This window comes from Corvus hawaiiensis, chromosome 5 (assembly GCF_020740725.1).
Source record: "Corvus hawaiiensis isolate bCorHaw1 chromosome 5, bCorHaw1.pri.cur, whole genome shotgun sequence".
Classification (NCBI taxonomy): domain Eukaryota; kingdom Metazoa; phylum Chordata; class Aves; order Passeriformes; family Corvidae; genus Corvus; species Corvus hawaiiensis.
The window spans coordinates 10,879,251-10,951,131 of record NC_063217.1 but is presented as its reverse complement, the minus strand read 5'-3'; the positions used below and the strand labels follow the sequence as shown (position 1 = coordinate 10,951,131).

The 71,881-nt window shown below is 41.9% G+C and overlaps 2 protein-coding genes across 2 annotated transcripts; both read left to right on the top strand.

Moving 5' to 3' along the window:
- Positions 1-4,542: 4,542 nt before the first annotated feature.
- GPR78 (G protein-coupled receptor 78) lies at positions 4,543-11,267 on the top strand. The gene is made up of 3 exons (XM_048304989.1): positions 4,543-5,310; positions 5,909-6,022; positions 9,953-11,267. Exons 1-3 carry the CDS (start codon positions 4,643-4,645, stop codon positions 10,188-10,190), a joined length of 1,020 nt encoding a protein of 339 aa, XP_048160946.1. The 5' UTR covers positions 4,543-4,642; the 3' UTR covers positions 10,191-11,267.
- Positions 11,268-27,593: 16,326 nt separating this feature from the next.
- CPZ (carboxypeptidase Z) lies at positions 27,594-61,952 on the top strand. Its single transcript, XM_048305148.1, has 11 exons — positions 27,594-27,851; positions 39,634-39,657; positions 40,561-40,935; positions 41,707-41,919; positions 43,994-44,190; positions 45,137-45,298; positions 51,337-51,495; positions 55,568-55,703; positions 56,804-56,943; positions 59,575-59,674; positions 61,375-61,952. The coding sequence occupies exons 1-11, from the start codon at positions 27,764-27,766 to the stop codon at positions 61,728-61,730; spliced, it is 1,950 nt and encodes a 649-aa protein (XP_048161105.1). The 5' UTR covers positions 27,594-27,763; the 3' UTR covers positions 61,731-61,952.
- Positions 61,953-71,881: the final 9,929 nt, after the last annotated feature.

The window sequence follows — 71,881 nt, the reverse complement described above, 5'->3', positions numbered from 1 at the left end:
TTGAGGCTGTTTCCTCTCATCCTGTTACTTGTTAGCTGGGAGAAAAGATTGATGCCCTACAACTTCTTTTCAGGTACTTGTAGAAAGTGATAAGGTTCTCCATGTGTCTCATTTCCCCAGGCTAAACAACCCCAGCTCCCTCAGCCACTGCTTATAAGATTTGTGTTCCAGACCCTTCACCAGCTCTGTTGCCCTCCATCTTCCAAAATAAAATATTGTCTTCTGGAATAATTTTGAGATCAGTTTTTGCAGACTGTAGGAATATGTCTAGTTTGCATAAAGAGAAATATGACTCTAAAGATTTTTGCAAGTGTAGACTTTTGATACAATCTGTTGAACTTTGAGATTCCTCATTACAGTACTTTGGCAATTTTGAAGCAATTTCAGTCTGCAGAACTGTGGCATGGTTGAGCTTCATATTTCTGCTCCAAATTTTTCCCCTGAAAAGTAGAGGCCTAGTGAAGGAATATGTGGGCTTTACACACGTGGAGTTTTCCTTCTTTCCATTTTAGGAAGATCTTTAGGACAAAGCTATTCCACAGGTGGTAAATGTGCCTACTGGAATTCTGCAACAGGAACAGTCTTTCAGAATTGTATTGTACTGATGAGTCAGGATTCACATCTTTTCTTTAGAGACTAACAGGATGTCACTTGTACATGATACTACTATCTGCTTGCTTATTTGTCTTATTTTTCCAGAAAGAATAAAATCTGTATTAGTGTAGTAGCCCTGCTTGTTCAAAGACACTATAGTTCAAATCCTAGTAAAATAGGCCTCTGAAAAGAAAGAGGGAATGAAAAAGAACAAAAGAATAATAATTTTAAAAAGTTGCTCTTGAGACTTGACAGACTCTGACTTCACTAAAGCTTCATTAGCTAAATGTAATGTGACAACAACACACCTGCAGCCACTGTGGTAGTGAGAAGATATTTCTCTGTGAGAAGATATTTCTCTATGCTTGTCAGGAACTATGAGTACCAGATATATTTACAGGACATACTGAAAAATCTCATGGGTATTAACTAGTCTTACTCACTTTTGAAATGGGTCACATTTTAGCAAGTGCCCTAGAAGTGAAAAGCTTTTTTTGTAACATCTGTTCCATGAGTCATTCCATTTCCCCCATGTTGGTTAATATAATTTAATTTCCCTCTCATCACCTGTCATAAGAGAATCTGGGAAAAAGGGTTGCTTTTCTCTGTACTTGCAAATTAATTGATATAATTCGTTTGAGGTTTCCTTCTTTCATAGTGCTTTCTTAAAATTAGAACCAAATTAAATGTGTTCCTAGCCATTGCAGAATACATTGATTAGAGCTGAACTATGGGCAGTTGTGATCTACATTGAAATTTGCATGACACATCTCTCCTGGAATGAAACTAAAAAAGGAATTTGGATCTTACCCTATTCTTTTCCAATAAATACAGTCCATTCACCATTAAATCCAGTAAGTTGTGGTCAATATTTAGAACAGATCAGTGTGTACATATTTGAATGATGCAGCTACGAGAGTAAAAGTCTCAAGTACTTACCTAATCTGTGTTAACTAAACAGTCTATGTTTATGACAGGATAATTATTGGCAAGAACATCTTTAGTTTTCCTTTTCTTAACTGTATTGCAGCAGTCTCCACAGTCCCCAGTTTCCACCTAGACATCATCCTTGATAAACACTGTAAGAACTTGGTTGTGAAAATATGTGTGTTAGGGTATGACTGCTGTGAGCATTTGCAATGATAGAAGCATCTGTCTGCTTATCTATGAAAAAGTAACAGGAGTACATGTGTTTTCAGGGGCTAAGGAGGCACTGCCCACCTTTGCAAGCCCACCACAGCAAGTCTGAGCCTTCTGGTTTCACACAGGCTTCCAGCCTCATAAACTGAAGGTAAGACTGAAAGGTGTCTGGTGTGAAGTGTTATGGGGTTGCTGCCTGTAAATGGGAAAGGGTCAGCAGAGGACTCGCACCCCCCAGGAAGTTATGTGCATGTTTACCATGTCACACTAACAAAGCTCCAAAAGCAAAAGGAGAAATCCAACAATGTCATCCCTACTGGGTTCTTTGACCAGAATATTGTTGCAGGGGACCATACAACGCACTGCACATGTGAAAAATCAGGATAATTTTTCTCCCATCTTTTTGCCACTTTTTATTTTCTTGTCTTATTTCAATATATTCTTTCTGCATCAGTATTTAGAAACAATTCATTCTTCATTTGAAAAGGTTGTATGAGAGAAATTGTAGAAGAGAGAGAGAAAGAAAGAGACAGAAGTTGTCCTCTGTCTGGATCCAAGAGGAAGCAGCTTCCCAGGTAGCTATCACAGTAAGGGAACAGCACATCTAGATTGTTTCTGTGATGATAGAAAATAGCATCTGCCCCTCCTGACACCACTACACAGGCAGCCTCTGATCCCAGATGGATAACATAAAAGCTCCATAACCTTGTGATACTGTGAAATGAAAGGTAGGTCATATATGGGTTCTGCCTAGTAGGAACTGTAAGAATTGCTGCTGTGAGAGAGCGGGAAATTGCAGAACCTTTGCTCTGTAAGGATAGAGCCAGGTTCTTCCATGATGGTTCATTTCTTCCCAACCCTTCCCAAACAGTGTCAGCTCCCTGGTGATAGAAGTGCAACAATTGAACTCTGAGAAAACTGGTATTGTTATGCTTTTATAGATTTCTTTTCCCTCAAATGCTTGCACAAATATATATTGGATTTTTGTTCGTCAAGCATAAGCTCTGTCAAATGTATCTGTGCTGCTTTAACTTTGGAAATGACAGCTTTCTGATCAAAGAAAACATTCATTTTCTTTCCATCCTGAGGAATAGTATAGTACTGGTTTGCTTCCAAATAACACATCTCATGTCTTGTTGCTTTGCTCTTTCCTTAAGACATATCACTTACCATAGCAAGCTTTTCAATTAGGGCATGATCCAAAACTTTAACTACCCTTGGGGGAAAAAAGCCCAACAAAACCTACATTGCCTTCAGGCTCTTTCAAGCAGTTTTATGTACAGTTATTCACACAGTGGTCACACTTGCGTGACAAGGCTACAATATATACAGCATTTCCTTAGGATATTAATAGTAATTTTGGATACTAGGAAAGCTACCTTTTCTTCTCCTTTTGCTTCATGTCAGTTCTGGCGATCAGCTGTGAAATGTGACAGTAATTAGACATGGCAGCTTTTTTCTGTACCAGTGTTTTGATTCACCAAAACTTACTCTGTCTTCTCTCTTTTTTTTTTTTTCTTCCCAAATTAAAGACAAAGATTCATGGCATCTTTGGAAATTAGCCACGTGATCCGCATTTCTGACAGCTGCAGAGGGGGAATTTCTGCTCTCTTTCATGTCTGTCTTTTCAGCTTTTGCCAGAATGTGGTAACAGAAAGAACCTTTCTGACCACCACGCTATCGTGTTATCAGTGTGACTGCAAAATGGTAGAGACTTTAGTTTTCCACAGAGTGTGCCAGCATTGCCCTAATGTGGACACTTGCTCAATCAGCTGGTGAGTCCAAGCAGTCAAAGCAGAGTCTCTAACAAAGAAACATCCCTCATTGCCGGCCAGCGGCAATGGGGTGGTAGTGTGAATGCCCAGAAGGCAACCATAGCAAGCGTGGTAGGGGGAAAGGGCAAGAAATCCCTCAGATGGACGGGGGGAAGCCTGCCAAGGGGAACAGACAGCAGATCTTAAACAGGTTTCGGGAATGCTGGATGCAGCCGCTGTGCTCAGGATGTGGCTGAGCACAGCGCAGGGATCAAACTACCAGTAACTCATCTCCAGGTCTGATCCTTCCTGAGCTGCACACTAGCTGAAAGTTGGGCTTCCTGCCGCTCTCGCCTGCGATCCGGGAGTGGATCAGCCCGACGCCGCGATCCCTGGCTGAGCCTGTGCCTCGCAGCCGCTCGTCTGCGCATGAGTCGCTGCGGGAGGCTCCGCGGCTGGAGTATTTGAGGGGCTGGGCAGCGGGGGAAGATGCTCAGAGCCTGCGGAGGCCGCGCGCCCGGCGGAGCGGAGCGGCGGCGGGACATGGAGGGGGCGCGGGCTGCGGCGCGGGGCGGGCCGCGCTGCCCGGCCTGAGGGACAGCGGGGCGGCCGTCGGGCAGCGCCGCTTCAGCACCGCGGACAGCGCAGGGCGAGCCCCGCGCCTCCGGCCCCGCCGCGCCTCCGGTCCTGCTCCCCCGGGCGCTCTTCCCTGGGCCCCGGTCCCCGGGCGCCCCGGACCCCCTATCTCCCGCTCCGATTCTCGGGTACCCCCACCGCCCCCCTATCTCCCGATCCGGTGGCTGCGTGCCTCGGAGCCCCTACCCTCGGCTCCGGCCACGCTCCTGCCGGCCCCCGCTCCCCGCTCCCTGACCGCTGTCAGTGAGCCCCGGCCCCGCTGTCCCTGGCGGCCTCCCCGCTCTGCCCCGGCCGGCCGCCCAGCTCTGCTCCCCTCGCCCCTCTCTCCTCACCTTCGACTCCGCTCCCCGCCCCTGCCCTGCTCCCTGCGCCCCGCTGCCCCCAGCGCTGCCCCCGGCCCCTGCCCCGCCGCCGGCACCATGCGCGGGCGGCCGCGTTGGGCGGCAGGCGAGGCTGCGGTGCCGGTGCGGGTGCCCCCTTCCTCCTGCCCTCGCCCGCTCCAGGCGACCCGCTGAGAGATGGACTTGGCAGGCGTGCTGCTGGCGCTGCTCCTCGTGCTGGTGCTGGTGGTCTCTCTGCTCTCCAACCTCCTGGTGCTGCTATGCTTCGTCTACAGTACGGAGATCCGCAAGCAGGTCGCCGGGGTTTTCCTGGTGAACTTATCCTTCTGCAACCTGCTTCTCACCGTTCTGAACATGCCTTTTACCCTGCTGGGCATCCTGAGGAACCAGCAGCCCCTCGGGGGCTGCGTCTGCAAGGCGGTGGGTTTCCTGGAAACTTTCCTGACTTCCAACACGATGCTGAGCATGGCAGCACTCAGCATCGACAAATGGATTGCCGTGGTGTTCCCCCTAAGCTACACCAGCAAGATGCGGTATAAGGACGCTGTGATACTGATGGGCTATTCGTGGTTCCACTCCCTCACGTTCCCCTTGGTATCCTTGTTTTACTCATGGGTAGATTATAACAGCGTTTATGCCTCTTGCACCTTACACCTGAAGGAAGAGACGGAGCGGAGAAGGTTTACAGTGTTCACCATTGTCTTTCACTCCACCAGTTTCATGCTGTCTCTGGTGATCTTGTGTTTCACCTATTTAAAGGTGTTGAAAGTTGCCCGGTTCCACTGCAAGCGGATAGACATTATTACCATGCAGACTCTGGTTTTGCTGGTGGATATCCACCCCAGGTAATGCGTGCGCGTTCGGATTCACAGCCCCCGGTCACTCCCGGTAGTTACCCCGGGCGAGAGCGATATCCCGCCCCTCCAGCGACCCTTCCCGCTGCCCCGCATGGCGAGCGCTTCTGCCTCTAGTTTCAAACGCTGCTTACAGTGCCAGGAACGGTGGCTTGTGCATTTGTAGCCTTCTCTGTTCAAATGCTAATCGGGCTCTCCGGGTTATCCCACTTGCCTGAGCTCCCTTTAAGCGGGAGTGACTGCTTTGTTGAGCGCGATCGTCCGAGGCTTGGCGGGGCTGGGGCTACCCTCCTCCCCTCCGGGCTGCCCTCATCTCCCCGGGGGATTGCCTTCTTGTGCCCCGAGAGGCTGCCCTCCTCCCGTCAGGACTGCCTTCCTCTGCCCCGGGAGGCTGCCCTCCTCCCCTCGGGGCTGCCCTTCCCCCGCACCGGGCTGCCCTCCTCTCCCCAGGGGCTGCCTTCCTCTCCCTTTCCCTTCCCGGGCGCAGGGGCTCCCGGGCATTGAGAGGGTTCTTCCCCTTTCCCTTGGGCTCACGTCTCACCTCCTCCCTTCCTGCCTTAACACCCTTACTGCTCTTTTCCCTTCGTAGTGTGAAGCAGCGCTGTCTGAACGAGCAGAAACGGAGGAGGCAGCGGGCTACCAAGAAAATCAGTATTTTTATAGGGTCGTTCGTGATCTGTTTTGGTCCTTACATTATCACCAGGTTAGTATTCCCTGTCGGGGTGGGGGACTTAGCGGGACCATGATGTCCTGTGATGCGCAAGTGCCCGGGGGTCCTACAGCTAATTTTGGGGTGCCAGGACCGAACAGACCCTCGGGGCCGGTTTTGTGGGGCAGAGCACACACACACACACACACACACACACACACACAAACACACCCTGACACGCCGCTCCTGCCCGCACACCCAGTCCTAGGGCACAGCCCCGGCAGGACCTGGCTCTCTTTCCCTCATTGCAGCCGGGTCTGGGCGCCTCTGCCAAGAGCAAGTGGCTTTTAGGACAAGTACCAGGAATTAATTACCTGCCAGTGAGAGATAAAAGCAGTTTAAAAGACTTGACACCCTTCCTTATTAGCACAACCCTAGCAATAGAGAGGAAAACAGACAGACGTTCCTGATTAGCTTGGCTATTTTTTTTTTTTAAGGCATACGGCCAAGCTTGCTGCTTTTGGAACCTGAGTTGATATAATTTAAATTTGTCCAGGCTGATAATTTTTCTATTAAGAATTCTGTCTGGAAACATTAATGCCTGTAAATATATTGCTAATGGTGCAGCCCAGACTTGTGTTGAGGTGTCAAAGTTATCTCTGAGGAAAACCAATAATTAGACTCCTAAAATATATAGGAAACACGATATTCCTCAACTGGACAGAATTATAAGCATCCATCCTGGTGGTTTGCACCTTTTTAAGTGTCCATGCATCACTGTTGTTATGTATTTGTGTAGTCTTCATACAATAGATGATTATTTTTATTTTTAAATCTTGCATAAACCAGTGAGCTGGAAGTCAGTGTAACTGTACTGAATTGCAGCCCCCCAGGATTTAGCCTTTCATCTCTAAACTAAAATGGGCTACATCTTTCACAAGTGATTTTTAAAAAATATTTCCCACTTCACAGTGTGTTCAAGACAGCCTTGAAGAGTGCTGTCTTGTGTTGAGGAAGGTGCACTAGTGTGCAAAACACCCTGGTGAAGGCTTCTTCAAGGTTATTACCAAGCTGCCAGTGTCTGCAGCCACACCAGCTCACAGAAACTGGCCAGCTTTAGTGCTCTGATCTTACAGAGTCACACACATATAGGCCATTAATGGTCAGTGTCACTGCCCTTTTCTGATAGGAGTAGGGGATAAGTTAAGGCCAGTGCACTAAACAGACAATATTTTTTTCGTTTTTAAAGTGACATTTTTTTCAGTTCCCATTTACAAAGGGATTCCTTCCTGGTTGCCTGGATAGCTACATCTTTTTTCTGCAGTTTGAAAGGATTATTACAAATATTAGCATTCCATCACAGAGTTAAAAGGTTAATTTATCACTGTTCAGTACATTTTGAGTAATTTTCTATTCACTTTTGCCATAATTAGGATGTAATTATGTTGAGCAAAGTGGATTTTGCCATCTTCTTTCCATCTGAACCTTACCAAACTCAGCAAATTCCAAATGTGGCCACATTTTTCAGGATGGAGGTTATTTCTCATAAACTTCTAAAATAAAAGTTACTTCCTTCTTCAGACCTTGCATTTGGCAAATGTGAGGTGGTGCATTTTCTATGTGTGACAAACTGGTACCTACTGAATCACTACAGAGAAGGTTGAGGGCTGGTTTATGGAAATGTGTGTCAAGGTACAGCTTCTGTCTCAGTCACAAGGACTGAGCTGGTTCAGTGGCAGCAGAACAGGAAGTATTTGGGGAGCACATCCTAAAAGGCTCTGTGTCCCAAAGACAAGACAGTGCCAAGACAGCACTACACAAAAGGTGGTGATGGAGGTGAGCTTGGAGGACTTGCTGCCATGCCTGTTTCTCCATTCTTCCCTCATTCTGCTTTTTAGGGGGATGGCACTGAAGCAGTGTCTGGGGAAGCAATGTGAAAGCCATCCTCCCTGTTTTCCTGCTCTTGGCCTGGTGACTCAGGTTGCATTGTGTGCTCAGGATTTGCTCCTCACTTCAGAAATATGAATGAGATTAGGATCATTAGCAATATATTTGTCTGTTCACTAAGAGACGACAGATGAATTTCATCTCTTTTGTAACAGCACTAAAACCAAGAAAACTATACTAAGATGCGTTCAGATGGGTATTTCTAAGTCTGACTTGTTTTGGCCAGACCCTTTATTTTATTAAAATCTGTGCAATTTTTCTTCTGTTGGCTTCAATGCAATTAAATTTGGATCCATAATGCCTTAATGGGAACATAGCAATACATCTATTTTCAAGACTGAAAAGTGTCTTAGTCTTCTTATTTAGAGTCTTTATAAAAACATCAATTGTGTAAATATCAATTATATTTTTCTTGTATTAGGATGATATGCAGGATGGGGTAAACCTAAGCAATCATGTAGCAAATGTCATTTATTGTACATTTATTTGTCATATTTTGTGTCTTCCTGTTCTACCTATTTTGAATTCACTGGAACTTTTTCTGAGCAGCTTCAAACAGAAGTAATCTGGTTTTTTTAATGCACTTGCCATAGGAATGATTTAACTTTTAGTTATACAAATAAGAAATTTTCCTGTCTCTTGCTGTAATGTTCAGTCCGAATGATGGTAAATCAGCTTTTCTATGAGGAGGGATTGGAACAGCTTCAAAAGTCAACACCCTGCAAGTTGGAGCTCTGCATTTTGGAAAGAGGACAGAAGGTTCTTCACGCCTTGAGAAAGCTTCTGATCTTACATCTTCAAACAATGATGTCTCAGAGTACAGAAAAGGGCTATTTTATCTCCCAGAACATTTTCTTTTCTTCTGGGATGAATAGAGCAAAGTAGGATACTCTTGCTCCTGCAAAAAGTTTTACAAAAGATATGCAGAAAATAAAAATTCCTCACCCTGTTCTTTCTACCTTCCTGAAGGGTTTGCCCACTGCAGATGAGCTGGGCGAGACATTTGCTAGAACAGTCTGAAGGATTGCCCTCACTTTTGTGGAAAAGTTGTTTAACCTAGTTGCAGTTTCTGCCCCCATGATTAATACATCCCTCCCACCTGAGGTGCTGAGGCCACTAATCATCCGTGAAGCACAGACCAGGAGACACAGGTCTGGAGGCAGCTGACTGGTCATCTAATGATGATAAAAGTGTTGTCTCCTTGTTTTCTTTGGCCAAACTAACAGTCAGCTAAATGCACACAAAAACTTCCATGGCTAAGTAGTTGTAGGTGTGCTCCTTAACAGTGTGGGATTGCAGCTGCCAGTCAGACCCCTCTGAGTTACTGCCAGGTTATTCTTCACACTGCAGTGGTCTCACGTGAATCAACTTTGCATCTGTGTTAATTCACCACAGTGGTGTAGTGAAGGTTCGCTGGTCTGTCTCTGAGGGGATGGATTCAGTGATCTAGACCGGGTTTCTGGAGTCATTTGAGATGCTGCATAGTATCCAGGTCCTTTACCTAGGCTGGCAGATATGCCACAGGACCTAAAGCAGATCTTCCAGGAGCAGCAGCCTGATGCCAGTGGGGTTAAGTCCAAATGTCTCAAGTGTCACGAGACAGCTCTACTCAGGCAGCTGAGGTCAGGGAGTCTGGGTGCCCCGAGTCTCATGTGTCTATCTCAAGTTTGCTGTGGGAGAGAGGTAGTCATTTATGTCACCACAATTTTGACTTCTTACCAGAACAGCTCAGTAACTTCAGAAAGTGAGCAGTAAACTGCAGCACTCTCTTATCTCCGATGCACAGAAGCATTGCCACTGAAAACACTTTTTTCCTCTTTCCATAGAAGGAATTGATTTTTGCCTCCCAGTGGCCTTGCTAGGAAAGTTCTCTTTGCCCTTATTGAATGTGAGGAGTAAGTATATGGCCCTTCTCCTGCAGGGACTGTGTACTGTAAGAAATAAATGTTACTTGAATGTTTCGTGAAGCATGAGTTGAACTCTGGGCTCAGTGTGAATATAACACAAGTGTTTCCATTTCTCTTTAATGTTTAACAGGTTGATAGAGCTCCTTCCTTTTGTTACCATAAATTACTACTGGGGAATTATAAGCAAGTGCCTCACCTACAGTAAGGCTGCATCAGATCCGTTTGTTTACTCACTTTTACGTCAACAGTACAAAAAAGCTCTGATCAACATCGTCAACAGGATACTTAAGAGGGACCTGTATCCATCATCGGGGTACAATAGTTCTCTCGACACTGAAAACGACTACTGCTTGCACAGAACAAACTGACAGCATGAAAGCATTCCCCTTCCAGGGAGACAGGTGTTTGCTGCTGCTGGAAAGCTGCCTTTCTCCTCTGATGCTGACAGTGGTGACAGTGTCTCCAGGGTGTGAAGGCTGCATTAATGTGACACATTTCATCGTGGACTTTCATAAAAGGCTCTTCCCTGGTCTGCAGCCAAGCACAATTCATGGCAAAGCCTTGTCCCCGCGTGAATAGAGTTGGCTTGAGGGGTTTTAAGAGAACCTTTCGAGGCTTTAGAGAAGCTTAGACAGCTCTTAATGTTTCATGTGTGAAGACTTGGTATGACTTGGAGCATTCCATATGAGACATGATATTCCAGTGTCTTCTGGGAGCACAGGAATCCCCACATTGGAAGGACAGGTTCAGAGTCCTCAGTGCTGCACGTGTAACTTGGCAGCCCAGGATCTGCTGTTAGTTTTGAACATAAAAAATAGGTCTTCTAATTGATTGATTTATTGTATTGGTGCCTCAAGTGAGTCAGCACTTTGAATCTGAGATTGCTATTATTATTATTATTATTATTATTATTTATTACTAGGCATCATGATTGTAACATAGCCTTTAGGAAGTGGTACATATATTTGATATGCCAGTATTCTATCAAGCATAACCAAAGTCCACATATCTGAGTTACTAATATTTAGCACTTCAGTGGTATGTGATTACAATAATTGCAGCAACAGTAACGAAGACATGTACGGAATTTAGTTAAATAGCACTGTAGTTCCATCACTGAGCTAGTAGTCCTATTCAAGCAAGCTTTTATTCAGAAAAAAAAATCAGTAGAAGTGACAGGTACCATTGTGTTTAAGATATATTACTTCAACTATCTGTTTTCAAAGAAAAGGCTAAAATATATTAAATCTTTTTTAAGGGATATATAATGTGTAAAATATTTCATGCATTGGCTATATATGGTGGATTGTCATAATACTGTACAATCTTTTCATTAATAATGATCAATTAATTTGGTGATTTTAACTGACAACAAGAGATGTGAGAAATATTATAACAGACCTGCTGCCAAATGCCCAGAAATATAAAGCTGCTTTGTTATTATATGTATTTTTCTCTTTTATTTCTTTTTAAATTTAAACAGGCTTTGGAAAAATGTGGGAATTATTTTTGAACAATATTCCTTTCATTATATAAGACATTTATTAAAATTAAAGAATTCTATGGCATTCAACAAACTACTATTTTCTAATTGAATACATAAAGGGAAAATTAAAGCGATTCTAAACTATATTTTAAGAAGAATAAAAAGAAAGATGACAGTAAAGTACTCTTATTTTTTATGTAACAATGGACTTGACCCTATAAAGCATTGAGAAGGCTATTTCTGGTCAAACTAAGCATATAAGCATGTGATTAGGCACAAATATGATTTTCTTTGAAGCTAACAGCTCTATTTCCATGCTGAAAATTAACCACACACTTAACCGTTTTGCAAAATCAGTGTTGAGCAGTCTGCACATTGAGAGGGTTTTTCCCACCATCCACAGTGAGGAAGGAGAGTGTCTTATTTAACCCCACTGAAGTCAAAGACAGATGATGCTGCCTAACAAATACAGTGTTTTCTTACCTCCTGCTTTTATCTCTGGGGCCTTTATGATGCTTTTTTTTTTTCCCCATGCAAGTACCTTAGGCCTCTGTGCTTTGCATCTATAGTTCTGCCTGTGTTTAAATTGAATGTACTATAATGGTTTTGTCTTCTTAGTAAAGTATTTGTACTCTCTTCAATTTTGTGTAAATACAGTATTTCAGAAAAAAAAAAAAAGTTGTCTATGGAATCTTTTCAGTTTAACTCTCCTCCTGTCTCCCCATGCCTCCCCCTCTACCATGCCTCTAGAAAAACCTGATGTTTCAGTCTTTCATTTCAGCTGCACCATAAGGACCCGATAACTCTGGGGGGAGTGGGAGGGATGCTAAATTTTCAGTAATTTTTTAGTCAGTTTTGTGCCAAAAAGTTTTAATGGCCTACAGTAGCTGTCCATGAATAAACATGAGCTTAATGACACCTACAGTTGTTAGCTTACCCTTCGTTTCCTTAACAAAATGGTCCTCGCTTTGGGAAAGGAATACGTTACAGGTAGTTACGTGTATTAAATTGCCACCTTCAAGACACACAAATGAAATTATGTGTTATTATTAGGGAAAATGGTAGAGAAGAAAAAAATAATAAACTTTAAAGCTATTACAGTAATAAACTTCTAGAACTAATAAGCTATAAGCCACATTTTAAAGGTATAAAACAGAACCTATTTAAAGTGCTACCTCTGCTATTAAGTTAATTAATGAAGGTTACATATGCCAGTTGAGGGTGTGTACTTTACAATACCACTCAACCTCACTAAGCATTGAATATTTCTGGAAGTGCTCGGGTCTAGATGGGAAAAAAAATTGAGCCTGCACTAGGTGTTGCAGAACATCTTCTAGATTTCATTTTCACATGGAATTAGGAAGCCAAGGTCTACAGTGCTGCAGACCAGAAACTAAGGAAGGGCCAGGAGAGCTGTAGCACTCTCAGTCCTGATTTGCAATGAGGTTTAACAGCTTGTTTAGCATTACCAAAAAGCATCTCCCACTGTCAGTATACAGGTAAATTTTTCCTTTCTCTCTTCTCACTCCCCATTCCTCACCAGAGAAGGACTTGCTCTACTTTTCTAAAAAAGCAGGAAACATTCAGTAAGAGGTCTCGCTTTTGTTCCCTTGGCTTCCTGATATAGGCAAAACCCATTAGGTTTGTGCTTCATTCAGCATGCTGTGGGTTATTCAGGGACAGGAGAAGCTAGGGGGAAACCACACTCAGCCCCCGTTGTTTTGGAATGCTGCAAAAAGTAGCCAAGGATTTAGTGCTACATATATCTTACATGATGGGCACATTCACCAGAGGTTGTGGATTCCCTCTTACTGACATTTTGACATTTTAGATAAAACACGGGGTACACAGTCCTGGCAGTAGGGTTTAGTCTGGATCAGCAGATTTCCAACAAAGCTGAAGTGCTGTATCCAAAATGGCTTCTTGCCATTGACGCACTCTTGCCAACTCAAAGGTAGTGCTCTAGGAAACTTCATCCAGATTTCTTGCCCAAAGGCCTGGACTGCCTTTGCTAAGAGACAAGAGACTGGAAAATACTTGGCAGGTATTTTGTGGAGGTGGAAATGCCACAGGGGTCAGCAGGAACTGCCTGAGACTGTGATTTCCTTAGCAGGAGGTGCTGTCACCCACCTGTGGCTGCTGAGGAAAAAGGATGACAAGTTGTTAAAAGAGTGTGCAAGAGAAACATCATTTTCTCAGAGCAGTAGGGCCCCCAAATAGCTCCTGGGCTGTAGTTTTGCAGCTCCTGCTTGCAATTAAAATTCACAAAGTCGTCTGCTCTTCTCCAAAGTCGTATTTGTCTGCAGAGACTGGAGCTGAGAACTGCACCTTCCCTGGATGACATCCTCCAGCTAATGGCAGTCAGGGTATAAACTCTGAAGCACAGCAAACCTTTAATTAGTCTGTGCAATTAAGGAGACAGTAAACTTTAATTCTTAACACACATTCACCAAAATATTTCCAAGTCAGATGATTTGGATATTTTCAGGTGAGATCCAGGATGGCATTTTGAATCTGCCTTTTCAGAGGAAGAAATTGAGTCTGTGTGCCTCATTTCCTAGATGAGTGCTCTGATATTCCTCAATAACAAAGAGGGGCACCTCTTCCAAAACAAAATAGATGCTGCTTTTTATTTTCTCAGGTAGGTTCTGAGACTGACAGGCTGAGTTTTTGAGGCAGTAAAGTCAAGGTATTGCTTAGACTACAGATTCCCAAAAGGTTTAGGTATGAGCTGGCTCCCAGCCTGCTAAATCCTGACAGGATGGATGTGCTTCACTACAAGTGCAAAAACAAAACTAGTTTTCTTGGATGAGATATTCAGTGTCTTTGAGCTTAGATGGCAGCTGAGCACTGAGGACCTTGAATTCTGTGAATTTTCTCTCCACAACTTCCTAACTGAAGAGCAGGCGTGTTATTCATCTGGGTAAATCAGCACCTAATAAACTTCTGCAAATAATCTGTGCAGCTCAGTGATTACTGAATACATATTTACCTTGTCTTAATGTGGGTAATGCTGATATTGAACTTAAACCTCAGAGCTAATTGCAATGTTAGGCTTATTAGATGGTTAAATATGTTTACAGTTGGAGTCTATGACCTCAAAAGTCATTTCCAACTTAAATGACTCTATGATTTTAAGTTAGAATCCAAGTTCCTGCAATGTTTGGGTATGACCAGAGAGTGATCATGCTCTGTACAACTGTGGGTTAAAATTTGAGCTCTTTGGTAAATTTAGCAGCATTGAGCCTTGTTGAAAAAATTACCTATAAGAAGATGTTCAAGCACCTTGATGTAAAATGCTTTAAAAAAAAAAATCAAACCCAAAACACAAACTGAAGAGATCTAGTGTGAGTGGGAAGGTTTGACTACATCACCCAGAGGATGTATTTTCTGTTGTATTTGAGGTGTTTTTTTCCCCTCAAATTATACATGCACTTGTACACATGGAATGAACAAGCAACTGTGTGTCTGTCCCAAAAGCACATAGCACATTTCAGGATGGTGGAGAGCAAATTGCTTGCTCAGTCTAGTTCAGGAGGACACCTGGTTTGTGGGAGGTATTAATTACACAAGTAAATTAGAGGTTCTGCTTTTTATTTTTGGAAAGTAGTCCAATTAATATTTAATGGCTCAGCTGGAGGCACAGCAGAGATGACCTTAAGAAAGGTTGTAAATATATGAATATCTTTCAATACTAGAAACCTGGGGGAGCAAAATGTCACCTGGCACAGTATATGCAGCCAGCTCCTTCTCTGAGCTGGAGTTGCTTTTCCCTGTGGCTTATGAATGGGAAACAGGCCAAATGACTGGTCCCATTCCTGCATATCCCTGATTCTTCTCCCCTTAATGTCAGATTTTCCGTGCCAGGACAGGAGGGTGTGTGATGCAAACTTGGTGCTTCTGCTCTTTTCTGTAAGTGAGCAATGCATGAACCATGAGCTGCTCCCAGCCAGGCTTCTCATACATTCTCTATGCAAATGAAACATATTGCAAAGCAGGTATGTTAGATGTCATAGGGTCCATATGGTTTTAAAGGTATTTTTGAGTGTTGAGAACTACAGATCATTCCAGTCCACTGACATTTTAACTAGATGCCTTAAAGTGTTATAAATCGTAACTGAAGCACCTTCATTTCAGTGTTCAATCCATTATCACAAGAGTGCAAATTGTTGAGCAGTCCACTGTGGACAGTAAAGATGCCAAGCAAAACCCAAAAACATCTCCTTTGGGACATAACCTGAGTTTTGTTGTGCATGTTTCATCCATCGCACTGCATCCTGCTGTTTTCACGTGTCACATACAGTTTTGTATCCAGCAAATTTGCAGCCAACTATCCAATATAAGTTTCCAAGTTTCCTTTCCTTCACCAAATGGATTGAAATCTTCAAACGCTTTCCAAGAAAACTCCTCATGCCTAACACTAGAGTAGTTTTACTTAACCCACTTTCCCAATTTGACTTTTTTTTCCAACCAAGGCGTAGCACTCAAATTGTACTTCAATGAAGCCTGACCATAAGTGGCAGACTCATTACCACCTTCTTTTATAATTCCTGCCCTTACATATCCAACCACTCTGTTCTCTTTGCTTGCAGCTGTCAGTTTCAGAATGTCTTCTGAAACCCAATAAATTGCTCAGTGCACTTGCTCCATGGCATGGGACTGGAGATTGGGTTTGTGTGCTTTGTGTGTGTGCCTCCATGGAAATATTTAAACAAGTTTTAGGTTTCGTATTTGTCCTTTATCATGGGAGAACAAAATGGTGATTGGTGACATATGACCTTTGTGTTATAAAAGACTGCTGATCACTCCTTGCAGATTTCATAGCTCAGACTGGCTTTCAGCTTGAAATCTGGCTTTTCAGCTAATCAGACCCTTATTGTTATCATTGCTAATGAAGCCTGCTTTAGGAATTTAAAATATCTTTTGGGCTTCTCACACAGTAGCCTGAATACTTCATTATGCTTTTATTCTTAATACGTTGCTGGAAGCCAGATAAGTACTAGAACTGCTATTCTCAGGAGACCTGAGGCACAGGCAGATAAAGACCACACAGCCAGGAAAGAATGAAATTGTATGAATCATGGTTTAGAAGATACCTAGGAATGGAAGACAAGTAACATCATCCTGAATCTATCTGTTGATCTTTTGCTCAAAGTTTCTCAGGCATTTAAAAATGTGCTTCTCATAATGGTTAGGCATACCTTGGAGTTGACAGTGGAGCTGAATTTTTGGGAGAAAGATATTTAGGACACAAGAATAAGATGCTGTCCTCCTCTCATCCTGAGGAGCTTGCAGTGCCAGCACCATGCAAAAAAAGGAGTTGCAGACACTCTTTACTCATAAAAAAAAGCTTCATGTGTTGAAGTCACGACTCCCTTTTGCACTTTTCTAGATGGAGCTTCAGTGGTTCTCTCTGGGTGTGACAACTCAGGTTGGAGTCTCCTTGGAGAACACCACCTTGGCCAGACTGGAATTTTGGTAGAAATTTGAGATGCTGTGTATGAGAGGGAGCAGGCTCCATGTACAGGATGGTGAAGTTGAGGGGGTGGGGCATTTATCACAAAGGAGGGATGATGCCTCTGCCTCTCTTATGAGGGCTGCTTATATCCCATCTGTGTATTACATCACACTCATTTTGTTAGTGGGCAGAGAATAAGTTTCCTGAATCAGAAAATAAGTCCAGGAAATGATCCTGACTTTACTGACTTCAGGTGGATGAGGTAAATCAAGATTTTACTCAAAGGTTTTCATCAGTAGAGTCCAAGTCTAAATTTGCAAAAATCTTTTGAGAAGGTCATGTAAGATCAGCTCAGTTATGAAGTCTGCACACTGAATTAATCACGTTAAAGAAAAAAAAATTGATTCTTGTGTATCCTAGCAAACCACCTTAACAGTACTGAATGGAAATGTAATCTAAGGTGTACATTTTTCTTCAAGTGACAACAAAGATATCAGGCAGACTGAACATGCAGATGGTGTGGCTGTTGAGGAGCCTGCACTCCAGCACTCTGACTGTCGCTTACACCTCTGAGCCCTTTTCGCCCTGAGCTTTCCCATGCCTCTGTGCACACTTCTGCTGCCCTCTCTCTGATGGATACCCGTGGCTTGCTGAGCATCTGCAATCACTCCAGCCAACCAAATGTGGCACTTGTAAGCTCCTTTCTTCCAGACCCAGAGGAACACAGCCACAGTGGTTCTGAAAAGCTATTCAAACCCAGGGTATGTTCCTTCCTTCTTAAACCCTCTGTTTATTCTTATTATTCTTAAATTACCTCCTACTCAATTATTTTCTTCTCTGGCCTTAGAGCTGAACAGAGACACGAGAAGCATTTGCTCCTGGCATTTCTGCCAGCCTGTCCTCCCTCTGCTGGAAGCTCAGTCAGTTCCCATGCTTCCTCCACCTTCATCAGCTTGTAAAGTTTCTACCTGCCCTCTGGTTTCTCATGTCAGCTGAAAGTCAGGCTGTTCAGACCCTTCTTTCCTTGATGCATTCCCTTGGGCTATTGTGATGGTATTCTCACATTTTCTTTTTTTTTTCCCCTGTGGTTTTGGTTTTCTGTGGGGTTTCTTTGTTGTCTTTAATCAGTTTTCCACCGACAGCCTTTTCAGTTTTTAATTTTGTGCAGCTGAGCAGGATTGCAGACTGCAAATTAAACAAACGAGGAAGAAAGCTGTGCCCCTCACTTTTTTTGTGCTCAACAAAGAAAGCTGGTAAAGGAATAAAACCGAGAATCTTACTGAATCTTCTTTGTCCCTTGGGATTACAGCCTACCAATTTCTACAGTCAGTGGCACATAGAGAGTAATAATATGACTACTGTCACATTCTCACTTTCAGATAAAATTACCAGATATCCATTTATGGCTGAATCAAGGTATTCAGCATGAATTCCTCATAAAAATAAAATTCTTACTGTTAGAGCTTCCATAAAACTTCCCACCTACTGTCCCAATAAGCATAATGAAGGGAAGATTGGATGGAAATGCAACCTACCCCATGTGGATGCATAGTGGGTTTCTCCAGGCTCTTCCTGCAATGGCTAAATGTCTGTAATTGCCCTGGCACTTCAGAACCTCTGTGTCCAAATCTGATTCTCTCAGGTTCAGCCATTGAGTGTCAGCCGCCTTTTGATTTTCAGTTGATTTTCATATCATGATATGAACCTGCAAAAAACCCAGGTAAATGGGACCAGGACCTTTAGCTTTGTCATTTCCCCTACCACCATGGCATTGATTTGATAAGCCCTGAGGGTGGCTGTTCTTTGGCAACTGGAAGCTGAAGAGGACCAACATTAGGTGGAGTGTGTAAATAGTTTACTCTGACATCCTGGCGTCCTCACAGAGGTTGGACATGCCTTCTGGTACCATGCAGTTTACTTTAATGAAAAAGAAGGGGTGATTCAAGCTCTTTCTAACACAATAATCTGCAGAGAAATGGAAAAACTCAGGAATTTCTCTGGATATCTGTTCTCCAAAGTTGTCCTGCTGAGCAGGGGTTTAAAGGAAGGTCCTGACTAACAAAAATTTTGACAAGTAAAGTTAATCTTTTTTGGTTGAGACACTAGTACTTTTTTGTTCCCTAATGACAGTAAAAGGTAACTCAGTGATATGAACAGTTGAGGGAAGTTAGAAAAATGCAAATTCCCAGTTTTCATAGGGATATCAGTGTCACAGTATCTCCAGTTACTTGTGGTATGATTAGAATGACAAATGACAGCTTTGGAGCTGCTAAAGGTCCTGAAGCCTTGTGGGCTGAAGAAATCTCTCCCATAGAGTTCAGTTTGATGTGTGGATGATAAGGCATTTCTCATACCTGTTCAAAATTTAGCAATTCTGGATCAGCTCTTTAACCAGGGAAACATCATGATATCAGTACCACTAGATTACACTGGCAGAGGTTATATTCCAGAATTCTGGCTTTTTAGAAAAGCAGAGAGGAGAATTTGACTAATTGATGGAGCTGCTCCCAGAGTTTAGCCCGTGACTGGTATTGTTCCCACAGTTTAGCCTGTGGCTAGTAATTAAGACCTTATAGCTTCTTTTACCCTCCCTACTGCCCTGTGCTGGTTCTCTTGACCCCTTATAACTATGTCTTGGCCTGTTCTACTCAACTCATTTTTTCAGACCCCTGAATATCAAATTAGTCATTATTTGGCCAAGAAAAAAACATATTCAACAGATCAAATTATTTCTCATGATGAGTCAATGCTTAAGTCCCCACCCAATTTGTTACCTCTCTGCAAATCCTTTCCAATTTTTTAATGCTTTTCCTGAAATGGAAACACTCATGCTTCTAATGTCATTGAATGCACAATAGCCTGACTGAAGGATGGCACATAGCAGTGCTTGCAGGACTCTGTAGCTCTCTAGTGAGCCCTGGGACAGGCCACAAGGCAGCCCTGGAACAGTGACACAGCACCACCACCCTGCCCTCCCCATAAAGGACTTTGTGCAACTTACATTTGAAATAGAAATCTGTGTCTGGAAACTGATGAGTTTCTTACAAATAACTTAGGGAGCCAGGATGCTGCATGTGGGGCTGGCATGAGCTATGGCAATGTAGACATTGGTAAAGCTGGGAGAACAGCACTGGGGTCAGCAGGCTGTTTGTGATGCCTCTGTGGGGCTGGGTATGGTGCTGCTGAAAATCCTGGCAGCGTGGGATCCTGCGTGACCTCAAGGACGGCCTCCAACTTGGTCTCTGCCCCTTTGCTGTCTCTATCCAGTACCTTTGCTGATTGTGGGCAATTGAGCACATCTTTAATCTGAGCATGATGAGTGGAGCATGCCTGAATACCACAGGCTAGAGATACTGTTTTCCAAGGATTTTCTGGGAAAAAAACTGATGGTTTTATATTTGTTCTCTAGTTTCCACTGGTAGATACCTTGATACACTGATAGATGTTTTGTAAATTCTTTGAATAAATGCCGAAAATAAAATTTGAACTAGAAGTCCTTACCTTTTAAAAGACTCTCTGTTTATTTTTATAGGCTGTGTCACTTTAAATTAGAGTTGGAACCTTGATATAGAAAACAAATATGAAGACACTTAAATATTATCATAGCACAGATACTTAGTGTGGTGTAGATTCTCAGTATACTGCTATGTAATTTTAAAGTGCTTAAATAGCTTTAAAAACATTATATTTTGACTACTTTAATAACATTTTGCTCTTGGTTTTAAGTCAGACTTGTGTCTCAGAAGTGTATTACTGAAAGTGAAGTTAAAATCCTCAGAGCTGTTATGCTAGTATCATCTGAAATGGATACCAGTTCTTGCTATCTGAGCCGAACTCTCAGTTTCCTGGGGAGTGCCAGCCTTGGAGGGCTTTATTTTCCTTTGGAAAGTACCAAGGAGCTGCTTTAAAAGCATCGGGGTCTCTTAAGTATTTCCCCCATCAGGTATCTACGAACTAAAGCACTCCAAATCACTTTTTCAAAATGCTTCCCAGCACCTCTGTGAATGTGAAAAGCAAGCCCTAGAGAACTTCCTTTGAATGTTTTGGCATTAATGTTCTGTGAGACAGGGAGAAGAGATGAAGTGAAATGAGTCTCAAAATAGGACTGTCAAGTTCTTTTCTGGTAGAACTTACATTAATTTTTAATACTCCATCTGTGATCAGAAGAAAAGAAAGACCTTTAGTTCTCAGCACAGATCTTTTTTGAGCACACATTTTTCCTTGTAGCTGTTATATATTCAGTTCTATGATTCACTAACATATTTGTATTATTTTTCTTGCTTTATGGGAGTCAGGCAGGGTCACCTTTGGGCCTCGTCTTGAACTAAAACTGCAAAATGCATCACCAGTAACCCCTCAGCAGTAATCCTGCTTTGCTACTTTACATGTGGGAGTAATAAGAGGCAGCCTTTGAGGGGATAACAAGGTCCTTATGTCAGCTCTATCTTTTTAATGATTAAATTTAAATAATATTGTGTGCTTATAGCAGGATCTGATGATCAGTGCATGTTATTTTGCACATGTTCTCCTGGATAAAGAATCATATTTATTACTGTTGTCCCTTTGTGGTCTCATTCTACCATCTGGTGCCAGGTTCCCTTCCAGTCTTTTGTATCATTTGTGCCTTTGATCATGGCAGAATTTTAACTAGATATCATTTTCTCTTGTCATCAAAAGAAACTTTCTGAGTGGCTTCATTTCTTACTGATTAACTCAAACAAGCACGGAGACCACATGAAGGGTAGGCTGAAAGGAAGGCATGTATTCAGTTGAATCTTTTGGGGATGGTGGGGCCTTCTCCCATTTTAATTGTGTTCTTCTGCATTATGATAGGATCAGTTCAGTGAATCACCTGGAAGTGGTATAAGTAACTAATTTTGTGGGTCATTGACTTAGTTAATCTGTGAGAAGTCAGAAGATTAAAACAGAATTTAATTATCACTGACAGTACTTGTATTGAATTTAAATAATTTAAATATTTTTCGAGAGCTGCATTTTTTAACACGTATTATATTAAATCAGGAAGGAAAGGAGTATCTGTGACTGTAATGTTAAGTGGGGGAAGTAAACCTACCCAGTCATTGTTTGCTTTTGTTTCCAGCTTATGAGAAAAAACTGGGGGAAAGAAACTGGCAAAACATGCCAAAAAAAAAAGAAAAAAAGAAAAAAAAGAAAATAAAGACCAATTTTGAAGCCACTGCAGGAAATTTAATGTTTTCAGTATGGTGAAACTGGTTCACTCTGAGGAAGTTTTATTCTTTCTCCCTTAGTGAGTTGGTACAACTATGTACTTGATCAATAATGATGATAAATAACTGGCAGAGGCTACAGGGAATTTTTGAAGTATTTGAGACATGTAGGCAGTTGCAGTCCATGATCCATTCTAGGTTAAACTTTTAGGGTACAGTGTAAGAAGACAGGAAAACTTGTTCTTGTGGTCTTTTTCTTTACGGTCTCTCAATCAAATTTCCAGCACTCAATGTTTATGTGTGGCAGTTTCTAAAGTGAGGTTAATCCTGGGGGTCATAAGGGGAACAAACTGAAAGTTGAGATAAAAAGCACTGTTGAAAAAACTTTCTCAGAGTGAGAAAGTTTAAAGCTCCCCAAGCATAATGGAGATGGTCCCAGAAGGCACAGAGAAACATCCCAAAATATCTGCTTAAGTGCAGAGCTCAGAATAGTCTGCGTATCTTTAGAGTAAATTAGCCATCTCTCTTATCCACATGCATGTTAATTTGAATTAGAAATATTTGTTTGGAGAACAAATCTGTTTTCCTTTTATAACTTAGCAGCTAGAAGCTGAAAGAGAAGCCCTTGTGGGCCTTTTTCAGTTCTCTGCTGTTACATGAAGCTCAATCCGTTCATAGGGAGACAAGGTCTTGCAAAGGCAGATAGAATAAGGTTGGATTTTTTAAAATATTGCTGTTGCTATTGCTATTGCTATTGCTATTGCTTTGCAGGAAGTTGCTGATTTAGTCCCTGTCTGTCCTGAGAGCAGCTCCTCTTCTCTGCCCTGTTTTGCAGAAACTGAAAGAGGGAGAAAAAAAATAAAAACCGCAGAATGGGGATTGGTTACTGCTGTGCAAATAAAAATATCTCCTGGATTAATTTAAACTCCTGTAAAATCCTAAACCCACACCTGCTGACTTTGTACTGGAGCAGATGTAATGTGCAGCCAAACACTTTCTGCCAGCTTCACTAGCACCTAGTAGGGGAGAGAATAACAAGCATGAAGTAGCACTTTCATCTGGTCTCTGTCTGTTTGCCCTTCAGAAAAGTTATCTAGACAGCACTGCTTCTGTTTATTGTTCAACCTCCTCTCAGCAGAGTCAAAACAAAAAAGAACCATGTAATGAAAACTCATCTAAATCTAAGATACTCCTCTGCTAAATTTCTCTTACATTAGTAAGAATCATGAGAATGCAAGCAAGTTAAATGTACTGTATTTAATCCCACTTTGAGTACCTGCCAAGGACATAAACCATTTTTGGTATTTAGTCCTGTCTGACTAGGGATTGCTGCTGTACTGTGGACTGTAGGCTAACAGAAAGGTCAGATCAGGAAAAACATAGCAACAACAGCTAGTGAAATTATCTACCTTTATTGCAGTGATTCAAATGCAAATGATGGAACTCAGGTGATGTTGTTACATCTGCTTAACACTCTGGGATTCACTAGTTCACTTTAAAGATTCTTTTAGAACTGGGGTAAAAATATCATATTTAACCCTAAGCCAGAACTTGTTGTGAACCCCCTGGGACAACTAGAAGATTTACTAAAACCCAGAAGTTAAAACAGAGATGTTGAGAAATCCCTCTATTCCCAACCATCCCTTCCCTAGTTGCTTTTAATGCTTTTATGTTTGGTCATGCAGCTGTGCAGTTCCTGGTAGTTCCATTTGATATAGTTAGTTGATAACAAACAACAAAAATATGGGAAGGGCAAGTAATATACACAAACTGCTTATGATGGGCTGAAAAAGAGCCAGAGAAGTTAGAAATGCTGGGTGGCTGGAAATATCATATAAGTGGGAAGAGCACTATCTGAACTACTGTTCCCTCAGAAAGGGGAACAGGGGAACCCAGAGGTGACAGACATCCCAAACCTTCACAGAAAGACACACTGTAAAGTCTGGGATCAAATCCCTTGGAAAGGAAGAGAAGAACAGGCAATCTAAGCTCAAAGTGAAATAACCCTTCCAGATCTTCTGTCTTCCATACCTTAAGGCATGCAAGCATGGAAACATTTATAGGTAGTAGTGACAAACTGATAAATTTACCTTTGTTCTTAATTACCTGGATGTCGTTCTTAGGCCCCCATCTATCCTACTTCTGCTATAAATTTTTTATCCTGGTACCCAATAGACATCCTGATTGAATGTAAAAAGTCTGTGAAAGCTGAGGAACAAAGAAGCTTGGAGCTTGTCAGCTACTGACAGCTTTATTTAGTTGGTGCAGTGGAGCTTGTGAAGGATATGATGTTTGTGGGTGTCATCCAGGCGATGAGGACATGTGCAAGTTCAGACAGAAATGAGGGTGAGTCCCGTGGTGACAAGCACACACACATGATGCCAGAAGAGCTGGTTTGCCACCAGCACTCACATAAGTGTCAGTACAGAGAGCTCAGTCCTGCTGTCCCTCTATGGCTGTTCAGGATGGAGGTGCACTGGTGAAAACACACATGCTCCTACTCCGGGTTCACAGGTATGCTCACACTCATAGATTCCTCCAACATCAGCACAAGCTGTCAGGTCATGCCCCTGGGCCCTTTTCCCAGCCACTGATTCACACCTTGAGTCTTTTCAGATAAGTCCTCTCCTACTTGCCTGCTAACCCAGACTGAAGTTTGTTAGCACACGCATGGACGCAGGGTTATATTCACTTGGGAAATGTAAACACATCCAGGTCCTCCAGAGGCTGACACCTAGACTTTGCAGTTTACACCTTAGTCTCTCAGGTTGCTGGCATTTTGACCTTCCAGCACACATGCCTAGGTCAGAGAGGGAGATTGCATAGTAGGAGAAAAAGTTAAGGATTGAATATGAAAACAGACTGGATTGCAGTGATCAGGCACAGGACTCAGACAGACAAGTGTACAGCCTGGCAACTTACATGCATGCAGCCATTCCTTTTAATCCCCTCCTCTGATTTTCCTAATCTTAGGCCTCCCTGATCCACACTGGTTATTCTCTTTGCTCCTTCCCCTTAGCAGGTTTTGCATGGTCTGAAGTCACTTCTAATACCCAATAATACTGAAGTTAACCACATTTTATGTTTCTAATCAGTGACAAATTTCAGCCTGACCTTCCTCAAGGCTGGGCCCAAGCTGTTGCTTTAATGGTCCATCAGGCACTGACCAACATGTTCTACTTCCTGCTAATGTCTCCTTCATCACTTGCTAGTTAATTCTTGAGTGTCTGTGGGGTTAATTTATCACTTTCCTTGTTACTTATTTATTCTGTTGAATAGTCCTTACACTGCCTCCATTTGAGTCTGTTGAAGTTGATAAAAAGGCCCAAAGGCTGATTGAACTGGGCAGGGGGGTGGCGGTGTGGGGGTCTGGAAACTGATGCATGGACAAGCCACAAGTAATGTTAGGTAGATACAATCATCTTGAGAACAAGAAATTACATAATGTGTGCCACAATATTTTAATTCAGGGAAACAAATGAACATTCCCAAATGACACCAAATCAGTATTCCCAGTGGGATGGGACTTTGTCTCATTAGTATTTGAGACTAAGTATGAGGCACAGTATGGATGTGGAGTATCACAGTGCTAATAGCACTGGTGAAAGCAGGTGACAGTGGTTTGAAAAATGTTTTGGGGGATCCTGGTAAAGGAGGCTTACATTTGCTGGTGTTTTAAAATACATGGTCCCAATGTATTTGGGGCATCTACACTGGCACTGGTGGCTGAAGTGCAGTGGAGGGAAGGAGGCACTCACAAGGACATCATGCCTAGGCTGGAGGGTAGGAAACTGACAGAAAATACAGGCAGAAAAACATGCCAACAAAAAAAAAAAAAAAAAAGAGAAGGGAAAAGCTGTCAGGACTATAGATAGTACAGGATTAGTTCTGCAGCAGAGCTCACCTCCACAAGCAACAGAAACAGGGGTGTATGCAACAGAATCTCACCCTACACTCTCAAGGGCTGCAGAAAACTGCAGTAAAGACATGAGCATTTCCAGGGGCTGAAGGTTGGCTTCTGTTTGCAGGTATAACCTCTGCTGCCTTTTGTTGTTGCAAAAAATCACTTTGTTTAGTTCTGGGCAGCTTCTTTTTTCCCTTTAACACAAAATGCACAGCCCAGGCACACAGCAAGCCTGGGGCTTGGACATACCCTCAGCCATACCTGAGCACATCAGTGTGGCAGATTGGTATTCAGAGCAGGCAGCTGCTGGGGAGCTGGGCAGAAGGTGAAGTATTCCTGCCCTTGGAGGCCACACTTCCAGTGCTGTGTCGGTACTTTTTTTTCCTCAAAAGTCCAGCCATACTGCTGTGTGATCAGGACAAAAATTAAGGCAGGTAGATAGTACTCTTGTCCTTGGAAGTTTTTCCTTTGATGTCTGAAATGTTTTGGTACTGTTTACTCCCAGAACAGACTTTTCAGTCTCCAGATCTAGAAGGAAACCCTGGAGAAAAAAAGCCAACCTGCCTTGCAGAGCCTGGAAGCAGAGGACCTACTTGACTGCTGCGCTTCCCAATGCATCTCTTCCAAATAAGATGAGACATCAATTGCTTTTTGAGACATAGGCGGCTTTCTTCTGCCCTGTGAGCCTCTTTAGTGGTTTCCCTATGGGGGGGTTAATTGATTACATTACCATATAGCACCATAACTCCCTACTGATCTCTGATACTGATCAGCAGGAGCCAGCATGCTCCGCCTGCAAGGACAGATTCTGTGCTCTCATGTGTAAGCAGGTATCTGTTCTCAAAGGAGCATGCACTGCCTGAAAAGATAGGATGCTTTAGTCTGTTTTGATCTAGGTTTCTGAGGAAAAATTCCCTTTTTTCTATGATATGGGATGTTTTTTGATGTGCAAGTAAGAAATGAGGAATTTGCATCTTACCTAAGGCAAGCTTTTCCACCATACCTGTTGCACAGAAATAAAAACAAACAATGCATATTTCTCTAAAATATACTGAAAAAGCCCCACCAAAACCAACCAAACAAGAAAATTAAAATATCAATTTACTATCAACTTAATATAGATTTACCATCTGGTTTAAACCTTATAACACTGTCCTGGAGTCTTATCTACACATTTGTGAAGTTACTCTTTTTTAAGAATAGAGAGAAAACACTGGAATCCCTCCAAGTTTGCTTCTGTAAACTCCATCTTATCTTAAGTAAAATGCCCAGGAGGTGCATGCTGAGGGGGATCCTGGTGGCTATTCTGTGGGTTCCCATTCCCTCTGTGCTGGAGGGGATGCAGCTCAGAGTCTCTTCACTGTCATGTTATGTTTTAAACTTGCAGTTAAGTATGTGGTGAAATACCACAGTTCGGGAGGAAAGTTGCTTTCTGTTGTTTGCTTTTCTCTGTGTCTTCCCTCTGCTCTCTCCAGGCAGTTCTCTTGGCTTCAGGGAGACATGCTTCCTGAATGTCCCTTGTCCTTTAGAAAAACTGCTGAGTGCAGACCAAAGGGACCCGCTGCTGAGGAGCAGCAGGGCACAACCCTGTGGGAACCCCCATTGCTGAAACTGTTTATGAAATTGTAAACCAGGCTGCAAGAGGGAGACGGTCTGGAGGCAGAGGGGAGGGGGAGCTCATTCCTCCTCCCTCTCTGTCTCAAAGCCTTTTGCTTTCCAAGCTCAAATGCAGCTGAAATCTGACGCCTGGACTGCACACACTGTGAGACGTGGGCATGCCCTTGCAGTGCACTGATTTCCTCTGCAACTTGGAGAGCCAGAGCCGCGCTGAGGCTCAGGAGAGGAGTCACTCCATCAGGCAGTGAGTGCCACATCACTGTGCTGCCTGTGCAAGGGGCTCCAGCATGGTCCTGACACTCCTGCTCCTCCTAGGTGGGCTGCTTAGGGCCGCGAAGCCAGCACCCCGCTGTGAAACCACCCAGGAGACCCTAGGTAAGGCTAATCACCCCAAAAGTCCTCCTTCTTCTCTTCTTCCTTCTCCTGGAGATAACTAAAGAGTTCCAGCTTCAAGGAGAGGGAGGCAGGAGCTGTCACTCTCCCCTAGAGATGAGGGGGATCAACTCTTTGGAAATCTGCGTACGGCTGGTGATGAAACTGGGGTTGTGCTTGGGAAGTATGGATGCGAAGGTGGGAGGTGTGTGGCTCTGCAACAGAAAAACAAGGCTGTGATGTAAGGGAGCATAATGATTCCCCATCACTGTCTTTAAGGCTGTCATAGAGGTGTCTTTCTGTCAATCTGTGGAGCTGACAGTTGTTAGGACCCCCGTCACTGTTATTGGGAATGTAGAAGGTTTGCCTCATCTCTGGCATTGCCTTCTAGGAATGTGGTAGTCAGATTGCAAGAAGGTGAACTTTTGACCTTCTGTATGTTTTTCTGCTTAAGAAAAAAAGCTTTTCCTTACTTTTAGCTTTAGGTCATTTATTTCAAGTCCAAAGTATGAGATTTATTAGGATCTGACAGCTGTAGGGTGTGTTTTAGCTTGCTATAAGCAATATGGAATTTGTATGAGTTGATTGGCTGGAAAAGCAGATCTACCCTTTAGAATAAAGGTTAGATAGGAACATGCTGCTAAATTAATTGAAAGTTTTGATTCAGTAACCAGTTGACTGATAACATATATTAAAAGTTCCTTTTGAAAATACATGGGGTTTTTTTTATCAAGTGTGCTTAATTAAAATTTCGTTTATGTGGGGACAGTGGAGACACGAATTTGGTGTAGTGACAAGGTCTATTCCAGGAAAACTATTTTCAGACAGTTTAAACTTAAAATGAGTCAGAAAAATATTTATTTTATGGGATTACAGGAAGAGATAAGTTAACCTGAAACTGACCTTAATGTTCCCCAAGGAAATTCAACTATATTTCAGTGCTTAAATATAAGCCATAGACTGTCACTGGCATTGAACTGCTACACAATACAGTCCATGTGCCATGTACTGCATATAATTTGAGAGTGCTGTTCCCACGAACATCAAAGTGAGGTCTACCACAGCCTAAAGGGATTTTATTTTTGGATAAAGCTGCACAAAGAGAAGTGTTGTAGACTATTTACAGCCAATTACAGGAAGAGGCTGCGTGGTTTGCAGCACGACCTTTCTCTGTGAGGTATGATTCTGCTCCAGTTCCAGCTGATCAAAGTCTTGCCATGGGACATTAATCCTAGCAACCACAAATGTATGGATCATTGAGGGGTGACTCTGAGAGTGTTTTGTGTGTGTTGGCAGCTGTGGTGTCTTTAGGGCAGGGCTTTCAGAAAGGCAGGTGAGTATGCTGCTAGAGGAATGGCTAGAGGCAGGGAAAGGGAGCTGTCAATGTCACCACATTGTGTGCCACGTAGGGGACACACTTCACACTGGAGGGCTGCTGGAGCAGGCGATAAAGTAGCAGCTTGGACATTGAGAGACCTGATGGGTTTCTCAAGGGCCTTTCTTTTCTAATGGGGGGATAAGGTCATGTCAGGCCACATGAAAAGACAGGGTCCTGCGGTGACGCACGTGTTCACAAATGGACCTTGCAGGGTTCTCCTCTCAGCGTTCAGGGCATAGGCTATATCTTCAGCTGTAGCAGTGGGGTTTTCTCCCCTGTTTTTGGTTCCCTTGGGTAGGTCGTGCTGTATCCCAGTGGTCAGACCTGTAGCGCCCTGCAAGAGGAGACCAGCCTGGAGCTGGTTTTACAGAAGAGAACAGCATGAACCAGTGCCACCGTCTGACTCCCAGCAAGACTGGAGCTGCTTTCTGCAGGCTTCCTGGTGGTATTTGTTCTGCAGTGACTCATTTTGCTTTTTTTTTTAAATAAGAAGACAAAATAAAACATGGTTTACAATACCAAGATCCTTTGAAAATGCTTTGTGCTTTTCTGTTAAGAAAAATACGGAAATGATTACTGTCATCCAGCTCCACAGTATGACACAGGCGTCATAGACTGTGTGGTGAGCTGTTTGGGCAGCAGCTGGGAGCCGTGGCACTGACGGAAGGCCCTTCTCCCTAGCTGTGTCCTGTATCCCTGGGGGGGCAGTAAGCTGCTGTCTCTCTCAGTGATGTTACATGGTCCCATGTGAGTGAGGCAGCACTTTCAGACCCTGATGAGTTTAACTGGCCTCTTAGCCTATGGCTTGGGTGAGAAAAAATACAGTTTAGCATGTTTCCTCTGAGAGATGGCCAAACTTTTCAGAGGGAGCTAATAAACCAGGTTCCTGTTTATTCAAGTGGTGCATCTCTACTGCTGACTGATGTAGTCCAGCGGTAATTAGTTAAACGAAGTGCTTTATAATGATTGACAACCCATAGAACTAAAAACCCAGAGAAGCAGATCGAAGTCATATGTCTTCAAATAAGTGACTTTTCTTGCAGCTGGGGACAACTCTACAACTGTGATGCCACCAGGGCTAGGCTAAGGATGAATCATAGAATGGTTTGGGTTGGAAAGGGCCTTAAAGATTATTTCATTCCAACCCCCTGCCATGGACAAGGACACCTTCCACTAGATGAGGTTGCTCCAAGCCCTATCCAGCCTGGCCTTGAACACTTCCACGAATGGGGCATAACAGCGATAAAACCTTTATCAACAGTGATACTAACAGCAGTTAAGCCTTTCCTTTCCCGATCACTGGCATTCAGGGAGCGCTTTATTGGGGAATTCCGGGTAGGGCTACACCAGTGCTCCAGTGGGGTTGCGAACCCCCGGGGCTTGCCGGGTGCGCGGGGAGGGGACGCCGCAGGTCCGCCCTGGCCGCGGGCGGCTCCGGGCTCCGGGCTGCGGCCACCGCCGCCACCGTCCGGGGCCGCGCCGCCGCCTGTGGTGCCACCGTGTGGCTCCTCGGCTCGCACGCACGGCTGCGGGGAGGCACCGACCCGACCGGCCTCGCGCTCAGCAGGGATGCCCGAGCCTTTTGCCACTCTCCCGAGCCCTGCCCGAGCATTTGAAGGATGGTCCGGGCACGTGGCACAGCCTGTCAGATGACAGAACCGTGGAATTGTTACGGTTGGAAAAGACCGCTATGATCTTTGAGTTCAACCGTGAACCCGGCACCACTGTGTTCAGCGCCAAACCAGGTCCTTAGGCAGCACATCTACACGTCTTTTAAATCCTTCCAGGGATGGTGACTCAACCAGATCCCTGGGCAGCCTGTTCCAATGCTTGACAACCTTTTTGTGAAGAAATCTTTCCTAGTATCCAACTTAAACCTCTCCTAGACCAACCTGAGGCCATTTCTTCTCATCCTTTTACTTGTTACCTGGGAGAAGAGACTGATCCCCACCTCACTGTAACCCCCCTTCAGGTAAGGATAGAAAAAGAGAAGGTCCCGCTGAGCCTCCCATTCTCCAGGCAGGAGACCAGAGGCGTGGAGCTGTTTAACCTGAAGCTGTGGAGGTAGGAGAGCAGCCAGAGTGCTGGTTGGCACACCTGTCACTTGTGGGTCTCCTCCTCTTCCAAGCACCTTGTTGTTTTCATCATTTTGGCTCTCTCTTGAGACAGGCATTGCCCCATCCTGAAGATCTCTGGCCTTAGTCACTGGAGATGAGAGGGAGTGGGGAGGTACAAAGAAGAGAGATGAAGAGTGAAAAACCACCAGGGTAGGAGGCAGGGGACAGTTACAGTATTTCTTCTGGAGCCAAGAACAGATTCTGTGACACTGACTCCTCTCTGAGCTATGGCTTTAAGTAAGACTGATTGTCTTGTGGAAAGTCAGATTGACAGAAAAAGTGTGTTCACATGTAGATGTTATACCTTTTCCCTCTCCTTCTCTGCAGCTCCAAACTCCAAAATGTTCCATGGTTTTTGCTAAGTGAAGGGGGAAAAAAGTGAAAAGCTATTTCCTTCCATGACCTTCACAATGGCTCTGGCTTCATGGGACCTGAGCAAATTTGTTCACCTGCTGTGGGTGTTTCTCATGCTGGCTTCCTGGTGAAACCTGAGCATACACAGAGGCAGAGCCTCTCCAGCTGCTGCTGCTCCTGTGCTCCTGTGATTGCAGTGAGCGACCTGGCAGTGGGCTGGGGTCTGCTCCCTGCCCCAGCGGGGTGGTCCCTCATCTTGCTGTGGCTAGCACAGGCAGGCGCTGACATGGAGCATGACCACAGAACTGTGCTGCCACGTGTGGGAAAGCCCAAGCTGCAGGAATCTCACTGGCTGGACCCGAGATGGATGTGTCCAAGTTGTGTCAAAACAAAAAAATGCAGGATTAGGATCTATATCATGCTCACTCACAAGATGAGAAATTCCTGCTCTTTGTGAAGCCAGTTGTCATCACTGAAACATGTGAGCTCTGCTGAATTCCTGCCAGGGGCTCTAGGATTTCTACATATTATTATTTTAGCAACGCTGACCTTCAGCCCCATTTAAAATGGGAAATGGGATCAGAAACAGACAATATATCGGCAAATATAACAGACAAAATATGGGCAAAGTAAGTTTATATTGAAAATAAAATACACAGGTATCTCCTTATACTGCTGAAATGATTTATGCATGATTTTAATCAGAAGGCAAAGTTTTCTTTAGAATACTTGTACAGACATCTTTAAAGTGTGGGGGTGTGAATACGTAGAAGTTAAAACTTGAACAAAACCCCACTGCTCTTAGTCACAGCTAGGCTTTTAGCAAGACTTAGTAACACTAATGGTTGATCCCCTGTAACATTTCTAGACATTACCTCTCCCTTCACACAGTCACAGTGTTTGAGGATGCTGGCTGGCTGATAGCTCCCATGGTCCCCTTTGGGTTGCTGATGCCATGTGAGAGCCATCCCCTTCTCAAGCCTGGACCAAATGCTGGATAAATGTCATGTGTTACTGCTTGATGCAGGGAGGTACCATGCAGAAGTCACTTATCACGTTGTGAGCATAGTGTTTGAGGCTGGTGGGATATGTCCTGGTCTCTTTGCTGGGCTTTTATGAACCATGGCTTTTATGACTGGAGAATTCCTCTTTGGACAGAATCACCCTTCCTGGATGCAGCTGTCACAGATCAGTGGAGTTTAGGGACTTAGGGATACTGTGTCCACTTGAGAAATAAAACTGAAGTTTCAATCCCTTAATTTATCCTGTTGTCACTCCAGTGATATAATTGGCACCTAATTTTTAGGGTTATAATAGGATAAACTTATCTAGGAGACAATATGAGATTAAGGCACAGATTTAAGTCAAGGTTATTAAATTGTCAGTCTTTTGTAACATAAAAATACCACATTTGTTTGTAACTCAACTACTTACAGAATAATCAGACATGATGTTAGTTATAACAGTTCTCATGTATCTAAACTAAAGAAAAGACAGAGTTGTTCTAGGGGGATGGATATACTGTTTAAAGAGGATGGGATGATGTTTTGGCAAATGTTTTGGAAAGACTGGGGCAGAAAAGACCCCTCGATTATTCAGACATGATCCTCCATCCCATAACATTCAAGACAGTTTGGCTTACTTAAAAGAAAGCTTCTGACTGTGGTAGGTTGTTGGCCAAAGCACTTGGAGAGTGCCACATCCTTAGACAGTGGGAACTGAGCGATAAAGAATGTATGGTCACAAAGTAAAGCTATGGAGGCATTGCAGATTCAGATTACCTGGTTAATAAGTGTTTTCATCCTTCTCCAGGCAACCTGGCAAAAAAATTGATCCTTTAGATGATTGTTGTAGGGATTTCCTGATGATTCTGCCTTCTCACCCCAGCTGTTTTTTAACACCATCATGCCCCAGATATGAGCTGATTTCTTCCTCCTTCACTGACCAGACACTGAGAGATGATCTCCACATGTCTCCAGATCATCCTGGTACACAGGAAATGCTTGTTCAGCTACAGCCCAGTCACACATGCAGCTCACTAAGCCTTCAGTCAATTGGCAACTGCTGGCCCACTTTGTTATCATCATCTTTGTTGCATTTTTTTTCCCAGTGGGTAATTTTTCCCTCGCAACTTGGAAAAGATCTCAGCTGAGGCCAGAAAAATGCATTTAGTAGGTTTTGTTTAGGGAATTATGTTTATGTTCAGGATTTTCAGCTCCTGAAGGACTCCTTGGAGTAGCACTTACCAGCCAGAGACACAGCTGGGGTGACACCCGTCTCTAGAGGCACCAAAGCAGTGGTGGGGGACAGACAGACAGATAGGGATACTCTTCATCACTTCTTTTAGGCACCTACAACTGCAGACATGTTTAAGTTGCATCTGAACAACTAGAAACAAGGGAAGATTACTGGTGCCCACTAAGCCTGTCTTTGTGCCCTTGCTGTGTGACAGGTCTTGGTGTGCATCTGCTCAGATTTTGACCTGTGGTCCACAGGCTGTGAGCTTACATCATCCATGGAAAAGCTTCAACACCTTCTCACTGGCCCCAGAGAAGTCCTGAGAGAGAAACAGTCCAGAAAAACAGCCTTGAAAGAGCTGACTGCAGTAGCAATGCTGAGGGAACACCTTCAATAATTCAATAAAAATGTGTGTGTAACCCAATGCCGGGCAGCAGGTGGGTTAGAAAGAACGGTGATTGGCAATGAACATTGGCTTGCATCTTCCTGCTGTGATCTTGCTCTGCAAAGTGAAGGCAGATGAGGCATTAATCTCTTTCAGGTGCTTTCAGGCCTCTTCAAGTGAAGGAGCAGGGTTAAAGGAGGGCTGCACAGTGCTCCTGGGCACTGCTTCTGCCTGTTGCAAACGCATCCCTCCCCCAGGCAGTTACTGCAATTGCTGGAGGGTTGATAACAGATATTCAGTCCTCTACTCACAAAAGCTTTGATGTACCCAGAAAATGGAGTTAACCACATAGCTGCTTTTTGCAAGCACTCCTCTCTCCTCCAGTTTTTCTGGAATTTTTCTCTGTGGCTGGGAATCTTCTCCACTTTTGCCCCTGCATGTACGCCTTAGGTGTGTAGCTGCCGTCTCTTCTGGGCTTTCTGCTCAATCATTCTCCCCCTTTTTGAGCTACTCAGCTCTCTCATTATTCTGTCACTAGTCACCCTTACATCTCCACTCCTCCCACACCCTCCTCCTGATGATTCTGATCCATTTTAGAGTTATATAATGGATCTTGTCCTGCCCTTGTCCTTGCGCTGTAGTTAGGAGCTGGCTCTGAAAGCAGGCTGTGCTTTGCCATTTGAAGGTGCTGCTCCAGTGTTTTACAAAATGGTACAGCTCAGCAGTGTTTGTATCTTGCTACTAAGTTTTGTCTCTTTAGTGACAAAGGCAGAACGCCACTGAAAGATTAACTTGATGAACCATGTAGAACAGCCAGAATAGTAATAGTAATGTGATAAGGAACTGAAATGCTTTGCTTGGAAAAATGGAGGTTTTGACTATAAACAGACTAAAATGAATAAATATGTTCTTCTAGTTTAAAAAAGTATTTTAAGAAGCCCAGAGAACTGGGAGGGAGTGTGCTGGTCAGGACAGATCAAAATAGATGAGATAATTTATATTATAAAGACCAGCACACCCCTTACCAATCTGCCTCACTGAATGATTTAGATATTTTAGATTTAAGACTGGCCCTTGGGCTTATTCCAGATCATCAATTGCACGAATCTCCTGTTGGTTTTGCTCTTGAAAAGGCAACTGGCAAGTCCATGGTACTGGAAGTTGCTGTTGAGCTCTGTTGTCTTGGTTAGGGTTAATCACAGCAGCTTGCTTCCTTTGGTGCTGAATCATCAAGGGGAAAAAATGTAAGCTTGGCAGTAAAATATGTATGTGCTGCATTGTAGATTTTCAAGCTTGCCTTTGCAAATTAAAACCAGAAGTGTATTTTATAGAGAGAGCTCAGAAAGCTTGAAATGGCTTTTCTCCTCTTCAATAAGTTATTTTACCCATAATCTTAAATAGAAGCTGTGCTACTGAAAGGACTTTTGTAGCTCTGTTGGAATAGCTGGAGTACAAAAATAAACATAAAAAACTGAAAAGGCTGCTCTGGGTCAGGAAGAAAAAGGCCTCTCTGTACCAGCCTGTCAGTGGATGGGACTTTGAGAGGTGGTGACACTGTCTTCTTTTGAGCCCAGGGAAGATTTTGCACAAAAAATTTGAAAAATTTTAGATTCTTCCAAGCACAGAAGAAGCAGCGACTGAAGCCTGCCAAGTGAATTGGGAGACCTGAGAAACTCTGTGTAGCATCGCCTGTCATTTCTCTTATGAAAATGAGGAAGGGAGTGGCTGAACTCTTCTGGTATTGCCCGAGCTTAGAGAAAACGAGCTGTTACGGGTGGGGATGGGGATTTTCTGATGATTTCTGTGTGCAGAGACCCAGGCCAGTAGGTGCAAGGTTGCAGGAACAGAGCATAAAGCTGCAGCCTGGGAGCTGGTCTTGGAGAGTTTCCTGATGCTGGCTCTCTAGGCAGGCAGGCTCTGGCCCAGCTACATGTATCCACACTTATTTATATAAGCACAAATACTGCAGAATTATCCTTGGCCCCTGCAGAGCTGCACCCTCCAAAAAATATGTAAGCACTGGCGTTGGGAAATGTTGGGAAAGTCAAAACACCACATCAGCACACATACACATTTAAGGCTGGCTATAAAGCAAGGTTTGGCATAAACCAGACCTTTTCTCTCTTGCTTTCATGTATGTTGACTCCCAGTAACCTGACATCTCAAGCTGCTTCACTCCTGGGTGTTTACAAGACAGAACTGTGGCTGATATATGGGTCACAGGACAGCTGGCATGATGGGGAGAGGTGGCCTCTTACAGCAGAAAAAGTTGCATAGGTATCTCTAGTAAGGAGAGACCGAGAGAAAATGCCATGGTATGCTGCAAAAGTGTGAGGCTTAGATCTAATTTTAGCTTAGATCTAGATTTAGGTTTAGATCCAGGTTCAGGGCCCTGGAGCAAGGACCCGCTTTTGCTCATCAGTAAGGGAGTCTTGGTAGCTTTGAGTTTGTAAGGGGCATCCTGGGTTAGAAGTAGTGGAAAAGCTTTCTCTACTATGCAGGGGTGTTGCAGAATCACCCGTGCTTATCACATACTGAGATCAGTTGCCATGGAAAAGACTTACATGGATTTGGTTCCTCATCTAAAAAATAGATTTGTCCTCTTCAGTCAGCATCCTTGTTAATGAGTAACAGCCATGTTGCTTAATAGATTTCCTCTCCCTATATAGATATGGTAAAATATCGAAGTGTAGACAGCAGGTAGCACAGTCTGAAACCAGAGCTGTCTTTCCCTCTCCTGTGCTAACATCTCCTCCTACTCATGAAAGGAGTCAGTCCTCAGGTGAACCCAGGGACAGCACATGACTTAGCAGAATTTCACGTCTCTTCTATCAGCTGTCCATTGCCTCCCAATGCCTCTCCTTCTGGCCAGCTGGGCAGAAAGAGGCATCTGCTGAATGCAGCGAGTCTGCTGCTGCTCGGAGAGCTGGAGCAGGGAGAGGCAGCACCACGTCTAGACCCCGCCTGCTGCATTTTCCCTTTGGTTTCCTCTGCTTGTTCCAGCGTGTTGCCAGAACACCTTTTTGTTCCAGCTGAATAAGCAGAATTCTGAGATGGCCTGTGCCACATCTCGCTGACTGATGGCTATAGCAGTCCTGCACAGCAAAAGCAGTCGGGGAGACTGTGTGTGCCTCAGTTTTGTTATTTGATCATTGGATGTTGGAGATATAAACAAAAAGGACAATTGCAGCTTGGTCCTGGAGCCAGCAGAGGGGAAAACACCTCTTACCTTTGAGGAAATGTGAGCAGTTGTAGAAAGACCATTCATACTCCCCAAACGCCCCATGAACAATTCTGCCCAGCACACACAACCCTCTAGTCTAAAATAATAGCTAAAATACATTCATTTTTTTTGCTCAGAAGAGGGAAAAAAAGGTGTCAAACATTTCTAATCCACCCCTCACAGTAACAAAGGGGATTCATTGCTACTGACCCTGGTGATAGAGATAGTGTCACTCTCCTCATTGAGACGTGGATAAACTCAATCCAGTTCTCTTCACACTACCTTTTCCCCTCTGTAAGAAACATTTGGCTGACTCCAGACTTCTGTCCAAGGTCTCTCAAATGTGGGTGTGATAGTGTTAGTATATAAGACTATCCAGATTCAGGAGGTAGTGACATCCAATTTTATCAGCAGGATTAATTGCTGGAGCTGTTACTAACAAGAGATCATTTCTTTCTCTCTCCCAGCTAGCACTGTACAAAATGCTACTCCTTGATTATCCCCAGATGTAACTCTACATGCAGTATCTGCCTGAGATGAAGCTTTTTTAGAAATGCCTTGACCTTAATAACTAACTCACAGAGGGGATTGTGCCTAGCTAGGGGAAACATTGAAATCCTATAATGGAAGGCACTGTTGATGAACCAGGTATTATTTAATGCAATTAGCATAATTTACTGAGCCAGGAAAAGAAGTTTGTGTGGATATAATTTTTTCTAGCTTGCTGCTAAACAGAACTTGTTGGTGTTGGGGATGGGCTGTTTCTGCTAGTTCTGATGCCTCATTTATTTTATGAGGTAATGTGGCTCAATTGCAATCCATAATATAGAACCAGACTAATTTCCAGTTAAATGTCCCCCTCCAAGATAAAATCCCAGGGTTAATTTGGTTCTCATTACAATGACTTTATTTTGGCTAAAGAATGATCCACTCACTAGCAACACATATGCAGATGATTACATTTAAACAAATATGCCAGGAGTAGAAGTTTAAACTCTCTTTAGAAGGAAAGAAAGAAAGAAAGCATAATGAATTTGGTCTTGTGAGGACAAACGCTCAATTTATTGAGCAAGAAGATAAATGCCTGTCCCCCCAGTGAGAGCAAGAAGAAATAGCAAGAGAAGAGATCCCCAATAAATGACAAGGGAAGTGAACCTGGTGGTGTTCAGACTTGCATAGAGTGATTTAGCTCCTATGAGGCATTGGTGAAACCAACTCCAATACCTTGGTAGAAATATATTTCTTTAGTTGCCAGTATTGGAGAAGGACAATATAAATTCATTGGCTACAGGAGCAAAGGAAGCATTTCCTGGGTCATCAAACCATGTTCCTTCAAAACTAAGAGAGCATCATTTATTTGACCTAGTAAACAGAAAGCAGAGGAGATCCAATTGCTCTTGCAAACACAGTGTGAGGGAATGCACCAGGGAATGCAGAGAGGTACTTAAGCTAAAGGACAATGTTGGCACAACAACAGTGGATATAAACTGGCCACAAATACTTTTAAACAGGAAATTAAAAGGCAATTTCTAGCCATTAGAGGAGTGATCTTTTGGAAAAGCTTTCCTATGAGAGTAGTTGGGGAGGAAAATAACTAGTTTTAAGATTATTATTGAAAGTGTGACAAAATGCAATTGCTAGAGATACAATGAAGTAGGATGAGGAAGAAATAAAGTCCTCTCATATCTCCCAAAGGCTGAATTGCTTTAAAGGAAAGGTATCCACAACATTATATGGGACAAATAGATCTTTTAAGGGAGATCAATCAGACACTTTGATCCGTACAGAAGGACTCATATGGACATTTAGACTAAACCAGATTTAAAAAGACCTAGGTTTTGATTAGTGAAATTTCCTAGGTGCCTAACTGTGTGTGAATGAGGATGAATGGGATTTCTCAACTCAGCCTATTCTGTGATTCTGTAATATGTGCCTGCTGGGAATATGTGCTTGTTCCTGGTATGTCTGGACCTCAGGACACAGAGCTGCAGTGGCCTCTGTGGGGATATCAGATCAGACAATACCTAACACAAGGGAGGAACCATGTATACCCACCCTGTAATGATTTTTCTTTTCCTCTTTATTTACAGGTCAATGCCAAACTGTACAGAAAGGTATGAAGTGTCTTTCCTCGCTGTTTGTGGAGAACCTCAAAACTATAAGTATTTGTTCATTATTTCCTGACAAGTATTCTCATGTTGGTGCTATAGTGGGTTCTCTTACAAGAGAAATGTGCTCTTTCACACAGTGTAGTATTTTGCTACTGTGACAACAGTATTTGTTACCAGCCAGAGTCATTACCAAGAAAAGGATGCTCAAATGTAGACACATTAATATAACAGCCAGTAATTTTATGAAGAGATGTCTTTCTATTACTCTTTTTCACCTCTAAGTGGGTTGAAGGTATTACCAACATTTTCCTAAGATCTCTGAACCTGATTTCCTTAAATTTATTGGGTTTATGAGAACATACATGTAATCATATTTATGGGTCTGCTTGCCTGTGAGTGAAGCACCAGAATGACTTTTCATCTCTTTGGGCAATTTCAATCAAACTTCACAGAGGGTCTGTAGTTTCAGAGATATTAAACTCTACAAATTTTGTGGGGCCAAGCAGAGAAAAGAGATAACTTAGTGATATGTTCCCCACTAAAGAAAAATCCTCACACCTACTCAGGGAATCCATATGAAAAGGCAAGGACAGGGGAGAGAGTGATATCACAAATACACTTTTATTCAGGAATCTGAGTTTTCTCACCTGCAAATTCCCACCTTTCTCTTAGAAATTCTCTGGTCAAATTCCTAAACTCAAATTATATGTCCAGATCGAAGTGTGCTTCTCATCATCTTTCTATAAGTGGTTTTAAATATGCAATTCAGTTTGCAAACTGTTTCCAGCTTACCTGAGAACTAAAAAAATAAGTTCATTGGACATGGTATTTGTTATGTTGTCTTTGAATTATTCAGAATGTCAGTGAAGAAAGTTATTTTTTTCTATGTTCATCTCCTTTTCATAGCAAAATGCGTGGATATTGCCCTGAGTTCTTGTACTGATGTTACCTATACTCAAATGGTGTATCCTAACTTTCTGGATCAGAAGTCTCGAGAAGTGATTGAGTACAGCTCTGAGTACCTGCTCATCAGTGTGCTGCACAACTTGCTCCAGGGGGAATGCAACCCCGACCTGAGGCTCCTGGGCTGCTCAGTGCTGGCCCCACAGTGTGAAAAGGACAAAGTCATAAAGCCCTGCAGGCACGTCTGTGAAAACCTCAAAAAAAATTGCCTCCCTGCCTTTGATGCAATAGACATGGCCTGGCCCTACTTCTTAGACTGTGACCGCTTCTTTGCTGGGGAGGAAGAGGGGTGCTTTGACCCGCTGGCAAAGCTGCGAGGTGAGCAAGGAAACTGCTGGCACAGCTTGTCTGCGTGGGGAGGGTCTCATCTCACTCAGCTTGACATGTCTATGGCACAAAACCTCTTCGCTTGTCATCTCAGCCTGTTGTCGTTGTAGAGACCTGTAACGTGTCATTAATTCTGTTCCACCTATTTTAAACAATTAAACCGTGCTCAAGAACTAGCTATTTCTCTCTCTCATTTAAAAAGAGCATCAAGACAAGCAGCTCAGGGCAAGATGTTTGGATGCATTTAGATAAGCCCTGTCTTGCGTGATAGCTGTCTATATATTTGAAATCTTTTATTTAAAAACTGAAACTTTAGTGAACTCATAAATCTGTGACTGCCTGTCAAATTTAACAGCTGATTAAAATATTCTCATTAATGATTGTCACAGATTTTTGTTTGGATGAAGAAGATCCAGATAGCTGAAGACAGATAAATCTCATTAAAAAAAACCCAAAACGCAAAATTCAAAGGGAAAAATCTGTACAATTTGTTACTACAATGAGCTAGTATGTCAAAGGCCAAATTATAGCTGCAAATTGCACAAATATTTGTTAGTGTGCATATGCATTAGTAGGATTTTGCAAATAAAACATGCCACAATAAACAGTGTAGGATGTACTACATACATTTAAGGTTTTGATTACAGCTTTATTTTCTATAATTCTTCTACTTATAAAGATATTTTGCAAAAAAGTGCAGGCTTTCATACAATCCTCTGAGCACTATGGTTTTAAACACTGTGTTATGATTTTTCATTGCAGGAGAAGTAGATGCTGAGGAAGATGTGCCTTCAGACTTGCCAGCAACTTTTATTCAGTTCAAACACCATTCGTATTCCCAAATGGTGAGCACGCTGAAGAAGACTGCTTCTAAGTGCTCCCACATTGCAACAACTTACAGCATAGGGCGCAGTTTTGAAGGGAAGGATCTTTTTGTGATTGAGTTTTCAACCAAGCCTGGACACCACGAACTGCGTGAGTTATATCAGTGCTGATCAGGTTGTTTGAGGAGAGACCAGATTATCCAAGTGAAAACAGGCCCTTCTACTGGGACATCTTTTAAACTGTAAAAAGCATTGATTCAACAACATTTCTCCTCCCTTGTGTTCCTGAAATACAGTGATAGTTAATGATTCCTTGCAGCAGTTACAACCCAGTAGCAATTTCTTACTGTTATGAGCTCTGTCATGACCACGCTTGGTAATCCTGTTCCTTGTAGGACTGTGTATTTGGTTGCAGTGATGTGGCTGTTATTTATTTGTGCCCAAGGTACAAATCTGGGATACTTTTCTGTTACTGACTTGCCCTCTCTATCATCTACCACTTCCTCACTGTCCTTCACATCCTAAAATACAGATGTCTTCTGAGAAGGCCTCACATACAGAAGGAGATTGTCACTAAAAAGGGATGATCCAGCACAGAAAACAATCCTCATGTGCAGAGAATAAGCAGAGGTTCATGTCAGTGCTGTACCTGTCAGTGTAACAGGTGGATAATACCAGGAATTATGTTATCAAAGCACCTGAATAGATGCTATTATACTATATATAGGTGCTAATATATACATCAGGATGTGAGTCCTCACAAATTTTCTTCAGAGGGGAATGGTGCAAATCTCTCTTTTGTAGTTTCACCACTAAGACAGCAAGGGCCTGATTTTTAAGTGGTTTGAATTCTTCAAAAAGCAGATAATTTTCTAGGGCAGTATTAGGTATTATTTTGCAGTTACCAGCTTCCAGCTCAAAAAATTGTACCTGACTAGATATGGTGGATTGCTGTGGCCACTGCTGAGAGCCTCAGGTTGTTTCTCATCAGAAGAGCCCCAGCATCAGCACAGCCTCAGCAGTGTGGCAGAACTGAACGACATCTGACTTAATACTTTATTGAGATTATGATCTCAGATCATGCGGCTGTGTCCTCTGTGTGCTGTGCTGCAGGGGAGTCAGAGAGGACAGCAAAGACTGGTAGCTTTGTTTACTTTCAGCTGTGCTGCCTTGCATGGTCTAGAGGTATTTTGAGGTGCCTTTAAACTTAATCAGGTCCCAGCAGATGTCATTAACAGAGCAAAGATCTACATTACATTTTCTTGGCCTATCATCCTTCCTCTCTCTTTCAAAGAAAATAAGTTGCAGGTGTCTTTTTAAGCTTGTACTCCTTTTGCCAGGAAAACATGAAGCCTATGAATCAGGATTTTAAATGAAAACTCTGATATGACATGATAAAAGATGCTAGTGTAACACATTTCCTAGCATTTTTCTCTAAATCTGTTGCTTCATGCTGCTCAGGACAACATAAAAGGAGGTGGAAATAGCTCCAGATTTGGAGATTTTGCCAGCCCGAGCAAGTGGCACAATTGATCTGTGCCAGGCCCCCTCCAGTATCCAGTGCTCGAGGCTGGCCAGGATCAAAGGCAAAGATGAAGGAATAGACAGGAAAGGGTGTTTCCAAAGTGCACCTATTTTCTATTTTCCATTAGTCTCTAAGGAAGGATGGAAACTGACTGAATAACTGCAGGGAACTGTGAAGTTATGTGTTTCTAATAGACTTATTCCAGGGCTATTTAGCCTGAAAGCCCCTTTTTATGCATAACCCAACTTCTTATCCAAATAAAGGGGTAATATATTACACATCTGCAGGACGTTTCTAGGGTCCATGAAAAAAATAAGGCATTGAAGCCACCCAAGGTAGGTCAGTGTGCCAGGGCTGTAATTTGTTCCTTCCCAGCCATGGCTTGATGTTTTTGTTTTCATCATCCTTTGCTCACAAGTAATGATGACTCTAGCAAAAGCTCAGACCAATGATTGCCTCTTATGGTTTGGAATCCTGATAGTTTGGACTTAACTTTATTTCACACTATTTAAACTGTTGCTGAACTGATGTTTAGCAGAGGGAAGTTCACCTGGAACTGCTGTGCTATTTGCAGGAACGTGTGGAGGAAATTAGTGTAAATAAAACTTTGACTCATCAGTGAGAAACTTGGGTTAGCCTGATTTTGGAAGCCACTCAGGTATAATCAAATTAAAGCATCTCATTGCTTCATGTTCCACAGTCAAGCCAGAATTTAAGTACATTGGCAACATGCACGGAAATGAGGTTGTGGGGAAGGAACTACTGATATACCTCGCACAGTATCTGTGTTCAGAGTATCTTCTGGGGAACCCTCGCATCCAGACCTTGATAAATAACACCAGAATTCATCTCCTGCCTTCACTCAATCCTGATGGGTATGAACTGGCTGCAGAAGAGGTAAAAATTTTATTATAGGGAGATGTTCATGCCTTCATGTTTCTACAATTCCCCATGGGTAAGAGCAAACTGGGAGGGGAGTGTCATGTAAAAGAGGGAACATTAATAATTGACTGCCAGAATCCCAGGTGTGGCTGGTGGTGCATTGCTTTCCAAAGATGATGTGAACAGAACTAAGAGGAAATCAGAGCCACATTTGTCATTTTTGCTGCCTGCATGTGATGATGTGGGAATGACTGTGTTACTTTTTCACACACTTACCACTCTCTGCTATCTGTTCTAGAACAAAATGCCTACTGACTCACTCTAATGGCTTACACTGTTTTATAAAGAAATGCAGTTTAATACCATGTGATAGATGTTCCTCCTCTTTTAAAACTGTAGGTATAATGAAATGTGAATATTTTCTGTACTGTCAAAGTTTCATAATGGATGGAAGTTTTCAGAGATCAGCCCATGTCTGAGGGAGACCTGTGAAAACAGAGGTTCTATTACTTGTTACCTGACATTCTTCTTTTCCCCTCACTGTTTTCTTTACCACCACAAGCATGAAACTAGACCTTTCTTCCTCTGTGTTTCTCATGTGGTGATCTCTGTCCGTTGTATGAGTCTGGGGTTATTGCACTTTGCCTCATGCTGTCTTGGGGCATCAGCTGTATTTTCTTTTTTTCCTCCCCTAACCCACTCTGCATGCTGCTCTGAGCAACAGGCTCCTGTGTTCCTCTTATGAGTCACATCACTGGTGAGTGAAACACTTCCTGAATGCTAGTTAGTGCATTAATATTCCTGGAGACAAAATGTGATTAATTAATAAGTGTGGGTTTTTAACAGTACAGACATTTTCAGTTTACTTCTTTTAAAACTTCCCTTTGATTAATCAATTTCCACAAAGTGCTATTTTGAGACAGGGACCTATTCTGAAGTTGGCTTCTGTGTTACAAAACAGGGGGCTGGTTACAATGGATGGGTCATCGGACGACAGACAGCTCAGAATTTGGATCTGAACAGAAATTTCCCAGATTTGACATCTGAGGCTTACAGAAGAGCTGGGATTCGTGGGGCCCGTCTGGACCACATCCCCATTCCACAGTCCTACTGGTGGGGTAAGGTATGAATTACACAATTTATAAATCACATATACTACAGAGCAGCTCGGGAACAAAGAGACTGAGATTGCTTGTTCTGAAGTTATTTGCTTGTAACCAGATTTTATAAGTAAGACTGAAGTGGACAAGCTCAGAATTGGCATGAAAACATGGTGTAGGTCTGGCCAAAGAGACAGGTGTCACAAATCATTTGGAAAATTTGTAGATAATTTGAACTTTGCTGTTTTAGATTAAGAATAATGACTGTTACAAGGGAGTCACAAGTATGCAATGATTCATCATTAGTGCTTTAAACTGTAGTGAATGTTAAAGACTTTATGGATTTGGTTGTCATTGCACCAAGCTCTGCACAGGTTTGATGCAATAGGAGTTTCTGCCATGGAAAATGTACAAAGGCTGCATGTAAAGTTGTGCAGTGTAATCTTCCATTAAAAGAGGATGTTTACAAATCACTGTAACCATATAGAGCAGTGGAAACAGCCTGTCAAGCTGCAGTGCTGCTGGAAGGGAGAGTTGCTGCTGCCAGGTGGGAGCAGGATGGAGGCAGCACTACAGGGCTTCACACCCATCCCCACTAAGCTCTGTGTAAAGTTATATCAGGAATGCAGAGCTCAGCCCTACCTGTGTTGCTGGCAGCCCAGCAGCTCCCGGTACCAACAACTCTCAGGGGAACTTAGTTGCCCTTGAAAGAAGAATCACAGGAAGCTAAATCAGTAGTTCAGATATTGGGAGCTCTGCTTTCCTCTGCTTTTAAGCTCATTTTAATCTAATTCAATATTTGTTGCTGGCACAAAGCCTCATACAGGTAGGGAACAGGATTGTTTCAGTATCTGGTATTAGCAGAAGATTTGAGAGATCATACTTTAGTTTCTTACTCTGATGCAGGTGGTCTTATATAAAGACAGGTCTAAATCCCAAAGGCATCCCTGATGCTGCCCCAGTGTTCTGGTACCCCATTTCACAGTAGTAAAATCTAGATGAAAGCCCCTCACTTCCTCAGGATAATGTACCTATGAAGGTGGAAGGCTGTGAGAGGCTCAGTAATGCACAGTGTATTAGAACACTAATTTCTGCCATAACTAAGCTCGAGTAGTCTATTCTATTTTATGCATGTAATCACAGATCCCAACTCATGGCACTGAATTTCTGCATGATTATAAGGTCACAAGCTTAAAAGTTTTCAACTTTTGACTGAATAATAACAGATAACAGTGAGCTGGTAAATGCAAGTACAGAGGCTCAGAAGGGGAGAAAAGGTTGAGAGCTGTGGAGCAGAGCCTGAGGCCAAATGAAAATAGCTGGGAAAAAAGGGGATTTTAGGAGAAATTCAGAGAGACTTTGATTCACCCCTTTGGTGAGTTTCCCTAGTTGGATGCCAGGTGCCCACCAAAGTCACTCTATCACTCCCCTCCTCAGCTGGACAGGGGACAGGAAAAAAAACTAAAAGGTGGATGAATGTAAAGACAGGGAGAGATTGGTCACCAATTACGATCAGAAGAAAAACAGAATCGACTTGGGGAAATGATTTATATCTCTTTTATTTATTATGAATCAAATCAGAGTAGAGTAGTGAGAAATCTTAAAAACACTTTCCCTCCACCTCTGCCTTCTTCCCAGGCTTAACTTTGCACCAGAATTCTATATCTGCTTCGCCCCGTGGTACAGGGGACCAGGGGGACCCTGGAAATGGGGGATGTGGTCAGTTCATCACACATTATTTCTGGTGCTCCTTCCACCTGAGAGCGAGAGCTCCTCAGACTCTTCCCCTGCTCCAACATGGGAAGGAAAGGATGGAGATCTCCCTCCAGCCATGTGCTCACTCTCTCTGTGTCTCCAGAGGTGCAGGGTTGAGGATCCAGGCAACACTGAGGAAGGACAAACATGTCTTAGACCCACTTTTTTGCCAGTGCAAACTGTGATCTTTTCTCATACTGTGCAGCCCAGAGTCCCTGTAACTGGGTTTCTTGGCTCCAACCTCCTCCCTCTCCAAGTCCTGCTTCTGCCCTGGTTCTTCTGCTGCTCTGTGAGATGCTCAGTGGCAGGCAGCCACTTGCAGGAAGTCATTTTTATAACCATGTATTTAGCTTTCTTAAACACTGTGTAACATCACAGTAGTTTATAGAGAGATGGGTGGAGACAGCCTAACATTGCTCTCCCAGCTACCATCACAGCTCTGCCCCAGCAGCAGCGTGCTGGTCACCATGGGTTGTCTGTCACCACAGAGAAGGGACTAGGGAACCTTGGCACACAACCACCCCCTGCCTGAGCTCTGCCTCAGTGGGTGCAGTCCTGAGGTTACAAACACATCCCTTCTCCTGCAAATCTTTCCTTGTTTTTAAAGAAGAAATAAGGGAGCCATCCAAGGAATCACTCCTCAAAGCACCAAAGCTTGGGGAACTTCTAGGTGTTCTCCTGGCCCCAAAGCTGGTCCTCACATAAACAACACCCAAAGTATCTCCAAATCCATATGCTCTAGAGAATAAATGAGGGAACCAGTGTGCCTGTGGCCTCGGTGGCACCACAAAATCTCCTTGCTGACTGTAGTTGCCTACGCTTCACAAACCTAGCAGTAAGTGGTGTCACAACTTTGTGTCTCCTTTGCTGGTGGTACCACAGGACTGTCAAATCAGCTCTCCCATAATGAGCCTCAGTTTTGTCAGGAAGATGAACCCATGGCTCTTACAGTAGTGCTTTGCGCATGCAGGAGCATTAGGTTGAACGTTTCAACACCAGTCTCTCAGCTTTCATTTACTTAACAGTGTTTGTTACCTACCTGATTGAAGTAATTACCTGAGTGTGGCAGGGCACTGTATAAAGATCAGGAAACAGAAAGTGAGCTCTCAGCCAGAGCTCCTGCTCTCCAAAAGCCTGGCTTTATATAGCATGTTTTGTTCCCCACTATTATGAATTACTGTAATAAGTGGTCTGAGGGCTCAGACAGACTTCAGGCTTCATCTGAAATAAAGTCAGTTCAATTTGCTTGATTCAAACAGAATCTGGAATTCTATGCCAGTGGAGGCTGGCATAATCTTTAGGAAAATTTGGCTGCTTTTAAAAAGGAAAAAAGAGATCTTTGAAAGCTGTGGAGACAGTGACTAATTGCAGTATAATCAACAGAAATGAGATTCCGGTTTAAAAAGGGTAGTGGCCTTTCTCTGTACTCATGCAGAAATAATTTAGCTGTTTTCTAATTGTGCTCTGAATTGTTCTTATGAGATGGGTACTTTAAAATTGATCTCATCTAACTTAAAAGCAAAATCCTGGTGAAAAAAAAAATCAAACCCCACAAAACCCACATTAAAGGAAAAGTCAAAGGCCAGAGTGACATAGATAACATCTGCTGTCATCCAGTGGAGCTGAACCAGGATGTGCACATTTCAAAGCCTTAATCACTGATGTCACTGAAATGTTATTAGGATAAAAATAGTGACATTGAAACTCCTGGTTTTCCACAACATTCACTTCAGTAAGACACTGGCTCTGTGAGACAGCACTGTCTTGGGGCTTATGCAGGTATCTATTTAGCCAGTTGGCTGATCAGGATGAAGGACTGAAATTAGGAGCTCTCAAATAAAACTCTGCATTTTACTTTTGTCCACTGAATTGCAGAAGCAACTTAAAAATCTCATCAAGGCCCAAGGCTGTTTGAAAGCTGGGCTGATGCTGTGTTAGGCATGGCCTCTCTGGCTGGGCAGAAAGAGTTGGGGCAGCCGCAGCAGGGCAGGGAGCGGATGGGATTTTGGGACAGCATCCACCTCAGGAGTGCTGGTCCTATGGACTTGGAGGGTGCGAGCTTGTTCCAGGTGCTCAGCCACCCTGAGAACACCCCAAATCCATGGGACAGGGAGTGACATTTGCAGCCTCTTACAAGCCATCTGGGGTCTTCTCTTCAGAAGAGATGGGGTCAAAGGATGAACTTCCAGGGCCCTGGTCAGAGTGGCTGGTGCAGTCCCAAGCACTACCGGGATAAAGATCATCATGGGATCATCCCAGGACACTGTACAAATGCCAGAAATACAAGTGCTTTGGTGCAGATAGCATTCTTTGGACACTGCCATATTCCTTATCAGGAAGCCTGAGAGCTGCTTTCTTCTCTCACTTCTGTGTTGTGAGTGGGTGTGTGAGACTGCAAAAAGTCCTTTCCATTTGGAATGTTCTTTATCTGCCTTTAAAAAACTTTTTTTCATGTCATGTCCTTCCTTGAAACTTTGTGTTTAATCTTCCCTATAATGTGAAAAAACTCTGATTAGGTTTCTGGTGTGCAAAGTGCATTCTGTGTGTTCCTTAATTGATCAGACTTTACCTGTTATATCCCATTTTTTAAGTTGCCTCTTTAAAATGCCAGAGTTGAAAGGGTTGTGACACAGAGATTCAGAGGCTACCACTAGGCTGATAGACAAAATGAACCTGTCCTGTTTCTCCTGGGGATCAGTGGCACAGACTGGCTTGTGTTCATATGCTAATCACAAACTACTGATTTAATGATTCACCTTGCAGCAGTGAGAGAGTCAGGGTCCCATTTTTTCCCTAGTACAAGGCACAGCCTTTCACACTTGCAGTGGCTAAAGGCACTAGTTCAGATCAATAGCTACAGAAGGGCATTTTAAGTAAACCTGAAAATTAGAAGGACTCAGTTAATAACTATGGCATCTATAGGGAGGTGGTCTCCTGCTTAGGTCAGGAATAGACAGGGAAATATCTTCTTAAATCATCACAGGTAAAACTATGTTTGGACATGGCTTTTTCCTTGGCTTTCTGCCTCATTGATGGAGCTATAATACATCCATGGTGCACCTTTGCTTCACAGTGTTTCTCTCTGCTCCACACCTGGGTTTGTGGATCCCCAAAGGTTTTTTTAACAATAGCAGATTAGGGACTGATCCAAAGACAACAGGAATTACTATTGTTGAAACACAAATGTGTTGTTCTTTAGGGGTTTTATTCGGTTGGTTTGGTTGAGTTTTCTTGTCTGTTTGTTCTGGATGTTTTTTTCCCTGCACACTGTTAGTCACTAGGCACTCTGCAGCCCTGGCTGCCTGGTTTCCTGACAGCTGATGGAGTCAAAACAAAGGGTGATAAGCAATTCCTAAGGCAGCCCTAAATAGATGCTGGACTAAGTTCATCATAGCAGATCTTTCTCATTTTTATAAAACCTGCATATCTGCCGTTGTGCAGAGTCCGGATGAGCAGCCTCTGCCCTCCTCAGATTTTCGCCAGGTAACTTCCCCCAGGTAACTTCCCCCAGCTGCAAAGAAAAGAACCTCAACTCTCCAGGGGCACTGGCTTGAGTCTGGGCTTGCAGGGACCGGCCACCAGATGACACTGTTATCCCTAAGAATGAACTAACACCGGACCAGGTCCCAGAAATTACTCCTCGGAAACGGGGTGAAGGAGCCTCCTGCATGCCGGGTGCCTGAACATCTCTTGGAGTACAGTGCCTCCTCCCTTGGCCGCTGTTACTGAGGAGGGACTGTCAAAAACCCCTAAATTTGGCGACTTATCAGCCACAGTTCACTGCAGGTAAGCTGCAGGCATTGCTATGCTTTATGTGCATTAGTTTTCATTTATTTGCAGATTATCTTCGACCAAAGGATAGCAAATGCATTTTCAACAAGTGATGAGAATTTCAAATTTATCCCCCTATTCCAGTGTATCCATTCAAAGTCAATCCTCCTGATTCAGAAATTAAATTAGATAGGGAGTTTGGTAGAGTAGTGATAGAATGTCACAAGTTTTCCAGCCTGAAGTACTGCCATCGTCGTCTGAAAATGTCACTGTAATGAAAAGTTTTTTCTTCTGTCAAATTTTCTGTTTCTTTTTTTGTTCCAGTTTTTCCACAGTGAACAATGTGTATCATCTATTCCCTGGAGCAAACTGACTTTCTCCCCCCAGTAACTTTTGGGCTGGAAGAGCCAAAGAGCCTCAATATTCTCCTTTTGACATAGTCCCTTCTCCACTGGGTTTCATCCTGCCCAGGATCAAATCTCTTTTTGGAACTGCATGGCTAGTTACAGCTTTTTTTTTTTCTCCTGGATTTCAGGTGGCCCCTGAGACAAAAGCTGTCATGAAGTGGTTGAGATCTATCCCATTTGTGCTCTCTGCTAGCCTCCATGGGGGTGAGCTGGTTGTGACCTATCCTTATGACTATTCAATGCATCCTATGGAAGAAAAAATGTTCTCCCCTACGCCTGATGAGAAGGTAATATTGTTTCTGCAGGGTGAGCATATTGGTTCAATTTGTGGAACTATGGAAATATTTTCTTTAAATAAATAACAAACTTTGACTAGTTTAGATCATGTACGTGTGTATATGTATGCGTGTATGTATTAAATATGTAATAAATCAAAATTTTATATACATAATGCAAGTCTATATACATATATATAACATGAGATCACCTCATTTGGGTAGAGCTGATGCTAATAATGCCAAGGTCAAGTCCTCAATCCCCACATAGGCTTTTCACTTAAGAGCTGGACTTGATCCTTGTGGATTCCTTCCAACTCAGAATATTATGCAACTCTGATTTATACACTTACTTAATGTACTTTAAAATACAGGAATTGCTTACACACTGTCAGCTTGGTCTGGAAAGATTTACCCATCTTCTGTGAGGCCAAACATGGTTTCATAAAGCACAGATTAGGAAAACCCTGGCTTTTAATTTTTAAAGGGAATAGGCTGTGATATTTTTACCAGTGGTTTCCAGAAGAGAAGGAACCAGCAGTGTTATTTTCCCTTGGAATCCATGAGGAGTGGGGGGAAAAAAGGCTCGTTGCCATATGGTGGCAGCCTTGTAACATTTATTCCAGGTCAGATGAATGGGAATGGTTTCCCCCTCTCGTCCCTGGAAAGTTCCTCATTTGGGACTCACTGTAAATCTTCTGTGAAATTTTTTGCCATCTTTCTTATTTCCCTTTGGTTTCCTCAATCTCGTATTCATTGTCGACATGCCCAGCAGGAGAACAGCTAGCTTTTCAGCCTTCTAGTGTGTGCTAAAAATGTCTGTGGCCTCTCAAGAAAAGTAGTTCTTTATATAAACAAAGAGCAGTTCAAAATAGTCAGAAGTTGATCTTTGACTTGAAGCATCCTTTATCTTTGAGCATATCTCTTAGCTGACGTCTTTTGAAGTGACAGTTCTCACTAACACATATTAAATATTTAAAGATTTACGACTGTTAAACATTTTCTGTATCAATCCATTTCTTCTGAGCTGTACAATGCCTACTGACTTATGTGTGTATGAAAATGATTTAGCAGTAAATTTAACCAGGCACTGCACAGTAAAAAGCCTGTGTTAGAAATATCTGGTGGGTGCTAATGCAAGCTGCAGGACCTCTTGCTGAGGACTGGGGAAATCATAAAATTGTGCATTTACATCCCACTGCCTGAGCTAGGGCTGTCCTATGCATAGGTGGTGAAAGAATATTGCCATGTGTGCTTTATCAAGCACTTCACCCCTGGAATGGAAGTACAGCAGTGCCTCCATCATCTCCACTCGGGGACGTGTATTTTGAGTGAAAGGATGCAGCCACATGGACAAAGGGCTCAATCCCAGTGCAGTGCACAGTTGGACAAACCCTAATGGCACTCCTGGCTTGCAACAGAGTAAGACAAGGAACCTCATATAGGTGGTTGCTGCATAATCAGTGACTGCAAAGTCTAGGAAGTTGGCTACAAACCTGGAAGTTTAGAACATACAAGGGAGGGCTGGGGATGTCCTCAGTGAAGAACCGATTTTTCAAATGACTCAGCACAGGAACCTTAATAGCCCTATCAGTATCACTTCAGATTTTGCACAGAAAGTTATAAAACTTGTACCTGTGAAGTGACCTGCATTTAAGTAATCTGATCTACAGCTGCTGCTGTCAGGGAACCTGCATCCCAAAATACAGCACTTTGGTTTAGCTGCCATACACTGGCCATAACCCTTGCTCTGAAAGCTGACCTGCCACGTTTGCTGTGCAAGGGGAAACTTGCAGCCTAGGGTGAAATGCTAGAGAGTAGATAATAGCCAGATATTAAAAAATCAAATTCTGTGAAATATATTCCAACCAGCAGTTTGAAAATGCATCTCTTTGCTGCCACATCCATCATGGTACATGTGTGGAAGCACGAGGATCCTCTTTCCTCTGCTCCAAGACACTGCAGATTTCAAGTTTCTTTTTGGCCTGCACCACAGCCTGGGCCAGTACCTGCTGAGAGCAAGGAGTCTCAAAACTGGACCATGTCCTTGCACTCACATTCTTGCATCTGGTTCAGCCCACCTAATTAAAATCTTTCCCATATTTTGGGGTTTGTGGAGATGGATGTTTTAATGCTTTGTGTTACACAAGAAGCTGAATTGATGCCTCTGCTCACTAGAGCAGAAAGGCCCACACCAAGTCAAATTCATTCCCTTTGATGAGTTGAAACACTCCCTTCCCCTCCCCCTGAAAAGCACAACCTGTGATGGTCAGTGGTGCAAAAGTGCTGGCCAAGGTAACAGCATTAACCTCACTTTACTGAATGAAACAACACACTGCCAAAGTCACAAGGATTCTGCTGCGGTTTTCCCCTTCTTTTTCCCACTATATTACACCTAAATATCTACCTAAATATCTAAGTTTCCTTGACATCCATGACTTGTCATACATTGGCTTCTAAGTGATAACAAATGTATTGTTATCCAGGAACTTTTAAATTTTTTTAAGTGTAACTTTTTGTTTTTCTTTTTTAATAGATTTCACTTGCTTTTGGAATTCTCACTTTCTCTTCTCCCTACCACTTGTCTTCTTTCACTTGCACTAGTGGCCAGGCAAAAGCCTTATGCCTCTTGGTGTGAAACAAGAGGAGACTTGGTCACTGGAAATAGGACATCTGCAGATGTCTCTGTAAAAGGTGAGGAACATACTCCTTACTCACATAGGCACCTTCTAAATATTATATCAAATACCTTCCACGGAGGGTTCAGAACTGGAACCCAGATTCCTGTAGGAATTAAAGATATTGAGCCTGGCACTAAACTATTGGCAGTTAAAGTTCCTCTTAACATATTTAATTAACATCTATTTCTTTCAGCAGACCTTTGAAGGACACTTAATTTTCTGGTCTGGACAATAATTAGATACATAGAAACTTAAGGGAGCTGCAAAAGAATTTTATATTAAGTCTGGATTTTTAGTGTCTGGTCATCAGAAGTATTTAGTAAAGTGTCTTTACACTTACATTAAACTCTCCATCTTTCCTTGGTCATCTACCTGATTCCATAATCGGCTCAGCCATGTGATTATTAGAAACAATCAGAAATATTAACTGGTGTTGTGTGCTTGATCATATTAGTCTCTATCCTTGATGACAACATCTAGGATAAAGTTTTAGGATCACTTCTAAAACTAGGATTTTAGCCACCCAACTTCTTGCACATGTTTTCTTAAGCAATATGGAATGAAACTCATGATCATGAATAGTAGGATCAAGTAGCATCTGATAACTGCTGTCATTTAAATGTTGAAATCTGAAAGTATAGCCTTTGCAGATGAAGTTCAAACAAACAAAAAAGGAGAGGCAGGATTTTTGTACGAAGTTGAAATAACCATTGGAGAAGAAGAACAGGAACATGATTCAAATAAATGGTTTCTTCAGACAACTGCTCTTTCTTCTGTCTTCACTACGTGTTCTGCCACTGTTCCTTTCTGCATGGTGACTGCTCTGCTCTTCATCAGTATCAACACTCTTTGGAAATCAGGGGTGACATCCTACATCACCACATCCTATCCTTCACTTTTTAGGAATGGTTTCTGCCCCACAAAGAAGCAACTGTCTCTCAGATCAAACTGGCAGGTTTTCCTGTGTGAGTGATAAGTAAAAAGCAAATTGACACTGTCTGTTTTAAACAGCAGCATTCAATGTGAATATTTAGTTGGGCTGAAAGTAATACAGGTATTTTTTAAGCGGTAAAAATATCAAAAGCTAAAGCAAAACCTAAAGGACGCCTAAATTTCAACTTTAAAACCTGGGCTCCTGCCCCAGGTGGTAGATTGAAGCCACGTATCAAAAAAATCCACTGGTATTTAATATGTTGTCTCTGGCTAAATATATTGGATTGCAGAGAAGGACCCTAGAGGAGAAGACAAATGAAAACTTCCTTGCAGAGCAGTTTATCACCTCCCTCAGTCTCAAGGACACAGGGTGTCTCATAATCTGGGCTCACAACAGCAATAGTTAATAGCAGCAATGGCAAGGTTTTCAGTTTGTAAAAGCAAATGTATTTCAATCCTGTTTGTTGCAGGTGTTCAAAATGCTGGCTAAAGCCTACGCAGATGCACACCCCGTCATCTCAGACCGCTCCGAACTGCGCTGTGGTGGGAACTTTGTAAAACGTGGAGGTATTATAAATGGCGCTGAGTGGTACAGCTTCACTGGAGGTAAAACCACTTTACCATCATATCAAGTGAGGTAAAACCTCTACGTGACCTTTATAAGACACCAGGGTTTGAACAAAATAATTTTATTAATTTCAGTTTGTTTAAGGTCCTACCCCTGCAAAACATAATTTGTAGGGGATTTAAGTAGTAAAATGTAACGTGTATGCTGGAAACATGTATATGCAGATAACATGGGATGAATTCAACCCCAATGTGACCTGAGAAAAGTTAACAGGTTATGCAAGGCTCAAATTTTTTATAGCATATATAGCATATAATATCATTTTCATTTTCAAATCTGACATGTAGAAACAAAGGTTTAATGCTATGCTCTCAATCCTGAGGAGCATGAGTCTGAATCCATCTTGTAGACTATGCAAGTGCTGCTTTTTCATCTGTTTAAATTAATTATTTTTTCAGGAAAAACTACAACAGAGACAAACATCCAATTCATTTGTTCTTCCATTACTAATTTGATTTCCCCAGTAATAGTACTTTGTTTTCTTTAGGATTCCTTCAATGCTGGCATGGATAAAATATCAGTGTTCATAAATTTTCAGCAGTGCTTCAGTTCTGTTTTCCAATAGGACTCAGCTGGATCCCCAAATAATTATGCTGAAACTAGACATTTGGAATGCTTTGGGGCATGCATGAGAATTAGGTTTAGCTATCATTGGCTTACATTCTTCCCAAAATTATATCCAATGTCTTTTGTACAGAAACAGTTTTGAACACAATAATGGCAAAAGGACATTTCTGTTCTGGTGACCCTTGGTAATCACTTCTGATACAGCCAATTATACAATTACTGTGATTAACCAATCTTTATTGCTCTGTTGCTACTTCTTGGCCAGGTGAATAATAATGTAAAATTATTCTTTTTTGCCTGAAAGAAGTGTCATTGTCATTAGTTAATTTATAGTTGAAACAAGTGGTAGAATTCTGAATTTGTTGAATACTTTTTATATATCAGCAAGCACTCTACAGTATAATAACCCACACCCACAGGGATGGGATTCAGCTGACTGCAGCAGCAAAGCTCCAGTTAAAGGCTATATGGCCTGTTCATGAGCTCTCCTTTTTTCTTTTTAAACCTATAGGTATGGCAGATTTTAATTACCTTCACACAAATTGCTTTGAAGTTACTGTGGAGGTAGGATGTGAAAAGTTTCCTTTGGAGGAAGAACTGTTTACAATCTGGCATGAAAACAAGGGTGCCCTGCTGAATTACATGGAAATGGTACTGCTCTCTTTTTACAGACATTTGTGCTTACAGTTTTCCTTTTTCATTCTTTTCCAAAATTCATTTCTTTGCTGTTTTCCTGGTTAGCTGTCAAGATAATGCTAAATCAATCACCACACTCCACCGGGGACCCCAGTGCCTCAGTTTGTCTAGCAGGACACACAGGTAGTATTTTGCCTATGCTGGAGAAGGGATTGAGACTGAGGACTGCAAAGGCCTTGAAAATAGTGAGAAAGGGAATTATCTATGAATACTTTGGGCAGTATTATTCATCAGCTGTCCAAAATTTAACACTAGAGAAAACCCTAATATTCAGAAAAGTATGAATCAACATTCCTCTTGAAGACTAAAGCAAAAAACTCTGTTCTCCAGAGAGCTTCCTGAAATTTTCCTTCCCATATTCCATGTTTGTGTCCCAAACCCTACTGTCCCACAGCAAGAGATTTAGATTCAGCTAAAATCTTGATAGAAATGGCATTTACACACTTTTCATCTTGATTTCTTTATGAAAGTAGTTATTAAATATCTGAAGCCAAATCTTCTAAAGGAAGAACTGTATGTCTCTGAGCATTAAAACATGCCACTTAAATGTCATTTTTAATAATAAGTTTAAGTTCAGCAAAAACAAATACCTCACTGACAATAAGTAAGTGAAACAAACAGAAGTTGCTCATCTTTCTCTCAGCCATTAGTAGATTAGTTTTCTGTCATGCCTTATTTTGATAGAGTACGCAGTACTTTAAAATTGTTAGGAGTGTTTTTATGGCCTTTCTAAGCAACCTCTTGCTACTTGTGGTAAGTATTATCTATCAATAAAGTCTACAGTACAGGCCACGAAACTCATTTCGTTTTACAGCTGTCTGATGAAAATGAGTTTTAGTGAATCCAAATGGAGCTGGGTTAAATCCATATATATTACAATTGAAGTCTTCAAGATGTAAAGATTTTACAGTGTGAGACACTGTAGAAGTCTGTGCTGGAAAAGCTTTTTGAGTAAATGCAGGACAGTAAGCAAAACAACTTTGCAGATAAGGATGACTGAATTACCCCCAATAAGGATTAAGTCTGCCACAACCAATTCAAACTTTTCTTATTCTGATATATACCAGGCTGTTTGGTGTGTGTACAAATCTACTTGGCTTAACGCACAGAAGTAAAATTCATTCTCCTAAATGCTGATCTCTTCTCCCCATCAGAAATAAAATCAGAACACTCTGCCAAACTCATGTGGCACTGACTTGAGGAAAAATGAAAAATAGTACATTTACTAAAGCAAACCAAAGGAACATTGTTAAAGAAATTTCACTTTTGTCATTTTTATCCCATCATGTTGTAATTGCAAAATTATTATTGAAGTTGGATGAGGTCATACTACTTTGAGTATGTCTACACTGTAAATTAAATTTGAGTCTGAGATGACTCTTCTGACCAGATTTACTCTCTATCCATATGATAAATCCTCAAGTTCATGCTGAAAAGAAAATTGCAGTGCTTCATTATAAGGGATAGTTTTCAAATCCTTATATTGAGTTGTTCCTAAACCTTCCAGTGAATAGCTTCACTCAGTATGGAATGGCTGCTTAACGAGAGCAGTGACAACACAGCCTCACCTTAAATTAAAAAGTGCTTTCACTAGACTAGACTTTTTTATCAAGCTTTGTATTATCAATTACTGTATAGTTGGATATTTTAATGGTTATTTTTAAACATCTTTATATTCCAACAGAAAAGCAAATATGTTGTTTTGATGCTTTGTGGTTTTTATCCATTCTTCTTTTGTGACAAGGCTACTGGGGAAGGGAAATTGAGAGGAAGAGAAAAGAAGAGGTGGGGAAGTGAAGAACAACTCAAGTTGGTTATAGCTGTTCAGAGGAAAAATAAAAATGGAATTATTTTTCACTTAAAGAAGTCATAGAGATTTTCCAATATAAAATATTTTAATTTTGGAACACTTTAAAAAGAGAACCTTAAGAGGCTTAATGTTTAAATACTTGGAATTGTTTTTTCTGTTTAATTTTATTTTATTTGACTTCCAATATAGCTGCTCGTGCACCTCCTTATATGACAGAATTCACATTGCTTTTCAGTTTGTCACCAAGCACATTTCTCAGCAGCTCAAGCAGCTCAGTTCTGTGCTTGTAGAGAAGGGAAAATGGCTGTCATACACACTGCTGTCATTCTGACAGGCAGTGAAGTGTAGGCAGTAGAGTGATGATAAGTCACAAGAACCTGAGCTGATGCCTTCTCGCTGTGTACAGAGCATCGGATTGGTTTTGAAAGGCTTAACTTTTCATTTCTTTGTGGTTCTGTGTCTAGGGCAGACATTCAGAAACAGTCCTTAAATACTGTGGTCAGATCATGAGGTGCCAGTGATTTGTACAGAGAAGGGTCTCTCAGTGCAGAGCCACATGCCTAGCCCAAAAAAGCTCTGGTTCCATTATCCCTTTCCCTCAGCCCCCTTGGAACTCCCTAAACAGGGAATATGATCTGAGGGGGCATTAGCACCTGAGAGCCTCTATAATGGGTTGAACTTTTTGAAAGTTGTTTCTTCTCTACAAAGGTTTCCTTGTGATGAGGAGGTGGTACTGTAGTAAGTGACTCCCATCTAACTTTTCTTTGCTCTGCCAGGTTCATCGGGGGATAAAAGGAATTGTGTCCGATAAGTTTGGCAACCCAATAAAAAATGCTCGTATTTCAGTCAGGGGCATTCAACATGATATCACCACAGGTAATATTTTTAGTTTAAGATTCTTCCTTGGGCAGAGTGAAAGTCCTGTGAGCTGAACCTGCAAAAGTATTGTCATGTTTGATAGAAATGGCACCTTAATGGAGAACTGAAGGCTCAGGTGGGGGTTTTCTTCTAGAAAAACAAGAGAGAAGACATGCCAAGATGGCTGCTCAGTCTGTCATGTCTGGGATGACAGAGGTCTTGATGTGAAAAATTCCACCTGGAACAGTCTTCTGTCCACCAAAGCCAATGTTTGGGGGAATATGGCAACAGCTCTGCTCAGGAGCTGTAACTCAGCATGTGGAGGAGTGGAGCCCTGATGGAATAAGTTAGTTGAAATATTGTGAACATGAGTTGTAGATAGTACAGTCGGATGCTCTCTGATTTTCACATCTAGAATAATTGCAGTAATTGAAGGGTCTGCAATCTTCCTTGTTTATTTGGAAACACATAAATATGTGCAATTTTTGGAAAATAATTACTAGAGCATTGAATTATGTCCACTTTATACCTGTCACCAACTGATAAACATGTATTGAGGTGTATGCAACTATTACTTTTCACAGTCATAAAGTTCTGAGCTCTTAGGCTGTCACTTAAATTAATGCTTTCTTTTTATTATTGATTTCAGTGAGAACCGGGTAGGCCACAGAAGCGCAAAATAGAAGACATGAATGGTTACATTTTGCTCTAATGATTGTTGTTGAATCAATTTGGAAAGCCAGAATGGCTTATAATGTAGTGGATGTTTTCCAGCTTTCAAAAAAACTAGCAGTAGAGGGGATACAATAGTGGAGATGATGCAGATTTTTGAGGCTGGTGGGAGACTCTGGCATGAATTATGGTCTTTTTCAAACTTCTTCCCAGACAATGGCTTCCCATTGGCAGTGGACCTTTAAAGGATTAAGAATTAAATAAAAATATGTTTACACTGTAGGAGACTATTTGTTCTGAGTTAGGTGGAGTTAAAAATGTCATATGGTTAAAAAGTTTTTTGATTTTAGTGTTAAAAAGAACTAAGAAATTCCACAAAAAAATAGTATTAATGCGACACTAACTGAGCTAAGAGACTTGCCATTCAAAATAAAGGAAATATAAAATGAGGAATAAATTTTTCTGTTTTAAAGCTCCCTAATTTTGCCTGCAAGGTCTAACCTTCAGCTGGAGGAAATTTACACTCATTTTACACTAATGGCAATTTATACCAGCTGCAGCTCCAACTCCATAGTCTTACATGCTAGAATGTCTGCAAAGTAATTGAAAGTAATTTAATAAAAAGAGGGATTTCTTAGCTCCTTAGACGTGCTAAATATATAAATATATTGCAGCCTGGATTCTGATTTCACTTTCTTAAGTTTCACATAGTTTTAAATTAATTTCTTTGGGAGTTATTCCTTGTACCTTTGGGAAAAGCAGCATAAAGGAAAGCTTCTCTTCCCTGTGATGCAGGAACAGCAGTTACTGATATTTCGTATGCGAATTTTTCTCCATTAGCTCCCAAGGGCCACGTTTTCACAGGTGACGTCTCTTTTTGTCATCTAGAGTTTGCATTCAAACATTTTTCAAAATCTGAGATCCTTCCGTGGCCCACCCTGTAGCTGCTTGTGCCAGGGGTGGGTGTCCATGGGTGTGTGTGTACCTACCGAGTCTGTGAGGCTAAAAACTGAGCTCAGTTTTGTCTTGCCTGTCCCTTTCCTAAGCTGCTGATGGCGACTACTGGCGACTCCTGCCTCCAGGGACGTACATCATCAGCGCCCAGGCGCCGGGGTACAGCCGGGTGATGAAGAGGGTCACCATCCCTGCCAGGATGAAACAGGCTGGGCGAGTGGATTTCGTGTTGCGGCCTGTCGAGGCCTGGCCCAACAAGCTCCTCCGCCGCTCCATGGAGGACGCGTACGACCCTTACGACCCCCTGGAACTTTTTGACCCTCACGCCCAGCACGGGCAGCCCGAGGCTCGAGGTGGGTCCGCATCAGGCAGGGAGAAGCCCTGGTGGTGGTCATACTTCAGCTCTCTAGACCTGCACAAACCTCTGTGGCTGCTCAAGCAGCGCTGAGGGACATCGCCATGCTCTGCTCTGCTCAGCTCACTCCCGTGCCCTTCCGCTCCATTCCAGACACCCTCACAGCTGTTGGCAATATTTAAATGTTTCATTTGAAAATATAATGTTAATTCAAGCACGCTTACTTCTTTTGTTTTGTCTTCACACACAACTGAGTATATTCAAGTGGGTTTTTAAGTATTAAAAACAACGGTGCACATCCCTTCAAAGGTCAGATTTTATGCAGTTTTTTTTCTTGGTAATGCTCTGTACTTCTGCCCATGTAGTTAATCATCACATTCATTATTTATTAGGTTCTAAGTACCTGCAGGAAAATATTCCTGATCCTTTAATGCATTTTTGTACACGTTTTAATACATTAATGATTACATATTAAAAACAACTTTCAGAAACACTCAGAAAACTCTTTTATTTTCCCTTTTTACATTAACATATTAAGTTCATTACCTCTTCTAATAACAGCTAAAAATGTAGGTGTTTTTTTAGAAAAATTAAATATTTTTATAAATTTAAAAATAGGCTTTTAATGTATTTTAGCAAAATACTGAAAAAAGCCTTTACTGCTAGAAATACACACATCCTATAAATGTGTGTGTAGACATAGAAAAATACATGAGATAATTCACGAGGAATTTAGGCTAAAGTGTGAGATATTACATTAAAATTGTTAACATCATGCACTGTTCTGAGCCTGTGTACTCTTTAATGAAACTTGTAGGCATCAAAGAAATCACAAACTTCTTTTCAAGATAGCTGGGTAAAGCTCAGTTAATACTGGTCTTGCAAGATGCTGTCCTCTCTCAGATATCAGATGCAGTGTATTTTTAAGGCGATATATATAAAAAAAGTCCTTGATTTTGATGAAACACATGGGCCCACACTTTCTTTTGGCTTGAACTGTTAATGAACTCTCTATATAGGCTGTATTTTCCCCTCTAAATGCCACAGTGTGTGAATAGTGGGATTGTTGGAGCTGATATACTTTCTGCAGGAGCTGCTGGATTAGCTGTGTGGATTGCCCTATGATTTCTAAAAACTTTTTTGCTCATCTTCAGTAAAGCAGCCTCTATTGTGTGAACCCCTTTGTCCACATGCACGTATCTCATTCTGTAGTTTCCTAAGACCCAAGAGATGAATGATCTTAATTCTGCAGCCAGAGGCTGCACATGGCTAAGTACCTTATTCCCAGTCGTAATCTGATTGACGTTAGGAGTCTGTTATTCATGTGCTTGGATGTCTGCAGGACTGGAGACTATGTTAAAATGAAAGAAAATTATTTCAGAGCATTAACAAAAAGTAATAATATGGGAGTGAATGTACTGCATGCACACGGATAAGTGTTCCTTGCCCAGGCTTGCCAAGTTAAAGGAACTCTGAATCCTAAATATGCCAAAGAAAATTGAGCAGGAGATACACCTCCAGACTTTATTTCCAGTAATAGTTACTACTACTGTTTTCTGTGGTCATTTTTTTCAAAGCCAGCTTCCTGTGAAAACAGTGGTGAAGCTAACAAAATCAGAACAAAATGCCAAATTGATGACTATTAGCTGCACTTTTTAAGTACATAATGTGTTGCATACTTAAATGTTTTCTCTAAGTATTTCCTAGATTCTCCTAGGGTTATTTAGAATTTTTTTCAAGTAATCTCAGTAAACCCAAGCCTGCTGAAATACAAAACAGAATGACTGTGCAGAAAATCCACTTCTTTCTGGCAGTCCTGAGTTGAAATAGCAGATTAGAGTCAAGATTTGGGAAATATGATTTACTGAGTAAAGATTTCTTATGTTTGAGACAGTTCAAAAAAAGTAGTTTGCTGTACAACTATACCATTTATGTGAAAATGGTATGAGAGAGCAAGAATAGCCTCCCTCCCTACCTCAGTTACAAAAAGAGGTGTCCAGCAGAGAAAAAGTTAAGATCAGAACCTTCTCCAGGTTCACACTCAATAGCCTGTATAGAAGGGATGTATTAAACTTCATTATAGTAACTGCGAAGCTCTTGGGAAAAGGTGTTCTTCAGTATTCTGGAACTATTTAATCTTTTTCATAAGAGGAATTCTTCAATTTTCAGTTAGCTTGGAGGCAGAAAACACTGGCAGAATGACTACAGTGGCTCCCAAAAATCCATTTGACTTTAGATGAGATTTAGGAGATATTTATTGGCTCTTCCAGAAAAAAAAAGGAAAGAAGCAAAGAAGGAAAGAAAGAGAAAGAGAAATAAAGAAAGAAAGAAAGAAAGAAAGAAAGAAAGAAAGAAAGAAAGAAAGAAAGAAAGAAAAGGAAAGAAAAGGAAAGAAAGAAAAGGAAAGAAAGAATTGGTCAAAGCCAGCCAAATAACAATGCAACCAAAATTAATATCACCATCCCATTTTTATTTGAGATTATTATAGACTTAGTTCTATACATATATATGTGAGAGAAAGCATCAGCTTGGATGTGTATCCTGAACTGAATTACATAAATCTTCTCCAAAATTTATTTAAATCAAGCAATGTGTGCTTAATATCAGACAGTTTTGTTTAAAAAAAAAAAGAGACATAACCCAAAATAACCCACCCCACAACTATAATATGCTTCAAAGGATTTTGAAGTGGTGGTGAAATTTAAGCAGCTGTAGGCAGCTCTGTAACTAATATATGAAATGAACACAGTGATCAGCTCTCTCATGCACCTCTCTGGAAGATGTGAATATACAGTTTAATGGAACATAAAGTTAGGAGCATATTAAATACTTTTTAAATAGAAAGAGGGATTAAAATGCTTCTATGAAACATGGCCTCCTACAAGTGAAGTGCAAGTAACATAGGAAAGAAGTGGGAAATATCCAAAGTTCTCTGGCAGTATCCATCATGCTTAAACCCTGCCTTAGAGACTGGACTTGGCCTTTTTCCAGTGCTACTTTGGATCATGACAGGTCCAGCAGCCAGACGGTGCTGTCAGGAATTATAGTGTGTGTTCATCAGACTCCCTCTCCTTTTAAGTCAGAGTCTACATAATTTTTTTCAATTACCTTCCAACCACATATTGAACAGTATTGATGTATGTTTTTGCAACATCCTCCTTAATAATTAATTTCCCAGTCTCCATATTTATTTCAGAGGGATCTTCTCCGCCATGGAGACAAACTTTTCTGCACAATCACACTTATAAATGTTTTGACCTGCCAGCTTTCCAGACCTCATTGCTCTGCCAGCAATTAATCTTCCCAACAAGTCAAAGCATGCAAATCTAGCTAACAGCATTAAAAGCATGAAGAGCAAAGAGAAAGCTCTGCTTATGTCATATGTGCAATTCCTCTTTCATTCACATGCCCAAAAAAAGCCAAGAACACATTAAAAAAAGAGGATCAGCAGTTAAATTACAATCTGCATGCATGAATTATACAAAAGAAGATTTGGGTCTGTTCGTTCCATTCATAAAAACATTTTAGATCAAAAATAGCAATAATAAAGGCATAAAAGTTTGCAGCTGTTTACATCTTCGAATCCTGTAACAAAATTTTCTTCTAGTCTCAGGCCACTCACATATAGGAAGGAACATTTTTATTTTCCTAAAGACAGAAAAGAAGAGAAAGGTGTCCTAAGCTAACTGCTGAGAACAGAAATTTAAGTGTCAAAATCACTGAGTAATAGAAGCCCTTCCTGCTATCGTTTTTCACAGTGTTTATGCAGGTTTTCTCACTTTCATGCCTCGGTTTAGCAGCTAAAGGGAAGCACTCCAAAACAGTATTGCAGGCTGTTCTGGAGTACTGTGAACGAGCTGTCAATCAGAGTTTGCCAAGCCTGTGCCATTTCTTTGTGTCCGTCACTCTAGTGTTGCTCTGCAATTCAAAAACATGCCGGAGATGTCTTTAGTGGTTACAAAAGCAGCCATCAAAGTGAAACAAGTCTGTGTGTCTCTGAGGTGATGCTTGCAGACAGGCTGGGAGATCTCTGTGATGGGTGGGCATTCACCCCGCAGCAGTGAAGCACTGGAGATTCAACCTTTAGGAGACAAGGAACATTAGGGATCGCAGTTGTTCGAGTGTCTTGGATGGAAATGTGAGCTGAAGCTGATACACCTCTTTACAAAGCTCCTGTCAGAGGTACTCTCATGCTGTTTTCCTTCACGGTAAGATCTGCCTTTTGAAGCTTCCACAGAGTAAAAGGAGTGGATGGGGAGGTTGCACTATACTTCCCCTGCTGTCTTTGTCTTTATAGCATCTTGGAGGAGAGATCCCCTTTGACATTTGCCTTTTCTGACATTGTGTATTCTCAAATTGTGTTGGAAAAGGGTGTCACATTGACCTCCTTGGTGGGGCAGCCAGACCTCTGTGAGGAGGTGTTCTGCCTCCAGACATCCCTCATGCTTAGGGGACACTACAAGTTCTTCTCTCTTTGGTGTTCTTTTTGATTCTGGGTCCAGGTCTGCTTACATCAGAGAGTGAGAGCCTGGAAAGAAAGGTGGGGTGGGGAAGGTGTTTTGAGTTTAGTTTTCTTTCTCACTATGCTAATCCATTTTTGATTAGCAATAAAATCTTCACCAAGTGAAGTCTGCTTTTCCTACAATAAGTGGGTTTTGAATTTCCCTAAACATCAGGGCCTTCAATAAAAAGATATTGTAATGAAGAGGACAAATTTTTTTGCCTATTTCATAAGCAGATGTGAGATATCTCCAAAGGTGTTGCTGGCAGTCCTATCAGCAAAGGCTGCTGAAAAAGCTAAGAGATTCTTTTGCAGGAGGTGATGATATAACTTTATGAAGTAAATCCATATAATGAGGATTATCTGACATGAATAGTTTTATTATAGTTTTATCATCCCTTCTCATCAGCCTTTCTTACAAGAACTAAGTTGGCATAGACTTGTTACCCAGGCTGGCTTATTTTGACCATAAGAAGTCTGGACAGGTCATCAGTAGACAAGGGACATGGTGGGCTTTTGAGGGCAGGAGTGTGCTGGGGACTTTTGCTGGCACAACTGCCACCCAAGGGAAGGGAAAAAACTAGCCCAAGTACTAACATAACTATTTCCCTCGGGCAAGAAGACAAAATGCACTTCTGAGATTATATGACTGTTCACGGGTAAATTCTTGCTGGACTAACTGCAAATTGTACCCTTGACTGAGACAGTCAGAGCAGTAGAGAGGAATGCAGGAAATTCTGGTCTGGATCAGACCAGTGGCCAGGCCACCTCCATGCTGTGTTCCCTGAGCCTGGCAACTAATCGTCCCCAGACAGGTGGCACAAGGCATGGCCATGGAGCCTCTGCCTTTACATGGGATTTTTATGGACATTAGAAACTTCAGGCAGACAAAGCTTGTGTGATGTAGCTGCATTTGGTTTACATTTCCAGCGCTGCAAAGTGCTACTGAACAAAGCCACTTTCCCCAGGCAAAGATGTTTAAATTGAGCTGGTAGATCACAAGCTCTTCTTGTAGAATAAAGCCACTGGTTATGTCTGTGTCAACTGAACAAATACAATAGCCTCTTGCCAGCTCTGGGATGTCATCATGTCCTGCACCAGGGCTGGGGTAGCACTGAGGCAGGTCTCCAGGGGTCTCTGCCTCCCTGTGCCCATGATGCAAGCTCTCCTGGGTCTTTAAGAAATGCCATGAGCCTTTATTAACCCACAATATGGTTTACTCTTTTTCTCACTTGCACAGACATTCCTCTGAATGAAATCTAAATTGGAAAAGGGTTTTTATATTTATTAAATTTAAAATGTCACAAACCAGGACTTCAAAAATTAGAATGTTCGTTTGGAACATCTCTTAATTTATACTCTTAATTTATACTATTTGTACATTTATATATACACACACACATGCACGTGCCCATACATGGAGCCATATTTTTATAGAATGCACATATAAACAATAATGGATTATTAGTTACGTCATATACTACTTGGTCATATATACTTATTATTTTGTATTGCAATGAGAAAGATATTCAAGCCATTAGGAATAAAAAGGTAATATTTTCTTTATTTAATTTGGTTATTATTTCTGAAGATTTAGTAAATATGCCTTGTTTCAAATCAAATAACATATTCAAAATTCATCTTCAAAAGCAGATGAGTCACAAAACCTAAGGTATTTTTCTTCATTAATTTTTTATCAGCTAAATTGAATGAAACATTGATGTCACCGAAATATGAATATGTAAGTTTTCTGCCAAAAATCAGCACTAGTACATTAATGTAAGTGATTTAGTTAGTTCTTATATTTTTATTAATGTGAAATATCAGACTTAAGCAGTTCACAAGGTACAAGCCTTCAGTAACAGAATCACTAATGAAATAAAATGCAAGATCTGAGCAAGTTAAAGCAGCAGTAAGGCTTAGTGGTTAGGGCTACCAGGACGCAAACAAAGGAGAGGCATGACAGCTAAAACAATGTTGTTTTGTGACTAATGCAGTGCTCAAGGCAACTCTTCTGCCCTCCAGTAGGTAACCAGGAAATGAGAAGTTTTTCTGACAAAATTTTTATTTTTTCACTGATGTTAAGAAATGAATGGAGAACAGAGAAACTTACCTAAAAAACTGAATGCAGACCCATCAGTCTCTAGGAAATAAATCACTGCAGTCAATTGAAATCACTAACTTAAAATATTTGTCCCATTTGTGTAGAGGTCCCAAGAAACACCATTTCTCACCAGAAGGCCATTTCATTTTAGGCAAAAGAATTGGACAAATTCAAGTTCTAAAATTTTAGAGCCCTTGCTCAGCTACTCCAATTTGTGCATCAAAAGTATGCAGGATACTTTTCTTCTGATGTTAATAATGCTCACTTAAATGTCTACTTGTCTGCTTGCTCAAAAGCATCCGTCATGGCATGCTCAGGGGTACAGCTCCTATTTCATTCTCTGCTGGGATTCACAAATTGGATTTCCCTCCTACTACCTCCCCTGAAAGGCTTGGTCCAGTCAGCACTCATGTTGCTCATCCAAAAGACTGCAGTAGCCGTGTCAACTTGCATTTAAAACCTAGCTACAGAAGGCAGAGCCTTCAATAGCCCTCAGTTTAAAATACAGCTGATACAGCCTCAGCTCTTCCCTCCATAAAAAGTGCTTTGGACCCATGTATTCCCTCCAACTGGGCTATTTTCTAGTGATTAGGTCATTCTGGGTGAGCTACTTGATATTTCTTAAGTTGATTTTTTTTTAATAATCATAGTACCAGAGAATCCCAGAATGGTTTGGGTTGGACAGGACCTTAAAGATCATCTTGTCAAACCCCCCTGCCATGGGCAGAGACACCTTCCACTAGCACAGGTTCCTCCAAAGCCCTATCCAACCTGGCCTTGAACACTTCAATTTCTAAAGTTTAAAAAAAATCTATAAAATAATTAAAAAGACAGAACACTCTGCCATAGTTATTTTCCCTGTTTTCAAGAGCTGTTCACCACTATTAAAGTGTGTTAAATACATTTATCAGACTGGACATGTGAAGAGGCCTGTGAAGTACCTCAACTCACTAGACTAATGTAAATATACACAATCAAGATTTTAGCTCTAAGCTCAGTTTGTAGTTGATACAGGTAATGATGCACTATCTTAGATGTAAATATTTTCATACCAGCTCTAGTCAGGTCCTAAGTTTCTGACATAGGGGCAATTTTTGGCACAATTCTTGGCACACACAGAAACTTGTGTTTAGCTAAATAGAGAAATTTACTGACAAAATTGATAAATCTCTAGTCTTTAAACATACCAAGGTGAATTTTGAGGATCTCATCCCTTAAAGGATACTAAAATTCTACCCAGGGCCATTTCAAGTCCTTTTTACATTAGTTTATCATGTAGAAATATATGTTTATTCATAAAACTTCTACCAAAACCCTGTTGCCAGTATGATGTTTGCATGCACTGATAAGACGGCAGAGCTCCACCTAATTTATGTTTAATCAAAAAAAGAAGAGACTGGACCTAAGTGTCTGTGACTTACAACGATATTTTTTGACTGGCACTTAGTCTGAATGCAGAAGATTTTACAAATCAAGAAGCATGTTTTCAAATGTCTCGTGAAGACCCTAAAGAACTGTTTGGAAAAGCATTTGACAGGTAGAAATGTTCAGAAGACACAGGGAAGGAGCCATAAAGAACAATATTTCCATTGCGTTACTTATGTTTGTACAATCAAGTTTTCTTTTAGCAAAGGTACAGTGGCCGCTGTTTATGCAGCTATTCTTTGACAAGTTCCTGAAGATGCTTAGCTTTCTTCACGCAAATATGGTCACTGTAGGCTGAAAAATCAAATAGATAAGTGCATCCATTAGATACAGGGACAATAATCTGACCTGAAATATCTGCTCTGTAGAAGATCTTAGGCTTTAAGTTTGTGTGCACAATCACAAACACCTACATAATTTTCTACATAATCCAGGTGTCCAGTTTCAAGTGTATCTCATTACTGCTTGTATATAGTTAAAGTAAGAGGAGAGACTTCTTAAAGGTAACACCACCCACACTTTCTCTCAGGCAGGTCCACACTGCTTGGCAGTGCTTTCCCTGCTTCTTCTCCCTCCACCCTCCTCTTATTCAGACTCTGCCCACTTCATTGGTGGGAAACAACAGCAGCATAATATGGTACACTCATTCCTCTGAAAGATCTGGCTGCTCAGGAATTTCTCAGAAATTCTCCATTATGGGAAGAAATGCAGTAAAGGATACTGGTGGAAATCTTGTGATCTTATATAGAGACATACAGTTTTAATGAATAAAAAACAGTGTCTCCTTTAAAATAATCCCTCAAAGATATTATGCAGCAGTGGATGTCTACATGAGGTATTTAATGCCAATTTTCACGTTAAACTCTTGTCAAGTACTTTGCTCCAATTGTACCCCAATGGAGTGATTTTCATAGTTTGCAGATATTTTAATGTTCTTAGCTTTATTAAGATGATGTTTTAATTTACTACCTAAATAAAACTAAGCCCCACTACTCAGACTAGGGACAGCTTTCAGAAACTGTGGTGCAGAAATCTCTCTGGTGGGAACTGGCCATTTGCCCCTCACTGAATGTCAGTTTGAATGCTTTCTTAAGTAGGAATGGGCTATTGGATTTTGGCAAAAGATGGACATGAAGCAGATCTGGCATCTTCGCCCCTAGACTGTGAGAAAGCTTTCCGGCTACACTAGACAGTGTGATAACTTTAAGTCTTATATTTCTTTAAAGACACATCTTGAGTAAAGATCAAGGACTCTTCTGCTTTCCTCCTGCTGCTGCTAATATCCATTCAGCTCTTCTGCTGCCATAAAATTGAGAAACTTGTGGCATGTCAAAAAGTGAGGGGGAACAAAAACTTTGAAGAATTTAATGCAGCTTTGCTAGACAATTTCCAGTGTCCACATGTACTTGGGCTTAAAGGTAATTTGGGTAATTTATCACCACTCAGCATATTAGTGTGGAGTATAGCTATACCATTAAATACATCCTCCACCCTTAACCATGACTGATAATCTACTTGAATGGGGACATAAATGCAGAGATTTGAAGCTGGCATAGCACAAGACAGTTTTCTTCTATTTAATCCATGCTAAAAATGCAAAAGGGTGGTGCAGGCATGTTCTTGACAGTTTGGTTTGTAAAAATAAATGTTGTGGCTAAATGGGTGGGAAATACAATGAGGAGCTGAGGACCAAATGGGAAATGTCTCCTTATTGAGGAATGCTTTTGTAATCTTGATTTTCTATGTGCAAAGCTAACCTTGCAGTGTGCAGACTGAGAGAAGAGGCCACACAACCCTTTGGAGCATATGGGAGTAGTCATTATGTGGACTCAGGAGTATTTGCTAAGGTGCCCTAATAATCGAATGGAGTAGCTAAGCTGCCTTGTCTAGCTGGAGAAGATTGGCTTCTTATGCCAATTACAGAAACAACACTGAACAGATTTCTTATTGTAGTAACTTGGATTCAAATTCCTCCACCCTTCAGCACTTTATGCATTTCATTTCTCTGTAGACAATTCCCCACAGATAAACTCTGGAATATTAAAAAAAAAAAAAAAATTTGTACACATGTTCCTGGTGCTTTTCAAGTATCTGACTGTCTACATCAACACTGACCTTGGAGTGGTGGGCCAAGATGTTGGCTCAGTTCTTATTTCCTTAGACAGCGGTGGTGAGATTGGGATGTCTACCCTGGCTGAAAGTTGTTGGATGTGT

Coding starts and splice junctions, on each gene's coding strand:
- GPR78 (XM_048304989.1), top strand. CDS start 4,643: ATGGACTTGGCAGGCGTGCTGCTGGCGCTGCTCCTCGTGCTGGTGCTG. Junction 5,311..5,908: donor CTGGTGGATATCCACCCCAG/GTAATGCGTGCG, acceptor TTCCCTTCGTAG/TGTGAAGCAGCGCTGTCTGA. Junction 6,023..9,952: donor GGTCCTTACATTATCACCAG/GTTAGTATTCCC, acceptor AATGTTTAACAG/GTTGATAGAGCTCCTTCCTT.
- CPZ (XM_048305148.1), top strand. CDS start 27,764: ATGGTCCTGACACTCCTGCTCCTCCTAGGTGGGCTGCTTAGGGCCGCG. Junction 45,299..51,336: donor AGTCCTACTGGTGGGGTAAG/GTATGAATTACA, acceptor CCTGGATTTCAG/GTGGCCCCTGAGACAAAAGC. Junction 55,704..56,803: donor GTGGTACAGCTTCACTGGAG/GTAAAACCACTT, acceptor TTAAACCTATAG/GTATGGCAGATTTTAATTAC.